The sequence below is a fragment of the Poromitra crassiceps genome (assembly GCF_964638095.1).
Source record: "Poromitra crassiceps genome assembly, chromosome: 25".
NCBI lineage: Eukaryota > Metazoa > Chordata > Actinopteri > Beryciformes > Melamphaidae > Poromitra > Poromitra crassiceps.
Window position 1 is genome coordinate 11,871,467 of NC_139649.1, and position 57,500 is coordinate 11,928,966.

The 57,500-nt window shown below is 43.7% G+C and overlaps 2 protein-coding genes across 2 annotated transcripts in view; one reads left to right on the forward strand and one right to left on the reverse strand.

Moving 5' to 3' along the window:
- Window positions 1–16,414: 16,414 nt before the first annotated feature.
- On the forward strand, window positions 16,415–43,392 carry LOC310798185 (suppressor of tumorigenicity 7 protein-like; the record flags this gene model as incomplete). Its single annotated transcript, XM_083660662.1, has 15 exons — window positions 16,415–16,583; window positions 17,208–17,290; window positions 17,709–17,868; window positions 18,084–18,138; window positions 18,383–18,498; window positions 18,766–18,844; window positions 19,960–20,048; window positions 20,242–20,342; window positions 21,278–21,392; window positions 22,490–22,562; window positions 22,670–22,772; window positions 33,783–33,933; window positions 35,202–35,294; window positions 36,533–36,672; window positions 42,350–43,392. The coding sequence occupies 15 exons, from the start codon at window positions 16,415–16,417 to the stop codon at window positions 42,443–42,445; spliced, it is 1,623 nt and encodes a 540-aa protein (XP_083516788.1). The 3' UTR covers window positions 42,446–43,392.
- Window positions 43,393–51,741: 8,349 nt separating this feature from the next.
- Window positions 51,742–57,500, reverse strand: part of LOC310798588 (protein Wnt-2b-like) — a gene marked incomplete at its 3' end in the record, with an annotated part of 9,931 nt that continues 4,172 nt past the window's right edge. Inside the window, exons 3-5 of the mRNA XM_083661128.1 lie at window positions 56,198–56,475; window positions 54,653–54,917; window positions 51,742–51,971 (exon numbers count right to left, since the gene is read on the reverse strand). Of these exons, the coding sequence (XP_083517254.1) occupies window positions 51,742–51,971; window positions 54,653–54,917; window positions 56,198–56,475 (773 nt within the window). The remainder of the gene's footprint in view (window positions 51,972–54,652; window positions 54,918–56,197; window positions 56,476–57,500) is intronic.

A 57,500-nucleotide genomic window follows, 5' to 3' on the forward strand; every position in this document is an offset into this window, starting at 1 on the left:
CTGGGATATGAAACATAACCTCCATCCCCCCTGCTGTCAGTTTGAGTCTGCTTGTTCTTGACATCTGACTCAGTATCCAACCACAAACACCAGTGGCCAGGTAACGTTTATTCGTGGTGAAGTCAGGGACAGTCGGGGGCGTAGCTGTGTTCATCGCCAGTGTTTTCTCCAACTGACACCAACACGTCTCGTTCCGGTGTGAAAGGTCAAGCACAAAGCAGAGGAAGTAGCTGGGTTTCAATTGTGTTTGTGTTCCCACCAGCCATCAGTATCTAGAGATGAAATGGTGTGAAAATTTCATATCACCATTATAGTGACCAAAATGATCATGGTTATTTGTATTACCGCGGTATTGTTCAAATGCTCACTACTAAAGGCTTGCAGCCAATTAAATTAGGCATAGTTTGGTTGCTAAGAAATTTACATATGTCCGTTTGCAAGATGTGCGTCTATATTTCTCATTCTCTCCCCACCTCCTCCCTCCCCCTGCTCTCTTCTCCCCCACACCCCCCCCCCCTTCCCTCTCCTGCTCTCTCCTCTTGCTCCTTCCCCACCTCCTATACCCTCCAACATCTCCCATTCCCTCCCCACCCCATCACTCTCTCACATTCCCCCTGCTCTTCCCCCTTCTCCTGCTCTCTCCTCTGCTCTATCTTCATTTCTATATTTTCTGTATTATCAATTGTTCAAATGTTATCTTTATTCTGTATATTCTTGTTACTGTTGTGTCAGCTAGAATCAGCTAGACATACTTTCTGTGAAGCCCTCTGAGACATGCTTGTGAATTAGGGCTATATAAATAAACTTGACTTGACTTGACTTGAAATGTGCTGATTGCTGAAAATGTTCACCGAGTTTTATATTGAAAACTCAGAAGCCAAAAAGTACTGATACCCTCACTGAAATCATTTCACCAAGTTTCATATTGAAAACCAAGGCTATACGCCTGCGTTGTGAAACTAATGTCTCCTACTTTTTGAGGCTTATGATTAGTCACAATAGACCCTAAATGACATAGTTGGAAGGTTTTGTTGCATTTTGCTTGCCGCAGCCAGGGTCTTTAAGTCTTTCAGTTATTCATTTAACTGTACACACATTATGTATCTTCATACACATGCTCTCCTCAACATTCACACCTATAGTCTCACAGAAATCCGAATCTATCCTGTTCTCTCCTCATCAGCAATACCACTGTGTCTCCACACTATCTCGGACATTTTCATCACATAATGTAATTTCTGTGCTGTAACTGTACTGTACTGTACTGTACTGTACTGTACTGTGCTGTGCTGTGCTGTGCTGTGCTGTGCTGTGCTGTACTATGCATCTGTATCAACTTATCTATTATGATGTCAGCTCTCCATATACGTCATTCATTGCACCTTATAAAACACTGTAACCATCTCTTTCCCTTCAAAGAAATGCATCCCTGTCCATTGTGGCATGCTCTTCCTCTCACGAGATCTTAAAATCATATTAAATATATTCAAGTAAGCCGGATCTCTGAGAACTCTTACTTCAATTTATTCCACAACACCTATTAGTGTCCACTCTGTGCTGAGAATAGAGCAGGGAGGGGTTGTGTTTTAGTGTACATGATGTAACTACAATGATTGACTAACTTCAGCTGATAGGAAAATGTGGATACAGTTTGCACAGATATTCATACGCGTGTGTTCACATATTCAATCATATTATCCCATTACAGTTTATTTAAATATTCCAAACTAAACTCCACAATTCAATTTTCTCCAGCTTTTATTTATTTACATTATTGCTAGGAAACATGAAACCATCAGTGTGTGTGTGGAGCAGCTGGGTGTGCGTGCATGTCTCCTTCCTGTTCCATATCACTTTGTTGCATCTTATTTTAATTGTATACTTCGAGGCCAATCTAAAGCAGAAAGTCTAAAATTAGCCTGACGGTGAGTCATCTCCGTAACCATCCCATAAAGGTTACATGATTCTCAACAGCGTAACTGCAATCAAGCTCTGTTCTGAATCTGTGATGGGCGACTTCAACCACAGAGACCAAAGTGATGTCAGGTTCTTTCACATGCGTTTGGAACAAGTGTGGAGCCAAAACCTCATCTGGTTCTGTGAATGGAATCAGATGTGTCTCAGGTACTTTCAATGAAGTGTTGTTTATAATGAATGTCTTTGTCAGTGAATTTCTGTATTCTTCCACACTGCTGGCATTATTATTAATAGCACTTACAAGGTCACAGACTAATGGTTATTCTGTAACAATGGCTGTTTGTTACAGGATGCTTTTGCATTTTAATTGTTTATCTGAGGCTCTTATTCAGAGCAACTTGACTACCCGACATTACTACTGTATAGCAGCCATGAATAAGAAATGCAAGGATCAGACTCTGAAGTCAGAATCAGAATCAGGAAATACGTTATTGATCACCGGGTGGGATTGGGTACTGCTGCAAAAAGAATTAAAAAAATAATCAGAGAAATTCTAAGAAGAATAGAAATAAGACAATAAAATAACAATCGAGTATATAAAATAAAGTGTGGCTCACCTGGCAGCACGCATATACCACGGAGGCTCGGTCTTTCCTGTGGCCGACGCGGGTTCGAATCCGACCCGAAGTCGTTTGCCGCAAGCCATCCGCTCTCTCTCCCCACCTTTCCTGTCTGCCTACTGTCCTATCTAAATAAAGGCAAAAATGCCTTTATGCCCCCCCCCCCCCCCCCCCCCCCCCAAAAAAAATCTATCTTCTATCTATATATAAGTTTGGCAATGTGGACTCTGTTTCTCTGCTTCAGTGTTCTTAGCCCAGTCCAGTTTATTGTCAATGTACACTCCCAGGTACTCCTCCACAATGTCCACACGTTCACAACCAGCTCCGTGGTCTTTGTCATGTTGAGCTGCAGATGGTTCTGCTCACACCATGTGACAAAGTTTCCCACCACAGCCCTGTACTGGACCTCATCACCACAGCCCTGTACTGGACCTCATCACCACAGCCCTGTACTGGACCTCATCACCGTTGCTGATACGTACATCCGACTATAGCAGAGTCATCAGAGAACTTCTGAAGATGGCAGGACTCTGTCTGATAGTTGAAGTATGTAGACGGTGAAGAAGAAGGGAGAGAGTTCTGTCCCCTGCGGGGCCCCAGTGTTGCTGAGCACTCTGACACACAGTTTTACAAGTGCACATACTGTGGTCTGCTACTCCGGTAGTCAACAATGCAGGACACGAGGGGCACTGCACAACCCCCTGCATCGCTGTCATCTTCATCTCACCCAGTCAAACCGGCCTGATGATTGTATCAAGAGCTCAATCAATTAAAGGATAAGGTTGGTGGACAGAGATCATGCACTTACTCTAGACTGAGTCAGCTGTCGACTGAAACAGCACACTCTATAGGAGTGTTATAGGACTCTTGCTGCTACAGTATGAGTCCAAACGGGGTTTGTCAAAATACTCCAAAAACAGGATTGTATGAAGATGATATGGTGATATAAGTAATTTGGATCCAATATTGTGTTGCGGTCCAAGTACTACTACAGGTATATCATATCCACCTTATTTCAAGATGCCATGATGCCTCATGGGTGCTTCTTCCGGTGTAATCCTCCCCATCCAACCCCCACACCCACCCCCACGACTAGCAGGGCCAGCTAATGGGGAATGTCTGTGACTGAGTGAGTGAGTGAGTGAGTGAGTGAGTGATGAAGTTCCACCAATGGTCAGCTGGACCACATGGTTGGGCTAAGAGAGAGAGAGAAAGAGAGAGATAGAGAGAGCTGTGGCTGAGCAAGCCTGTGCTAGCACTAAAAATAGCCTGCAGCTGCTCCACAGGCGCGCGCGTGCACACACACGCATGCACGTGCACACACACGCATGCACGTGCACACACACGCATGCACGTGCACACACACGCATCCACGTGCACACACACACACACACACACACACACACACACACACACACACACACACACACACACACACACAGAAGGCTGTGCAAGAGAGAGGGTCCAACCAAGTGCGAGAGAGATGCAGCTCTGCTGTATAGGTTACTGTAAAAAGCTACCTCTGTAAAGAATCGTTTTGTTGTAATTGTAAAGCAAATAGCTCTATTGGGTTCCTAGGTTTACTACTATAGGTTAGGTTTTGACTTTCATTATTATTGTGTTGTTTAACACAACACTTTAAAAAAAGAAAAGAAACGGACATCTTTCAAGCTACAAATATATGTACACCACGCACTGGTGCAAGCTCACAACATCTGTGTTTTCATCAGTGTTCCTTGCCTTGAATTTTATTGTCACTAAAAATGATATTCTTGCAGCACGGCACAGGGAGGCCCTGCATGAAGGCAATTCATTTGTACTTGTATTATTTATATCTATTCCATTTACTGTATGCCTACAGTTGGCTGGAGTTAATGAAAAAGCCACTGTACACGTCCTAAAGGGGATTGAGAGGATGTTGCTTACTGCACCTTTATTCCATGTTGCATGTTTGGGGGTTTTGTGGTGATGATGATGATGCTGATGCTGATGCTGTGTCTTAGATATTGTGCTGGAGGTTTCATCCTTTTGACATTCAAAGGGATTAGTTAAACTTCCTGATGCAGATTGCATTACGTTAAATTCCATTCTCTTATTAAAATTAGGACTCTGCAGGGGTCACAATGTAGGGATGAATAAAAAGGTAAGATGATATATTCTGCTGAAACCAGGAAAACACATTCATCAACAGGGGAACGTAAAGTGTTTTATGTAAAGTATTGCCATTATCATCTCGGCTGTCATTTGAAAGGCGGGTATCCTCTAGGCTGGAACATGACATGATGTGAATGGCATTAGTCACTATTAGAGTTTTTGGAAAGGAAACGCAGCACAACACGTCCACTCTTCTTTGTGGATTTCTAGAGAAAGAGGTTGAATGCGGTGTTGCTCCGTGACCTCTAAGCCTGTCGTTGGGGGTAGTCATTTTTCTATGGCACCGCTGCCTTCAGATGTGGTCAAACGGCATGGTCTCCTTGATGCAAAGAAAAGAACATAGATTTTCTGAAAATGAAGTGTTTTGAGAGAAATGAGTTGCGGAGGGAGAGTCCCTTCTTGGAGACAAGTAATATAAACTCGCAGAGAGAGAGCAGTGTGGGAGACAAGAACCAGTTTCATAAAGTTTGAAGTTTCCATCAGCAAAGACCACCAAATGCAGAGCTGGCCAACTGCCAGGCAGATAGTATGTGCAGATATACAGTACACTATAGTATACAAAGCAAATGTTATTTTTAAAACAGAGTGGACACAGCAGCACTGGCGCACTGTATCCAAATCTCTAATCTGATCAGATTGGAATGGTTCACATTTGATGAAATAATAGAAATCTGGATCAGACCGGATGTGAAGTAATGCAATACGACATTTAAATTGCTCTGAGGTGTTACAATGCCTTAAAAATGCCATGCTTTTTGATAAATGTTTTTGTGTATATCATCGATCACATGAGCCCCTATTCTTCCTAAAACAGTGTTCACTTTGAGAACAATGTGATGAACAGCATGGTGGGCATATTCTAGCCTTAAAGAGCACCCTCTTAAGTAATAATGAGAGTGATAAATGCAGCGCATTTAAGTGAAACACTGATTAATTATGTATGATTGGAAGGCTCTTAAAAGCTTTTGAGGAGAGAATTAGAAAATACTACAAAAACAGAACATGAAGTGCAGAATGGCTGAATAGATAGATACTAGTCATGAAATTGTAAATGAACCTTAAGCACACAGGTGACTGCAGAACGATGAGAGCTAATTTGTCCGGCATGGCTGGATGCTGCTGGCTGACATGATGTGTGCACAGGTCATGTCACACTTTGTGCTAAGGCAAGGTACGCTGTTTCCAGAGCCCTATATGCCTCGGAAATCTTTAATCAACATTCATACAAATGAATCAACATTTTGTCCACCATACAAACTGTAACTGCCATTTTAATTCAGATCTTAGCGATGACGAGATTGTGATGCATATCACAGATTCTGCAAAGGTACCTATTGTTGGCAAAGCTGAACTTTGGATGAACTTTTGCTCCACCACCAGCGAGGGGGCAAAGCCGACTGGAGGAGAGGAGACTCCTATTTAATCAAAATGCTATTCACCAAAGTTTTTCTATATATCCTGTGTGCACTGAAGTCACAATGTTATAACCATATGTCACGTGAAACATGGATTGTATTATATCGTTGAAATGCATTGTGTTGACTGAGGGATGTGAACACGCGTCTATGGACTTCCAAGTGGAAAATGTAATCTCAATATGAATGGATTTTAATTGTATGCTGAAATAGTCTGTGTTACATGCACAAAGTTTGAAATGACAATTGTATTAATGCATTGTTGTGTGCAGAAGTAAGCCTGTTACATAACATGTTTTCAGATGAGAGTGGGAAGAGAGTGTCATTGAGTTCAAGACCATAGGAGGTGTCCCAGTTGATGGATGTTTTTAGATAAGGATGGTTTAGAGTATCAGTGAGTTCAAGACACCTAAGGGAGGTGGCAGAGTTGATGGGCAGGGCCACCATTAGGAGAGGGATCATGTAGCATCCAATCAGAATTGAAGTCATTGAGTCAGCAAAAACATAGACACACCTTCGATGACAATGACAGATAAAAGGAACGGAACTCAGAGCCTTTTTGCTCTCCTGCATAGGCAGGGAGTCAGACGGGAGACCGTCACTTAGATGCTCTCGAATCCACCAGGGATAGAGCATAGATGCTGTAGGCAGGTCTCATTAGATTAAGAGAAGTTCTGGAATTAGGGTAAAAGAAGCACTGTCCGAGTGCCTGTGCAGGAAAATCCCCCGTTAATACACGGTTGGAGCACAAAGACCAGATATAGACTCCACAAGGGAGAGAGAGGAGTAAGGAAGGCCATTAGATTAATAAGTTCGGAATTAGGGTAAAAGAAGCACTGTCCGAGTGCCTGTGCAGGAAAATCCCCCGTTAATACACGGTTGGAGCACAAAGACCAGATATAGACTCCACAAGGGAGAGAGAGGAGTTAGGCAGGCCATTAGATTAATAAGTTCGGAATTAGGGTAAAAGAAGCACTGTCCGAGTGCCTGTGCAGGAAAATCCCCCGTTAATACACGGTTGGAGCACAAAGACCAGATATAGACTCCACAAGGGAGAGAGAGGTGTTAGGCAGGCCATTAGATTAAGAAATAAGTTCGGAATTAGGGTAAAAGAAGCACTGTCCGAGTGCCTGTGCAGGAAAATCCCCCGTTAATACACGGTTGGAGCACAAAGACCAGATATAGACTCCACAAGGGAGAGAGAGGTGTTAAGCAGGCCATTAGATTAAGAAATAAGTTCGGAATTAGGGTAAAAGAAGCACTGTCCGAGTGCCTGTGCAGGAAAATCCCCCGTTAATACACGGTTGGAGCACAAAGACCAGATATAGACTCCACAAGGGAGAGAGAGGAGACCACCAGAGCCACATTAGATGGGAACAAGATACATATCAGAGATACACAAGGTTCCATTTAGACAGGTTGGCTATCCAGATAATAAATCTTTAAAAGCCAAGAGTGATACTTAAATAGGGAGAGTATAATGAACTCCATGTTGAAAATTAAGGTAACGTACATTGGATAATGATGTCATGTATATTGGACTGAATGTAATGGACAATGATAGTAAGCTTTGTAAGGAGAAGTGTTAACTTATATAAAACCTATAAAAACCAAGGATTTTTATTTATTTATTTTTCTTCTTCAAAACATCATTGAGAAGGGTCCACACATCCAATAAGGTAAGAGGCATGATTTTGGGTTCAGATAATTAGCCTCCTCCATGCATGTAGAAATGACAGAATGATATCGGGCTTCTGCCCGTTTCTCACCAGAGAAAATATGTACTGGGTGATTCTACTATATAGGTTAGTAAAATTCTTTCACCCTGGAGGGAAAAAGTGCCGTCAGGCCACCTGTATCGGTAGACTGCCCACCCGATGTTCGGGGAGGAGGGGGTAGAGGTCCTAGATTAAGACCCGGAGGTGGACAAAGGATTAACGTGTTGTTACTCATCGGGGAACTTACGTGTCTGCCTTTTTACTCTGGGTATTTATAGTCGTATGGGATAGCCTCTATTAGGAAGAGATCCGCTGGTTATCACGGTCTCTCGCCTCCGTGATTTGGGAGTGCTCCGATGACGCTATTCTAACTCTCAGGGGAGGGGTCATAGGTCAGAGGTCGCTCGCAAATCATTTCATGGCGCCCAGAACGCGGGGCACGGGGAAGGCAAGAAGCCTTTCCGTGTTAAAATTCAAGAACCCATATATTTATATTGTTGTGCTTTCATGCCGCGTCAGACTAAAACTTGACCTTGGGTGGGGGTAAACCGGCTAAACTCATCTAAATAGTGCAAGTCTATCTGATAAACTCAGAAAGAAGCCGCAAATGTCGCACCGAGAACTCTCGCGGGGGAGACGGTGGATAATTTGTGGGCTTCTGCCTCAAACCTGAGGAGGATGGAAGTGCAGCAAATCACACGGTATATAGGTAGGAATCCGTACCTAATACAGGGGAAAAGTCCAGGCCAATAGAACGGCCGACTTCGCACTTAGAGTACTCTCGTATTGTATCCGGTAAGAGTAGCTTCGAGATGTACTGTATTTTATTCACAGGGGCTATATAGCTAATAGCATTCAAACCCGCTGATTTAATACAGGTGTGATAAAATTCTCACTAAATCCTACTGAAATCCTCTCAAGTCACCACCACCACGAGTCAAAAGGTCAGAAGCCTAACGGCTGGTCGTAAAGACGAGGGGCGGACGACAGAGACTTGGGGATCGGGGATCCCCCGCCGTATGCGTTAGACACAGTACCCCTCTTAGCATCAGTGAGGAGGGGGGAGATGAAATGGCAGAGCCAGAACTTAGCTCAAGAAAGGACGATGTTGAGCGATGCAGAAAGAGAGCTGCAAAAATATTTGTGAATGTGAAATATGGACATTTATTATCAGCCAGCGCTACCGTTGATACAAGCGCTGTGCTGTAAATTAACCCTATTAGAGAGGGAAATGCAGCCCTTCAAAGGCACTTAGATGTGATAATGAATGGGGACGGAGCTGCACTAAAACCTTGAAAGAGGAATGAGAGATAAGGGGGCGAGTGGGAGTAACATTCCAGTAAGAGAGAGGAGCAAAGATGCCTGGCAAGGCGCCAGCTCAAAAAAGATGAATATGCCTTTGCACCAGATAGCAACGTGACAAACTACAAATTGAGTATAGAGAAACTTATTGACACAACAGTTCCTCCACTAAGTTAAGGGAAGAGCTGTGAGCCACAGCAGTGGTCAATAGCAGAAAGCTAAAAAAAAAAACCAAGAAGGTAAAACTAAAAAAAAATAATAATAATAATAATAATAATAATAATAATAATAATAAAAGGAAAATTAGTAAAATAAGATAAGAGTGGTGAGCCACACCGACACACCGACTACGTGGCACGAGGATAATCGTGGAGTCGAAGCGTCAGCATAAAGAGACGCGGCAGGTATGGTGGTGCGAGACTGAGGGGTATCACGCTACGTGTCCAAAGAGTTGGACTAGCGTGGATGGTGTGACACGCGTACCGGGGAACAGAGGTAGCCCAGGTCGCGACGAACATTCATCATGCTTTAGGCCACGCGGGGGGAGCTCGAGTGAAACAGTTGTGTGAATCGAGTATAGGTCCCTCAGGTCTAGTAAAAGGCTGCACAAAGGAGTGCAAAATGTACAAATACAGGGAGGCTGACTGTCAGAAGCATGACAGCTAGTTTTTATGTGTGTGACATGATTCATTCTTACTTTCTACCGAAAGCTGGAGGAGGCAACCCAAATTACCTCTATTGTATATAGATAAGAGCAACAGGCGTACTAGACAATGCGAAAAAGAAGTAGCCAGTTTGCAAATAAATTCGTTGGGAAAAGACAAGGTGGTGTAGTAGACCACAATAGGGGCCCGTGAGACTGCTGCTACTTTTTCTGTCCTGCTGCTAAACACTCTGCTATGTGTGGATGGACAGAAAGGGCTAAGAGACTTGGGGCTTATAGCCGGCAGGGCTATGGGTTATGTACTATAAATGTAGACTGCACTGAAGTGCCTGGCTCAAAGGGAAGAGTCAGTAAAAAAGGGAGGGCTATTGATGCCTTGCTCATCCTGTAGGGAAGACATTTTATATAATGAGATGGTTTATTGCTGGTAGCATAAGAGGGAGATTATAATTTATGGGCCACCTGGGCAGCAGGTCAGAGACTCTGGCAGAACGCCCAGGAGATCTTATCAGAGGAATGATTGATAGAGAAGAGGTCTGCAGCAGAAAGAGATCTACTGTAAAAGACAGATCAAAAAATGCCAAGTGCAAGCCAATCTATATAATATAGTGATCATCTCATTAGTCTATTGATCATCTGCACATAGTATATATAGTATATGAATAAGAAGGAATAAATAGGAATTTACCGTTAAAGCGGTGCACAATGTAATGAGCAAAATAATAGAGTAAAAGTTTACAGTAGTTGGAACGGCTGTGACCCCTTCAAGAAGAGGAGGGGCAGGGGTGAAAGAGATAAGGGGAGCTTCATGAGCAGGACGGTGTGGGAAAGCCATTTGTTCTGAACTAAAGAGCTTGCAGACAGTCACTGACTGTTATTCTGATTTATCGGGCAGTGTTAGGATAATCAACACTTACCCTACCAATCCTGAAATGTCTAATAGACCTATTGAACCCTTAGAGGGGGAGGGAGAGGGAAACACAGGCTCACCCATAGAGGTAAGATACTTCTTACCAAGTAATCCAAATTAATTTGAATTTATACACAACAGTAAATAAGTAAGTAAAGCAACACGCCTTCCATAAGAAATAGATGGGAGGGAAAACAAGCTAATAGAGAATACTGTGAAGTCTGTTATGAAATCCCCATGTGGCAACAGGGGAATATAGGGCTTTAGTTATCAGGAGGCGTTAGGCCCCCTGCTCACATCTCTACCTCGGTTGCTCCCCACAGAAGCCAAAGCAGACAGGAGGGAAGCGAAAGTGGAGGACAGCATTCCAAATGGAAGGCGGGAAGTATACAGAGGAATACCCCCTGTCCGAATCCCTACCCAACAGCACCGAGACGGTCAGTGAGACTGGACAGCCAGATGGGGGACCTGTTGGGGAACCACTTTCCCAGAAAATGGAAGCTGTCCTAGCTGAGTTAGAGGGGGTGGATTTGTCAGCTACTCAAGATGGTGATGTGTTAGAGGTAACGAGTGCTGACTATGATCTTGATTTTGGGTTAAAAGGGGTAGATTTGGGCCAGGATAATTCAAGCAAAATAAATGAACAAGGTGGAAAAATGGAGGGAATGCACTATGGAGGAGAAGAAGATATGAGAAATAATGAGAGAAATAAGGAGCACAGAATAGAGCCTAGCTCTACTACACACCATGGAGCGATTATACGAGTTGAGGTAAAAGGTAAAATGAAAACCCCTGTAAGGATGATCAAGGGGGAACCAATAGCTGTACAGAAGAGGGGAAGTGGGGGGCCAGATGATAGGTCCATCGTTCTGGAGCAAAGTGGAAATATGAGAGTGGTTATAAAGCAGGGGAAAAGGGAAATAATCGAACAGGAGAAAAAAATGGAGCTTTACGACTATAGGGGAAGAAGGTTTACAGACTACCAATTGGAAAATCCATTTAATTGGCTGAAAATAGTGTCAGGCCGGTGGGGAAGAATACCTAAGGAACCCCCTTATTGGGAAGTGGGAGAAGAGCTTCTAGCCAAATGGTGGAATGAATCAAAACTGGGGTGGGGGCCGGTAGGGAAATGGAAATGTGGTCCTATTGGCCTATTCCCCAATGTCCAGATGCCAGGCAGAATGCCGTATCCCACTGCGGTTCCTCTGAGAGTCACCCTGCTGGAAAGCCCCTTTGGGCCATGGTGTGAAATCCGAGAGCTGGGAGGAGCAGTGATGGGTCACCTGGTCCCATGGATGCACAACACAGCGAGGGCTCGCACCATGCCGCTGGAGCCACGTTACCGGGTTCCGGATCGCCAGTTCCCCTTAAGCGGTGGGGGAAAGGGGGGAGGAACTCCGGGAGCTCCTCGACCCACAACATCTCGAGGCCACGCCCCATGCCACGCCCCTGGCCACGCCCCCTGGCAAAAGTCCAAGAGGGGGTGTTGGCAAAGCTGAACTTTGGATGAACTTTTGCTCCACCACCAGCGAGGGGGCAAAGCCGACTGGAGGAGAGGAGACTCCTATTTAATCAAAATGCTATTCACCAAAGTTTTTCTATATATCCTGTGTGCACTGAAGTCACAATGTTATAACCATATGTCACGTGAAACATGGATTGTATTATATCGTTGAAATGCATTGTGTTGACTGAGGGATGTGAACACGCGTCTATGGACTTCCAAGTGGAAAATGTAATCTCAATATGAATGGATTTTAATTGTATGCTGAAATAGTCTGTGTTACATGCACAAAGTTTGAAATGACAATTGTATTAATGCATTGTTGTGTGCAGAAGTAAGCCTGTTACATAACATGTTTTCAGATGAGAGTGGGAAGAGAGTGTCATTGAGTTCAAGACCATAGGAGGTGTCCCAGTTGATGGATGTTTTTAGATAAGGATGGTTTAGAGTATCAGTGAGTTCAAGACACCTAAGGGAGGTGGCAGAGTTGATGGGCAGGGCCACCATTAGGAGAGGGATCATGTAGCATCCAATCAGAATTGAAGTCATTGAGTCAGCAAAAACATAGACACACCTTCGATGACAATGACAGATAAAAGGAACGGAACTCAGAGCCTTTTTGCTCTCCTGCATAGGCAGGGAGTCAGACGGGAGACCGTCACTTAGATGCTCTCGAATCCACCAGGGATAGAGCATAGATGCTGTAGGCAGGTCTCATTAGATTAAGAGAAGTTCTGGAATTAGGGTAAAAGAAGCACTGTCCGAGTGCCTGTGCAGGAAAATCCCCCGTTAATACACGGTTGGAGCACAAAGACCAGATATAGACTCCACAAGGGAGAGAGAGGAGTAAGGAAGGCCATTAGATTAATAAGTTCGGAATTAGGGTAAAAGAAGCACTGTCCGAGTGCCTGTGCAGGAAAATCCCCCGTTAATACACGGTTGGAGCACAAAGACCAGATATAGACTCCACAAGGGAGAGAGAGGAGTTAGGCAGGCCATTAGATTAATAAGTTCGGAATTAGGGTAAAAGAAGCACTGTCCGAGTGCCTGTGCAGGAAAATCCCCCGTTAATACACGGTTGGAGCACAAAGACCAGATATAGACTCCACAAGGGAGAGAGAGGTGTTAGGCAGGCCATTAGATTAAGAAATAAGTTCGGAATTAGGGTAAAAGAAGCACTGTCCGAGTGCCTGTGCAGGAAAATCCCCCGTTAATACACGGTTGGAGCACAAAGACCAGATATAGACTCCACAAGGGAGAGAGAGGTGTTAAGCAGGCCATTAGATTAAGAAATAAGTTCGGAATTAGGGTAAAAGAAGCACTGTCCGAGTGCCTGTGCAGGAAAATCCCCCGTTAATACACGGTTGGAGCACAAAGACCAGATATAGACTCCACAAGGGAGAGAGAGGAGACCACCAGAGCCACATTAGATGGGAACAAGATACATATCAGAGATACACAAGGTTCCATTTAGACAGGTTGGCTATCCAGATAATAAATCTTTAAAAGCCAAGAGTGATACTTAAATAGGGAGAGTATAATGAACTCCATGTTGAAAATTAAGGTAACGTACATTGGATAATGATGTCATGTATATTGGACTGAATGTAATGGACAATGATAGTAAGCTTTGTAAGGAGAAGTGTTAACTTATATAAAACCTATAAAAACCAAGGATTTTTATTTATTTATTTTTCTTCTTCAAAACATCATTGAGAAGGGTCCACACATCCAATAAGGTAAGAGGCATGATTTTGGGTTCAGATAATTAGCCTCCTCCATGCATGTAGAAATGACAGAATGATATCGGGCTTCTGCCCGTTTCTCACCAGAGAAAATATGTACTGGGTGATTCTACTATATAGGTTAGTAAAATTCTTTCACCCTGGAGGGAAAAAGTGCCGTCAGGCCACCTGTATCGGTAGACTGCCCACCCGATGTTCGGGGAGGAGGGGGTAGAGGTCCTAGATTAAGACCCGGAGGTGGACAAAGGATTAACGTGTTGTTACTCATCGGGGAACTTACGTGTCTGCCTTTTTACTCTGGGTATTTATAGTCGTATGGGATAGCCTCTATTAGGAAGAGATCCGCTGGTTATCACGGTCTCTCGCCTCCGTGATTTGGGAGTGCTCCGATGACGCTATTCTAACTCTCAGGGGAGGGGTCATAGGTCAGAGGTCGCTCGCAAATCATTTCACTATCTACCATATTTAAACCATCATCTTAACATCTACCATGTTTGACTTTTTCTTTTTCTTTTGTTGACATTAAACTACGTGTGTGGTACAGTATAAAGACAACAGATGATAACATTGTTTACCTAACAGTAACAGATTTCTGAAAGATATATGCATGTTTTACAGGAGAACGGGTAGGGGTCATTTGGTGATATCGTTTGAACTGGAAATACATTCCGACATGAAGGCGAAGAAGCCATGATAACCTCTACTGCTCTATGTGGCTCTCCTTCCCGTCTTCCCTCCTCCCCTGCCCCTTCTCTCACTCTCCCTTCTCTTCCCTCTCTTCCTGCCTGTCACTGGCATCATGCATGTTTTCACCTCTGAAGTGATTGTACCTGATTTATATGACAGGCCTTTAACCCCGCGTGTGCTTGTCCATCAGCATCAGGCAGAAAACACCCCAAGGGCATGTGTGAGCAGGACCAAATCTGGCTCTCTGTCATTCCGTGGCTGTAACCTCCAACTACAATTGCGCTCTAACAAATCACATTTATTCCTGCTCTGTTTGGAGCTGTGAGTCTGTCACACAAGGGGAAAAGTACTGTGTGGATTGTAAGAACCAAGATGTGGGGGTGCCAAACTGGGGTACGCGTACCCCTATGGGTATGTGGAGGTACTACAGGGGGTACTTGAGAGAAAGGGGAAAATGTAAGAATAAATCATGAAAATAAATGAAACATTTAAATAATAATAATCTGATCAAGGGGCAACTCTTGCACTCCAATTCTTATTTTGTAATGTTATTCTTCAAAGGGCGGGATATCATTCACTCATTGCATCATATGCTATAGTTTTCTCTTGCCGTTTTCAAAGCAAAATGTTGCAGTCAGGTAAGGGGGGTTACTTGGATTCATAAATCAGGGAAAGGGGGTACTGAAGCAAAAAAAAAAACGCTTGAGAACCACTGCAATATAGTATAGTATACTTATACTTTATCTTGCCGCAAACATGTCAAATTGTTTGCTTTCTTACAAGATAAAACAAATCTATCTATACATCTATCACCAAAATCAGACTGCATGGATACAAGTCTCAACATTTGTAAATGTCTAGAAAAACAGTTCTGCTATTTATTTACACAGAGTGAGCTAATGAAATAGAGTGCACTTACATGCCAAAACACATTTCTAAAATATTGCAACAAAAACAGACTAGGAGGAGACAAAAATAGGCCTACTAAACCTTGACTCCACCCGCAGTCAGTACAAGACTACAGCACTTAATAGATGTATGTGGATGTGGCCCCACCTACTGGCAATAAATATTAGTACAGGATAGAATGGGTGAAGAAGGTGCACACAGAGAGGCATGGACATGGTAGAACGAAACGAGAGGCAGGCAAACAATGTTACATCGTTTAACTAGCCTGTTTTGAAAATGTAAGGAGTAGAAAGTACAGAAGGTTTGTCGAAAAAATAAATAAATATGGCCTACTCCTAAGAAGATCCTAAGTACATAATGAAGTATTTGTAGGCTACTTGTTACTCCCCATCTCTGCCCATGTCCCATGCCTATATACTGAGAACCACAAGTATAATATTTAAATTCGATTTAGTGTTATTCCCTTCCCTTGTAAATTAATACTTGCAATTCCGTTTCACTCAGTCAGTAGTAGACACAGTACATCTTTCTAATCACACACACACACACACACACACACACAGCGCACACACACACACACACACACACACACACACACACACACACACACGCACACGCACACGTCACACACGCACACAAACACACAAACACACGCACACACACACACACACACACACACACACACACACACACACACACACACACGTTTCTTTCCAAGTCGGTCTCTACAGATTAATACAGAGCGCTAAATACACACATTTCTTTCCAAGTCGGTCTCTACAGAATACAGAGACGCTAAAAATAAAAAATAAAAGTACGTTTTACTGCGTGATCACGTGGCTCTTCTGTTTACAGACATCCGGAAAAACATGGAGGACACCACTGGCAGTAATCCTCAATCTCTTGGATTCACAGAGAAATTAAAATCGTGGCTCTCTTGGTCATGGACTTACATCTGCTTCATTTGGTTCGGCATGGTGCTGATCATGATATACGTCCTGTGGAGCCCGTTGAAACTGCAAGAAACGCTTACCTCAGGTGAAGAAATGCCATGACTAGCTAGCTATTGTTAGCCCGGATATCTAGCGTTAGCCCCGGTAGCTAACGGTAGCTAACGTTTTAGTTTGACAGTTCCCCGCTTGAGTGATGCGATCGTGCGACTTTCTGGTTTGGTTCTTCACACCAATCTGGGTTGAGACCTAAACAATGCAAAAATCTGTAACGTTAGCCAACTAGGTAGCAAGGTCGCTAACTGCTAAAACTGTTTGAGTTTGAACGTTAGTTGCTAGCATTACCGTTTAGAAGAGGAAGAGGAAGGCATTTATCACAGCCTTAACCACAAGCTTGCTAACTTTAGCAATTGGGCTAAAGTTAAGGACATATAATGGCTGATAATTAAGGACAACGGGTGCACCTCTACATAGTGTCATAGTACCCAGTACAACACCCAATAATAAAGGCATTATTCTCTATTCTCTATTGACATGACAGCCATTATTTAACCAATCTTGATTATTACATGATCACTATTACATTATTACACTGCAGGACACATGTTACAGGTATTGAGATACACTGGTCACATGTAATGCATTAACGTTCTGGTGGTCAGGTTGCAGTGAAGGTGTTAAACTGGCTATCTTCTCTTGTTTGTTCTTTCAGCATCCGTGTTCTTGAATACACTGACTCCTAAATTCTACGTGGCACTCACTGGAACCTCCTCTCTCATCTCTGGACTCATACTTGTGAGTTGTCATCTCCGCTCGTTGTAGAATCGCTGATCACTTTATGGGTTTATGTTTTCTTTGCGAAATATGTCCTATATTGGTGAAAGTAGTATTCATCACTTGAGGGCCGGTTGATTGATACAACCATTTTATAAACACAATTTGCAATAGCATCCTCCTAAATTGGAAATAAGGGACCAAATTCAGATATGTGTATTAGTTTATATGATCTCCACAAAAAATAATTTAGTGGAGGAACAGTCCATGTGCAAGTCCACTGTTTCATGTGTGTTAAAACCAGTGAGCTCATTGTGTAGTTAAGTGATATTAATTACGATAGGAATGTGGTGTATATACGCACACTGTTATGACTCAAGTCATTAAGTTATAACATTTTGTCCTTTGCCTAATTCTGAGAATCCTCTCTTTGGTACAGATATTTGAATGGTGGTATTTTCGTAAGTATGGGACCTCGTTCATTGAGCAAGTGTCAGTGAGCCACCTGCGTCCCCTCCTGGGTGGCGTGGAGAGCAGCTCGACCACCGGTTTGTTCTCATCAGTTAATGGAGAGGCAGAGCCTAGACCCAGTGTTTCAGGTACATATACATATCTGTCATTTGCTCGTGCCAGACTCATGTTGATGCGTGCAGTAGTCCTGTGTATTTCAGAAATAAAGTCAAATTGTTTTTCCAGTCACCATTGAAGTGTGGGGAAATGCAGTCAAACTAGTGACTCAGTTAATATAGTTGGTTTAATTTTGTGTTGGCATAGCTGTCTGAACTAATGCCAATGATGTCACTCCTTTTTGTAGAGTGTAAGGTCTGGAGGAACCCCTTGAATCTGTTCAGAGGAGCAGAATACAGCAGGTCAGTGGAGTTATGAATCAGATGTTCAGCCAATCAAAATACCCATCGTATACAGTAACTGCAGGGCAGATGCTTATAATGTGATAGAGGTTTTGCTGCAAGTTTCTTGGCTACTTTATACAGAGTTGTAAAGTACTGTATGATGCATCATACCTATGCATACTGAACATTGTAAACGTGCAACATTGAACTCATTTGATTCATTGCTCAGTAGCATGATATGCTTTCCCTCTGTGCACCACAGGTACACCTGGGTGACGGGAAAGGAGCCGTTAACATACTACGATATGAACTTGTCTGCTCAAGACCACCAGACCTTCTTCACAGGAGACACTCAGCAGCTAAGGCCAGAGGATGCTGGTGAGTTTGAATAAAATACAGACCAAATCCCCAGTTTAGCAAAAAGTGGTGAAAGTCATATATTGTTCTTTTAAGAAACAATGCATATTCTTCATATTGTTTTGTTTTTTTAACAAAACCCTGACTGCATTTCCTTGTGAGAGATCCCCCCCCCCCCCCCCCCCCCCCGTTCCTTGTGGAATCGTCACATGGAGTTGTATCGTAGGGGATTAAATATGTCATTGCTGAAAAGTTACATTTATAATGTTGTTCATTGTCTTATTGCAGTGATGCAGAAGGCCTGGAGAGAGAGAAATCCCCAAGCCAGGATCAGAGCCGCTTACCAGGCCATCGAAATGAATCAAGAGTGAGTTCTGTGTCAATAGCTTTACGCTTACATAACAATTATATTATAATTATGTGTATCTCCAAATGTACTGCAACTCACGTGCAGTTATGCAAAGGGGACAACAGTTGCTATCTTTACATGCCCACAATAATGTGACTTGTGCCAATACTTGCGATTAAGACAATAGTCTAATTAAGCTATACATTATTGTATGAACAGATAACTCCATACAATACTCATGTTTACATGACGGAATAATACATTTGGATTATCTAGAGAGAATTGTGGAAATCAGTGGCCCTTTTTTTTTTTGCTAAAGAATTTGTCTTTCCTGTCCCACCATCGTCAGATTTTCCCAAAACAATACGGCCATGATTGTGCAGTACCACATCATGTCGTTTGTCGCAGCCATAAGACTATCTCTGCTGCAACAACGTCAAAATGCCATGCTCAGGTGCTCCTTTTTGAAGATGTGCTGACGACTAACCAACCAGTTTGTTGTGCAGAAAAGCACCTTAAAGATCATAATGTATGTATTGTGTCATGCTGGCCACATGCACAACTTGGTCACTAACTGGTCTAAGAATTAGTCCCAACTGGTCTCTATTAATGTGATAAAAATCGGACTACTCCCGTACACGTTACTGTTAATTGTGCTTACTTTGATTAAGAGCATAGAGGCCTTAGAATCAGAGTAGTGCAGTGTAGCCTACATGGGCTCTGCCTTATTCATATTATTGCCTTAATAATGGCGTTCTAATCACATTTTTACATGCACAGGCCTTAAAAACTATTTTTGATGAGAAAAAGAAAACATTCCACGTGGGGTTTTGTTTTTGATGCATTTTATCCAATTATATTCAGCGAAGCAAAGCGATATTTTAACATTGTATATTAATATTGATAACGTCAAACAGGGACACCACAGCGGCACACGCATGCAATTTAATTACCATGCTTTTTGTCCGAGTATGATTTATACGGAGTAAATGGGTTTCATATGGTCACCAAAACACACATCATTATACTTTCCCTTTGAAAGCAAGGATCGGTGGTTGAAAACCTGCGTACGTGTGTGCGTGTGTGTGTGGGTGTGTGTGCATGCGTGTGTGTGTGTGCGTGTGCGTGTACAGATGTGCTGCAGCTTATGTGCTTCTAGCAGAAGAGGAAGCCACAACTATCACAGAGGCTGAGCGCCTTTTCAAACAAGCGTTGAGGATTGGTAAGAATGACATTTAAAGCACTGACCCATGGCAAACCTTGAGGCGAAGTATTGGGGGGAAAAGCAGAAAACTAGAATATTGTAAGCTATAATTGAGGCCTATTTTATAATATTTGAAGTCGGATGTTTCTCTCGTCTTAAAAAGTCTTTGTTTAGTAAATGTCTCATATTTATTTCTGTTTGCCATCCGTAGCTGGAAAAGATATCAACCTACTGGTGTACATTAAACGCCGACTGGCTATGTGCGCTCGCAAGCTGGGACGGATTAAAGAAGCAGTGAAAATGATGCGAGATGTGAGTGTCTTGGTATCCAAAACTCAAGCCAAATACCATATAACTGCTTACAGTGCCTGCTGATACAATGTGCTGTCTAAAATCTTTCTGATTTGTCAACTTACTCAGCCCGCACAAGCCAAGCGGGTGTATAGTTTTTCTGTCTTTTTGAAAAGTATAGTGCTACACATGCAGAATTGAAAACTACATACATATAACAACTGTATGGATTACAGGGTTCCCACACCTTCTTCAACATCACATTTAAGGTACTTTTCCCAAAATTCAAGGACCCAACATGGCATAGTTTGAGACATGGATCAAGGTTAATTACTGTTACAGCAATAATAATTTACTAGCAGAAGCTCACTCACAGACGAGTTCAAAAGAGAGAGGCTTGAATGTGTGAACACTTCTCAACTGTGCTGTTAGTGATTGCAGACTATGTGGTCTGTGTGGTTGCCTTCTCTAAGAGCACAGCAAAAAAGCAAAACGTATTGTGTAAGTTGAGCATTAGAGACAGACTAAGAGCTAAGTAACGTCAAGTCGTTTATTTCATCAGCACAGACGGTGGGAGACATACTGTATGCAGAGAGCAGAACATAGCTACCCTAAATTCAACCACTTTTAAGGACCCATGTCTATTTTCACAAACTTTTAAGGCCTTGATTTTTTTTTCAAATTCACAAACTCTTTCAGAACAAGCTTCATGCAATGAAAACAGTTTTGGAAACAGTAAATTCTGTGCTTTAATTTATGTGGTTAGCAGAATAGCCTCGATGGGCTGCCAGAAGCTTAACAGGCTGGAAAACCCACAGTGTAATTTGAGGAAATAACTCTTACTGTATTCAAAACATTGCCAATACAATGAGCGCACTAACAAACACATGATGCTGGATACTTTATGATAGCTGTGAATTATATCTGTTGGTGATTTTTGTTTTCTCTCTTTACAGTTAATGAAGGAGTTCCCATTGTTGGGAATGTTAAATATACACGAAAACCTCTTAGAGGCCCTTCTAGAGCTTCAGGCATATGCTGATGTCCAAGCCGTCCTCGCCAAATATGATGGTAAGACCGCATTGACAAAAACAACTTTCCAAAGTCGTCATCCTATGTTCACACAGGAACTAACTCAGTGCTATTGAATGAACCTTCAACCAGCTTTGTATCATTAGAACATCAGTAGTATATCAGAAAACTGTAAACTGTTTTGAAGTCTGTCATTTAATTTGACAGTTATTGAGTGTGGACCAGTGACATCACTGGTCCACACTAACTCAAATTAATAACTCATTAACTCAAATCAACTCTCAATAACTGTCAAACTATTCATCATTCATCTAGTTTGACAATTATTGAGAGTTGATTTGAGTTAATGAGTTATTCATTTGAGTTGGTGTGGACCAGTGATGTCACTGGTCCACACTTTAACACTCAATAACTGTCAAATTAAATGACAGACTTCAAAACAGTTTACAGTTTTCTGATATACTACTGATGTTCTAATGATACAAAGCTGGTTGAAAATGGGCAGAGTGTTCCTTTAAAGATTTTGAAATGCAGGGACAGTGGGCTGAAATTGAGCATGGAGGTCAAGTGTGTGTTTGTGTCCATGCTAATTGGCTAAAAGGGGGCGGGGGACATTTTTTTGAAATGCAGAGTGGCCCTTACTGTCCTGCATTTTTCTGTTGCTTTTCTTTTCCTTATTTCTTGTTTTCTTGTTTCCTTTCTCTTGTTCCCGTTATATTGTTTGCTTTGTACAGATTATTATTAATAATGATTTTCTGAGGTAGAGACCATGTGTATACGCCCATCTAGGGTTTCCTGTCTCTACCCGCACATTATTTTGTTTTTTTCATTTTTGTCTTTCTGTTTTTAGAAATGTGCGCGCACACACACACACACACACACACACACACACACACACACACACACACACACACACACACACACACACACACACACACACACACACAGAGACACACACACACACACACACACACACACACACACACACACACACACACACACACACACACACACACACAGACACACACACACACAGAGACACACACACACACACACACACACACACACAAAACCGCATATGTGGTTGCAGCTATTGCGAATTCACACTTGTACCCCAATTTCCGCTGTCTTTGCAGACATCAGCTTGCCAAAATCAGCCACGATATGCTACACATCTGCACTTCTGAAAGCACGGGCTGTATCAGATAAGTAAGGTTTCCTGGTTGTTGATATTGTTGAAAGCATTTGTGCACATTGAAACCTCGTGTACCACATTCATTATCTATTGGGAAATTAAAACGTGTGCATTGTGGCAGGTTCTCTCCAGAGGCAGCGTCCAGACGGGGGCTGAGTACAGCAGAGATGAACGCTGTGGAGGCCATACACAGAGCTGTGGAGTTCAACCCGCACGTGCCAAAGGTAGCTCCATTCACTTCATCAGCCAGCCGCCCAGGGCCGCTTCACACTCTGTTATCTGGATTTGATCCAGACGTAATGTAGGTGAATTACCTTTACACCTGAGATTAGTGTGTCCCCGCCAGGCTGCATATTGACATTGCATTTCTCTCTCCCTTGCCAAAACTCAGACTGCCCAGCAACATACGTCATCTCAAATTGATAGCAAACACCTCATCTCACTTGTAGACTTGTACACTTGAGTATCTTGACAATTCATTCTGTGCACTTCTGTGTATCTGAGCTGCCTGCCACCTGTTTGATTTGCACTGATCCATGGCAGCGCTTCACAACCTTTTCCAACTCAGGACCCACTTGAAAATCTCCAAACTTTCCGCGGCCCACCTGAGCCACCTCTGACCCCGTCAACAATACGGAGGCCAAATATTGTGTTCTCAGAGCGCTTTTTATTTCCCACAGTCACTAACACTGAAACATGTTACATGTTCAGTGTTTGAACCCTTTTCAATGAGCTGTCCATCAGCAAGGGTTTTTTAAAATTGTTTAATGTAAAAAAAAATTGGCGGCCCACTTGCAATACCTCTGCGGACCACCAGAGGGGAAATGCCACAGGTTGGGAAATGCTGATCCATGGAATGCATCAAAGTCTACTTCCATTTCTGTAGTTGCTACATGTGGATTGGAGACACATTGCATTTACACTTTGGTGTTAATATGGTCAGGTGAGTCTCCGTGGTTTGCTGATCAGATCATCAGTGCATCTTTGGTGCATTTACACCTGAGTTTTTACACGTTTGCTTTATCCAGTTACAATCCGATCACCCAGGAGGCATGTTAATGCCCTGTGTAAAGGGGGTCACAGACAGACAGTCAGTCAGATGGGCAAGCAACCAGACAAACAATCAGACATTAACTGATGAGCAATTAAACTACAACTGATGGGGCAACTTTCAGATAGACGGCCCCCACACATGACATATTGTAGCTTACCAGCAGGTGTCAGTGTAGGTCTTCATAGATCATGACCTGGTTCATCATACCTACTGTCCCAGCTTAGTTGTTGAGTTGAAAGTATACTCGCACTCTACATCCTAGTTTTTATATAGTACATTTATTTAGCCATTCATTCTGTATATCAGTGTGTTTTGGAATTCGGGATCCCCCAAATCCCGAATTAAACTCAGAATTCTAACGTTATTCTCAGATTGTTATTTTTTTCAGGCGACCCCATTTGGGGTGGGGTCGCGACCCCAAGGTCGGGCACCACTGATCTATATAGCGGTGACATCACAGGAGTCAAAACAGTATTTCTTAGTATGTAGGCCCTATGTGGTTTTGGAATCAAAATGAATCATGTGCCTTTCTCTGTACTAGTGTGTTGTAATAAGCCTGTGTACCAAGATGGGAGAGAATTTTTCATTTGGGTAAAAAAAAAAAAAGTCTCAACATACTACAGAATTGTCACAATATTACATAGAGCACAGATTTAGATATGGATTACTAAACTCCAACCTGGATTTTTCTCTCAGGCCCTGCACATCAGTTCCCACAGGGATTAGGCTTAGATCACACACACACACACACACGCACACACACACCTAGTTGCAGTTTTGTCTCCATTTAGCCTTTGTAGTGGGGTGGCGTTTCATCTCTTACACTCCTTTCGGGAGAGGGAGAGGGAATCGGTGTACGTGTGTATGTGCGTGCGTGCAGGTGCATGTGTGTGTGTGTGTGTGTGTGTGTGTGTGTGCGTGCGTGCATGTGCAGGTGCATGTTTGTGTGTGTGTGTGTGTGTGTGTGTGTGTGTGCGCGTGCGTGTGTGTGTGTGTGTGTGCGTGTGCGTGTGTGTGTGTGTGTGTGTGTGGAAGTCTCAGGCAGTGAGTGGGGGGAGTCAGCCAGTCCTTTGATCCAGCCTTTGATTTGGAAGTGAGGGCCCTCATCTTCAATGTCTCTCCAGCTAGCCCATCTCCCCTTCCCCACCCCGCCCCGCCCCGCCCAGGGGCACCTCTCCCCTCTCATCACGCACACCCCCATCCTCTCTCATACCCTCTCATCTTTCTTCATCCCCTCTCTTACCTCTTCTCTTTACTTTTGTTTTGGTTCAACCTCTGAGCCAAGCAGTAACTCTGAAGAAGACCCACAACTGCCAACTTTGTCAAAATGACTACTGGGAGAGCATACGTAGGTAGTGCTGAGCTAAATGATGATAGATCATTTGTAACAGCCCCCCACCCCCTTCCAAGACCTTTCACACAGGATTATTCTCTCTGGCATCTGCTACTTTACCTTACTCAGGCCTCATAGCAGAGTTATGTTAAGTTTTTGACTCACTGGATATGACCGCTCCTTCTTTAACACTGGAGGAGGGGGTGCCTTGTATTGTCAGGTGTGTCTGAATGACGAGGGCACCGGTGTTGTTCTGTACATATGGGGTTGCTCGTTGTCTACAAAAGTACGTTCTACGCAGTGCTTGTGTACAATTACCCTAGAGGCGGGTCTATATATATATATATAAATTTGTATATATATTATATATACTGTATATATAAATTTGTATATATATATATGTGTGTGTGTGTGTGTGTGTGTGTGTGTGTACTGATCTGAAAAGTTTGGCATTGGAGATCAGATGGAATTGTTCACTTACTCTAGTTTAGCTTTAGCTTTTGTGGCACAGTGAGGCAGTGGTGGCGCTGTCGCCTCACAGCAAGAAGGTCCTGGGTTCGATTCCCACCTGGGTGAGGTCGCTGTTGGCACTGTGGGAGTATGTTCTCCCCATACCTTCAGTGGCGAGTGCCCAGTTGGGTCATCTGGTTAAAAGGGGCCTGTCTGTGGAGTTTGCATGCTACATGCTCACTTGGGGCTTCCTCCATACAACACCGGTAGGACCCCCACTTAAAACATTGAAGACCAGCGACGATGACTGAAGTTAAATTTGACCAACCACCGTTAACAGCGTATGTGCCTGTGTGCGTGCGTGCCTGCGTGTGTGTGTGTGTGTGTGTGTGTGCGGTCACTGCATGCAAGTGTTGTGGTGTATTCTGTGACTAATAAAGACAAGCTTGGGGGGGTACGGTGGTGCAGTGGTAAGCGCTGTCGCCTCACAGCTCGAAGGTCCTGGGTTCGATTTAGGGATGTCAACGGTTAACCGTTAATCGATTAACCGTCGCTAACGTCGTTGTTCGGTTATTGCTGTCGGTCTATCAGTTAATATAAAAAAAAAAAAAAAAAAAAAAAAAAAATTTTTTTTTTTTTTTTTTTTTTTTTTGGTCTATTTACTCAATGAGCTCATGCCCAAACAAGGCGTGTCTATTTAGATGCTGAAATGTTAATGCTTTTTGTGTTAAAAATTCTAACACAAAAAGAATTTGTGTTGAAATGTTGATGCTTTTTGTTAATGCTTGTTAATGCTTTTTGTGTTAGAAATTCTAACACAAAAAGCATTAACATTTCAGCATCTAAATAGACACGCCTTGTTTGGGCATGAGTTCATTGAGTAAATAGACACACAAAAAAAAAAAAAAAAAAAAAACATTTTTTTTTTTTTTTTTTTTTTTTAATATTAAAAAATTATGAATTAACCGATAGGTTAATCGATTATTAGCGTCGGTTAATCGAAAGTGAAATTAACCGAAAATTGACATCCCTAGTTCGATTCCCACCTGGGACGCTGTGAACGCTGAAGGAATGCGTGCCCGTCCACTTGCATGTTCTCCCCGTGCCTCCCGGGGGTTTCCTTCAGATAGGAACTCCTTCACAAAAACATGCAATATCCTGGTTGCTAATGTGGTTCCTCCTCTGGTCGTTAGAGGGCGCCTGTTCGGAGGGAGGGGAACCGGTTGGAATAGCGTGATCCTCCCACGTGCTATGTCCTACCAGTGAAGCTTCCCCTGTCAGGTGAAAAGAAGCGGCTGGCTACTGCCCATGTCTCGGAGGAAGCATGGAGCCAGCTTCGGCTTTCCCCAGATCGACAGAGGGTGGAGCAGCAACCAGGATAAATACATTAAATTCGCACTAATGGGGGATAAAAAATCGGGGGGGGGGGGATATATAGAAAAAAAGACAAGCTTGCTTGTCCTGGTTCCTTTTAGGTTCACTCTTAAAACAGAAGATTACGGTAGTTAATTTCACCACATTAATGACACCTGTAGAACTCTGTGTCAAATGTGACTTAACATAACAGATAGCAGTGATTTACTGAAGTAAAGCAAGCAGATGAGAGTAGCCTTGGCTACTGTCTGATTTTTCTATATACTATGTGTGTGTGTGTGTGTGTGTGTGTGTGTGTGTGTGTGTGTGTGTGGCCCCTCTTGGCCCCTCCTCCCCTGTCTGTCCATTCCAGTCGTATCCTTCTAACAGCCAGTGGTTAAGAAACTGACAGTCTGCCGGGCGGATGCTTGCATGGCTGATCAAGTGCTCTGGCCCACCTGAATCTGCTTTACATTTACATGTAGCACTACTCTGGTCCAGAGTGTCCCACACTCATTCATTTTAAGGCACTCGGGGGGGCGAACCGATCTCATCTAGCTCGCTGGTTTATTCCATTTTGGTGGGCGGTTTCTCATCTCACTCCATTCTGGTTGACGTTCTCTCATCTAGATGAAGGCCCAGAAACTAGGACCTTTGTTTGGTTTAGGTCTTGAAATTGGTTTTGGTTTGTAAATTGAGACAAAGTAGCAGCCTTGGGTTGGTTTGTTGTGAATTGAGATGGATTAGGTTGGACTCAGACAAGGCTAAAGGGGGTAGTTACAGGAATGGCATCTTAGTTTTGAATTTGCCTCATCCCCAGCCTGCTTTGGAACAAATGCCGTTAGTTTTCTGCGCACTTTCAAGTCCCTTGAAACCGCGTGGCGTTTCTATTATACTATCAATGTGTTTAGCGACTGATGTGCAGGGCATAGTTCATCTTCATTTGCGTTCCTGTCCCAACACCTGCACATCTGTATATTCTTCAACTACAACTGTCTGTATTAGTGTGCTTTGTCAGACCCATATAGAAGCACTACAAGGCTAATGTCATTGTTGCCTGCGTGTCCCATTGTGTGTCAGGCTAAATGCCACAGATTAGAAGCAGAAGGCATCTTATGAGTTATGCTCTGGGCTTATGACTGCCTGCCCGGGGATAAAAGAGGAACACATGAAACTCAATCCCTTCATCAAAGAGGCGACAGGGAGCGGAGAGGGGAGAGCAGGGAGGAGAGAGGAGGGGACAGCAGGGAGGAGAGAGGGGAGGAGGAGAGCAGGGAGGAGAGAGCAGGGAGGAGAGAGGGGAGGAGAGAGGAGGGAGGAGGAGAGAGCAGGGAGGAGAGAGGAGGGGCAGCAGGGAGGAGAGAGGGGAGGAGAGAGGAGGGAGGAGAGAGCAGGGAGGAGAGAGGAGGGAGGAGAGAGGGGAGGAGAGAGGAGAGAGCAGGGAGGAGAGAGGAGGGGCAGCAGGGAGGAGAGAGCAGGGAGGAGAGAGGAGGGAGGAGAGAGCAGGGAGGAGAGAGGGGAGGAGAGAGGAGGGAGGAGGAGAGAGCAGGGAGGAGAGAGGAGGGGCAGCAGGGAGGAGAGAGCAGGGAGGAGAGAGGAGGGAGGAGGAGAGAGCAGGGAGGAGAGAGGGGAGGAGAGAGGAGGGAGGAGGAGAGAGCAGGGAGGAGAGAGGAGGGAGGAGGAGAGCAGGGAGGAGAGAGGGGAGGAGGAGAGCAGGGAGGAGAGAGGGGAGGAGGAGAGCAGGGAGGAGAGAGGGGAGGAGGACAGCAGGGAGGAGAGGGGGGGGGGTAGGAAGGAGAGAGCAGGGAGGAGAGAGGAGGGGCAGCAGCGAGGAGAGAGGGGAGGAGGAGAGCAGGGAGCGGAAAGGGGAGAGCAGGTTGGTGAGAGGGGGGACAGCAGGGAGGAGAGGGAGGAGAGAGCAGGGAGGAGAGGGGGGGACAGCAGGGAGGAGAGAGTGGGACAGCAGGGAGGAGAGGGAGGAGAGAGGGGGAGAGCAGGGAGGAGAGGGAGGAGAGCAGGGGGAGAGCAGGGAGGAGAGAGGGGGAGAGCAGGGAGGAGAGCAGGGAGGAGAGGGAGGAGAGCAGGGAGGAGAGCAGGGAGGAGAGAGGGGGAGAGCAGGGAGGAGAGCAGGGAGGAGAGGGAGGAGAGCAGGGGGAGAGCAGGGAGGAGAGAGGGGGAGAGCAGGGAGGAGAGCAGGGAGGAGAGCAGGGAGGAGTGGGACAGCAGGGAGGAGGAGAGCAGGGAGGAGAGAGGGGAGGAGAGAGCAGGTTGGCGAGAGGAGGGGCAGCAGGGAGGAGAGAGGGGAGGAGAGAGTGGGACAGGAGGGAGGAGAGAGCAGGGGGAGAGTAGGGAGGAGAGAGGGGAGGAGGAGAGCAGGGAGGAGAGAGGGGAGGAGAGGGAGGAGAGAGGGGGAGAGCAGGGAGGAGAGGGAGGAGAGAGGGGGAGAGCAGCACAGAGGACCGAGGTGTCAGCAGGGCTAATGCCATGGCATGCCAGGAAGGACAGCTGAGCGTCCAACCACTCTAAATGGTTAATGTTAAAAACACAGTGGACCTGGTCCAGCCACTCTAAATTGTTAATTGAGATATACAGATCCTTTCCAAAAAATTTGAATATCATGGAAAGTTAGTTTTTTTTCGATAATTCCTTTCAAAAAGTGAAACTTTCATAGATTATAGATTCATTACACACAAAGTGAAATATTTCTAGCCTTTATTTGCTTCATTTTTCATAATTTTGGCCTACAGCTCCAGAAAACCCCCAATACAGTATTTCAAGAAATTATTATAGTGTGAAGAAAATCAGCAGTTACTTCTCAGTTATGACTGACTCCAGCCTCAGTCCACTCCCTCTGAATCTCTGCCAAATCTTTGAATCGTCTTTGCTTGACAATCCGCTGAAGTCTGTGAAGTCCACGGTTATCCATGTTATTTCCATGATATTCAAATTTTTTGGAAAGGATCTGTATATTGAGATATATATTATCTCGATGATATTATTTATGTCGATGGTCCAGCCACTCTAAATGGTTCATCTTAAAAACACAGTGGACCCAGACCTACATTGGTGCGACATACGGGTTACCGCTGATCAGCGATGCACTGAAACTCTGGAATGGAGGTTGACTTGAAATAATATATGTAACGAGAAAATGTGTTAAAAGACCAGGTACAATTGATCCAAAAGACGAAATAGGCTTGGTCAGGAATTTGAAAAATGTCCCATATCATCAAATTCAAAGTTTAAAGGGATACACCACTTTTTCGGAAGTTTAGCTCATTTGCCACATCCCCCCCACATAACCAAGATACACCATGCCTTACCGGCACTGTCCGCTCAGTTTACAGTGAGCTACAGTCGTGAAATTAGTAATTATCGCCATAGAATGGAGGCTAATGGTACAGCTGTTAAGAATCTGCCAAAACACACATCTCACTGCGCCAAAATACATGTTGTGCTTCGGGTACTCACCACACGATGAAATATTAATCCAAAATGCACATAATTGGTCTTTTTGGAAGGAAAAGAGGTAGCCAGCACTACTTTCCAAACATGGCCGCCGACCTCTTTTCCTTCCAAAAAGACAGATTATGTGCATTTTGGATTAATATTTCATCGTGTGGTGAGTACCCGAAGCACAACATGTATTTTGGTGCCGTGAGATGTGTGTTTTGGCAGATTTTTAACAGCTGTACCATTAGCCTCCATTCTATGGCGATAATTACTAACTTCACGACTGTAGCTCACTGTAAACTGAGCGGACAGTGCCGGTAAGACATGGTGCTTCTTGGTTATGTGGGGGGGGGTGTGGCAAATGAGCTAAACTTCCAAAAAAGTGGTGTATCCCTTTAAATACCTGTTGCATGTGTGATGTGTCACAAAGGGAGTTCAAACATTTCAAAAAATCAACTGCATATATAAACTTCACTGCATTTTCTGCTCAATGTCTGTGTTGATGTTGGTTAGGCCTGTACTTTAAGGTTCAAGCACACAAAACCCCCTACCTGGCATGCCAGGTCTTTGTGCAGTTCTGAAGTGTTATATACATGACTGTGTTTTATTGTTATTATTTTTGCGTTGGGCTTTAATGGTCGGCGGCCACAAAGGTACAACTGCTTTTACAGCAGAAGGTGGTGAGCAGTTTGGGCTGAGAAGAAAGGAGACATATGTAGGTGAGGATGAAGGATGAACGGGCAAGTGTCTTAACTGCAGCAGAGAGGTGTGGGTAAGTCAGACAGGACCTTAAGTGAGAAGAGTAAACACTGTCACTGTAGCCGTCTGAAGCCTGTGATGATTAGAGAGGATATTGGGAGAGGAGGCAGGACAAGAGAAGGTGAGGAGGTATGAGGAGGATGCCTGCAGTGCAATAGAGAGCCGCAGAAATCATCGATGCTAACAGTCCTGGTTCTTCACTGTTTTCGCCTATGGGAGTTTTGAATTGGTTTTTGGCGCGATGCTTCTAATAATCTCTCTGGGCAACGCTGGCTTAATCAAACGCGAACCAGTGTTTAGTAATATCATCTTCACACACGAGGACCACTTTTACAAGTTTTGAAGCTTTTACATGCCGTTAAAAGGGCGGCTAGCTAGCAAACGGCTAAATGAGACTACACTGTTGAGTCGATGGAGATATATACGTCAATAACGTCACCACTTCAAAGGACGAACACGGAAATTCTCTTTCCCTCACCTGGTTCAGCCCCGTTCAGCCCGGGGTAATCAGTGCACACATCAACAAAAGTCCAGGTTGAGTGCTGACGTGACGTGGAAGCCTATGCGACAGTGTGTAGTTCTGGATTAGCTTAGCTCGAGCTTTTTACTTCTAGGGCTCGCATTTACGCTTCAAAACTCATGAAAGTGGTCCTCATGTGTGAAGATTATCCGACGGAACTCTGGTTCGCGTTTGATTAAGCCAGCGTTGCCCAGACACCGTATTTGAAGCATCGCGGCAAAAACCCATTCAAAAATCCCATAGACGGAAACAGTGAAGAACCAGGAAGTCCGGGACTTCCGCGTTCTGACTACAAAAATACGTCATCCCCGCGGCTCTCTATGGCCACACTGCTTGGCTGGGTGCCTCCTTGGTTGAGCCTAATGAGGGTGAGGAAGTGGTGAGTGAGGCGGCTGGGGTCGGCCTGGCTTGGGCTGAGTCTATAATAATAGAAGACACATCTGAGGTACGGGGCTCTGGCACATTGGCACTGCAATGAGGTAGAGCTGTAGTGTGATGGTGAAGAAGTTCTAGGAGGTGAACAGGGATCGCTTGCCTGTCCGAGCTTATGATTATGGATGAGACGAGAGAAAAGGAATGCTGAGGACAGACTGGCTTCATTGGTCTGACTGGGCTAGTGGAGCATGGTTGCTGATCATCAGGGAGGAGAAGGCCAGGCTGGTTGTCTAGCAAAGCTGAGAGAGCATGGAGGAGAGATGGGGGGTAAGCATGGGAGAGAGACAGGGCAGAGTGAGAGAGTGGAATGGCCCGGGCGGCGGGCAGGCTGCTTGGCTGGCTGGCTGTGATGATCATGGGGGGCGAGAGTGGAGACAGAGGGTAAGGTAGGGGGGAGATGGTTGAAGCAGCGTGGTCGCGCAGGCTGGCTGGCTGACTGAGCCTGTGACCATGGAAGGGATTAGACAGGATTAGCGGTGGGGTAACCTTCCCAAAGTGTCAGTCTGAGATCCAGAGCGCTGTGAAGCTGGCCGCCTGGGAATCCAGCCCAGGGGGGCCCCCAGCCCCGCACACACTGGATTAGTTGAACACAGACCCCTGCCTGCCACACTGGGCATCGCAGACACACGTGACATAGATTGGGGCATGTTTGGGCAGCAGACATTCTGCACTCATCACTAGTTTACCCATGGGAAGAGCTGGCTGTAATTTAGCATATCAATAATGCAGAAAAGTGGTAACACAATATGCTTGTTCCAAATCTTTTTATTTCCTACATGGATCCCACTTATTTCAGAAGGCATACCCAATACCCAGTCTATAGATAGGAACTCTGTGATGTGGTGGGCCCATGTCAGCACTGTGTGTGTGTGTGTGTGTGTGTGTGTGTGTGTGTGTGTGTGTGTGTGTGTGTGTGTGTGTGTGTGTGTGTGTGTGTGTGTGTGTGTGTGTGTGTGTGTGTGTGTGTGTGTGTGTGTGTGTGTGTGTGTGTGTGTGCGTGCGTGCGTGTCTGTGCGTGCGTGTGTGTGGAATGAATGTACTGTACCGTAACAATAACACAGAGAGAGCTTTGGAAAGCTTCTCCCTCCCACCTTGAACAATATTGCAAAACAAGGCTCTCAACAAATACCTCACATGATGAGGAAAATATGTTTTCAGTCTGCTGGGAGTTTCACAAGTGGGAATTGCACAAGAGGTTATATAGTAGACCAAGTACTAACTTAGAAACGGAAAGAAAAAGTGAATGAAACCGTTAAATAATGTGATACTTGAATCGACACTTGCCCCCTTCAGGGGAGGTCAGTGCACAACAGCGAGAGCAGTGCCCCTGAAGCTGGTAGGGACTCAGTCGGGCGGATACTTGCAGAGAAGAACCTGGGTCCAAGAGGTGATGCTGGGCCTTCCTGTGGAGTTTGCATGTTCTCCCCATGTTTGTGGGAGTTTTCCTCCAGGACGATTTGGTTTCCTCCCACATTCCAAAGACATGTAACTATACTGGAGGTGAATCGGAGACTTTACAGGGTCCTAGTGGCACCGCTGGTTGGAGACTGGACCTGGCTTACTGCAGGTGAAGGGAGGGTCCCCCTACTCATTATGCCAACCTGCTGCTCCAATATTCTATTCTAGAACCTCCCACTCCACTTTCAGCGACAGTTTTACCTGCTCAAAATAGTCTGACTCACCTGGTCAAACCTAGTTTGACTCACATAGGAGTCAGACTAGGTTTATGAGTCACAAGAAGTGTAAACGTAATCAGATCTTCCCGATTGTGTTTACACTTCCTGTTAGTCTCTCAAGCCAGACTGTCTCTTCAGGTGAATATTGACCAGTGTTCTTTCTTCCTCTTCCTCTTCCTCTTCCTGTATGTATGTATGTAGTACTTATTAGAGATGAAGAGCCTGATCCTGCCTCCGGAGCACATCCTCAAGAGGGGTGACAGCGAGGCGGTGGCGTACGCCTTCTTCCACCTGCAGCACTGGAAGCGGGCAGAGGGAGCCTTAAACCTACTACACTGCACCTGGGAGGGCAGTATGTATCTTAAACCTACTACACTGCACCTGGGAGGGCAGTATGTAACTTAAACCTACTACACTGCACCTGGGAGGGCAGTATGTATCTTAAACCTACTACACTGCACCTGGGAGGGCAGTATGTAACTTAAACCTACTACACTGCACCTGGGAGGGCAGTGTGTATCTTAAACCTACTACACTGCACCTGGGAGGGCAGTATGTATCTTAAACCTACTACACTGCACCTGGGAGGGCAGTATGTATCTTAAACCTACTACACTGCACCTGGGAGGGCAGTATGTAACTTAAACCTACTACACTGCACCTGGGAGGGCAGTGTGTATCTTAAACCTACTACACTGCACCTGGGAGGGCAGTATGTAACTTAAACCTACTACACTGCACCTGGGAGGGCAGTATGTATCTTAAACCTACTACACTGCACCTGGGAGGGCAGTATGTAACTTAAACCTACTACACTGCACCTGGGAGGGCAGTATGTATCTTAAACCTACTACACTGCACCTGGGAGGGCAGTATGTATCTTAAACCTACTACACTGCACCTGGCCTGACCTGGGAGGGCAGTATGTATCTTAAACCTACTACACTGCACCTGGGAGGGCAGTATGTATCTTAAACCTACTACACTGCACCTGGGAGGGCAGTATGTATCTTAAACCTACTACACTGCACCTGGGAGGGTCTGGTCTGTTTAAAGTGACTTGGCTTCATGACTGCAGTCATACTGATTTTGCAAATTCGAGCGGCGAGATTACATACAAGGTCAATGCAAACACACGAGCAGACGCCATTTCGCGCCATGTGGCGCAAGTGACGTGGCATTCGTGTGATTCGCTAAAACAACACATAAACTGTTAAGCAAACCTGGAAAGAGGAGTGATACCTATACTAAAACATCCCAGTGCTGTTATACTGTATATCAACGCTCACAGAATGCCTCCTGTCCCCAAAATGACTTGAGTGGAACTAACCGATTTGGAATAGAATCGTTTCAGTTCATACTGGTATCACATCAATGCTCCGTTTCTTAACATGCTAATGTTTCATTATAATCTTAATATTATTTCAGTGTAGTCTAACATTTTGCTACTCAGTTACGTGATGGAAATTGTGATCTGCTGCTGAAACAACGTAATCTGGTCTTGAAAAGTGAAATATTACTTTTTATGGTTGAAAATACTTTGCTTACTGTATAGTAATGCCGACTGTGTTACTCATCTGATCTTAGGTTTGATTTGCTCCTTTGCTCTCCTCTCTCCAGCCTTCCGGATCATTCCCTACCCTCTGGAGAAGGGCCACCTGTTTTATCCCTACCCAGGATGCACAGAGACAGCAGATAGGGAACTACTGCCCTGTGAGTAGGAGAAGCAGCCCAAACTGACTTGCTGTCTATGAGTATCTAACATGATTTAAACATGTTCTGATTAGTAATCTTTTTTTTTTTTTTTTTATAAAAAAAAAAGCCCTATCACTAATCAGGCTTTCCAACGATATAAAATACAATGCCAATTGGTATTATTAAAGGGGAGAAATAATCGACCTAAAATAACGTTTCCAAACTTTCTTTGAGGAGTTTATATATCGGTGATCGGTAATCGGTGATCGGTCGATGATCGGGTGGGCAGATATTTCCCATAGGCGATCGGCAATCGGTGATCGGTGGCAAAAAACGTGATCGGTGCACCCCTACTGATTACTGTATCTTAACCCCAATAAGGTCATAGTCGGAGGAAGCAATAGAAATATGTTTACCTCGACTGCAATAAACCGACTATTGACCTTAATCTAAATAAGACAATATTTTGATGAAGGTGTTGACATGAGCTGCTTTAGAATATGTCATTCATATTCCCGTTTACACGCTACAGAGCTTAGTCTGATTAATGACTGAAGACACGCCCACATGACATCCCTACTGAAATGAACCTGAAACCCTTTCTGTCATGTTTCTACTGGTTTCTGCAGTGTTAAGGACAAAGTGTTGGGTTTTAAACGTCACGCGTCTAATAATCACCAGCAAAGATTGTAAATACGTCCCATCCTCCGCAACAAATAGGCTGGCTGGTGGAGAGTAGCTGCATGCATCGATGGTCTCAACAACTTCCATCCACCGGTAAAAAGAAGTCCTAACATTTTGTCCTTAACACGATAAAAAAACCAGTAGAAACATGGCAGAAAGGGTTTCAGGTTCAATTCAGTAGGGGAAGTCCGACTTAGGATGTCATGGGGTGTGCGTCTTCAGTCGTTAATCGGACTATGCTCTATAATAGCATTGTCAACGGGAATACGAATGGAATCTTCTAAGAAACTCATGTAAACACCTTAATCAAAAGTCTTATTTAGATTCAGGTCAACAGTCGGATTATTGCCGTCGATGTGAACATGGTCAGTCTATGAATGTGTGTAGTTGTGATCAATGAAACCCTTCTCTCTCCCTCTGCAACATTGTATCTCCTACTCATTCTTTATCTCTCTCTCTCTCTCTCTCTCTCTCTCTCTCTTTCTCTCTCTCTCTCTCTCTCTTCTCTCTCTCTCTCTTTCTCTCTCTCTCTCTCTCTCTCTCTCCCTCTCTCCCCCTCTGCTTTCCTGCAGCGTTTCACGAGGTGTCTGTGTACCCAAAGAAAGAGCTTCCCTTCTTCATCCTCTTCACAGCCGGCCTTTGCTCCTTCACTGCCATGCTGGCCATGCTCACACATCAGTTTCCTGAGCTCATGGCTGTCTTTGCCAAAGCAGTAAGTACCGTCACTTAAGCCACTTCTTAACATGCAGTGGAATCCGTATTATAACCTGCACCTAGCCGGTTGGCCTGCATGTTAAACAACAATTAGCCGGCCTATGCGCACTCCCGCGACTCCGTATCTTATCTACCTCGACCACCGGTATAAGATCCGCTTCCACGCAATCGTGGCTCATGTTTAACAGTGGCAGGTCATTATCCGCATATCCGTAGTGGGCAGGTGTGGCTCTTCGTGACTCACTTCACGTTCACTAGTTTATTAATTAATTAATCGTTCGGGCAATCACTTATATCAACGAGCAAACTCACGGTTTCCTCAAGTGCTGCTGATAAAAATCGCAAGTTTGCTTTGCACATGCGGAGCGCTGATCATGAAGAAACTGCCGCAAGCGTATTGCGAGAATTCTCGCAGCGACAGAGAAGTCCTCTGCAGGTTGTAAAGCTTATTATTATGTCTGTTAATTTAGCCACTAATATCAACATCATTTCAGCATAAATAACCTACTAGAACCTCAATTGATTTGCCATGGAGTATTTAATGGGCAGCTTTCATTTATTTGTCTGAACACTTTATGGAGCGCATCGTCTCAAAGCTCACAACACGCAACAAGGGATTTCGTTCTCAGATGTAGGCTACAGGTAACACAATATTCTTACCTTTTGCCCTTCAGTTGAAAGTAAAGCAAATATTCTCATGTTGTGAAGTAGGCTATAAGTCCGTTCTGAAAGCGAGTTGGATGCCCGCGTGTCAACCAGCTGCAGTCCCTCATCATCGTGTCAATATAGACCGCTTCAGAAAATATATAGGTTATAAAGTTTGACTGACTGCACGTCTCATCTCTGGCTTGTTGCAGGTAGGCAACTTCTTAATTTAGATTTTATTTAATTTCATGTTCTTCGATGCAAAGAGACATTTAATGTAGGCCCGCCAGTGTTCTTTAGGCTTAATTAAACGGGAATATATGACAAACTCAGTTCACAAAGTGTGTGACGAGTTCATTCACTATAATAAAATACATTTGTTGGATAATAGCTTTTGTTTTTTGTGTTTTATTGTTTAATCTTAATGGGTCTGCAAACCCGAACCGAATTAATTAATTAAATAAGGAGCGGTGTGCGTGCAGCTCCTCCCTTTGCGCAGACCGCACCGCAGTGAATAGTTAGAAAATTATTTGGAAATCAAAAAATGATTTAAAATTTAGATTTCGTTTGCTAAGAATTATACAATAATGTGTTATGTATTTATGAAATGATCAGGCTACATCTATCTTTTTTCAATAGGCTACATTTTGACTGGGCCGGTAATTATTCTATAAGGCCGGAATTCTGGAATGTTGCGGCTCAATTGGCCGGCCAGAAAAAATGCTAGTGGAATCCCTGGTTTGGTTACAAATTCGCTAAAGCTGTTTCCTATCACATTTCTTTTTTTCGATAGGCCTACATGCTACCGCGCCCCCGCGCCCCCGCCCACTGGCAGAAAAAACGGCTCATATCCAGTTGTTTCTTAACAAAGACCCCTCATGTTTAGAAAGGCAAAACCTGAAAATATCCTGCTCTGTCTAGCCTGACATGATCCAGATAACATGTTTAAAAGGCACTTTAGGGATGAAACCATAACCGGTTTTTAATGATACCTGTGATGTAGTTCCAATATGATAACCGCGATCAAATTCCTTATGATAACCGTACGCTTTGAGAAACATGGTATATAAATACTGTCCATCGTCAACCAAAGTTGGCAACCGTCTCCCAGATGCAGACGCGCAGCCTTGGGGAAATGATTTCTGTGAGTGTATTAGTACTTTTTGAACATTTTCAGCACATTTTCAGCACATTTTAACAATACCGTGATAATACTGATAACCGTGATAATTTTAATCACTATAACTGTGATATGAAATTTTCATATCGTTTCGTCACTACACACATCTCTAGTTTCTGATCATTGAAAGTCGCTGTTCTGTATTGTGTGATGATGTATTCAATTGAGAAAGTCCACCTTTTTCTCCATGGCAACAAATTAGCTGAGCACTGAGTTTAGGTTGGCTGAGAGCTTAGCTCTGCTATGAATCTCATCTTGGCTCTGTTGTGTAAAAAGGGCTATCTTTGTTTTAAATGCATGTTGTTACTGTAACCGGAACCTTTTAACCCTGGTGGTTAATTGTTGCCTTCCATCACTGTCAGCAACACTGGAGGCTCATGGGAGTCGTAGGCCTGCAAAGCTGCTATTTTCCTCTAAAACAAGCTGTAGTCCAACCGCAGCTATCAGCAATCACACAGGGTATCCGCGGGGTCTTGAAAAGTATTAAAAGTTGATCAATCAATTTGGGGGAAATTAAGGCCCTTAAAAAGTATCAAAAAGGCTTAATTGCCATTTGAGAGGTATTAAATTTTGTAGCTATTGTGCTGATTGTGTTAATTGAGCATAATTATGATATCATCCCATATTGATCGCAGACCCCTGAATTGAATCGATATGGTATCGTGGCAGACTTTGTGATATCAGCAAATATCGTACCGTTGTCCAAAGAATCCTTATAATAGCGTATCGTGATGAAAGTTGTGATTTTTTTACACCCCTATCGCTGATGTGGCATTGAGGTCTTAAAATATATTGAAATGGTCTTAAAAAAGGTCTTAAAGGAACACTCTGCCCATTTTCAACCAGCTTTGTATCATTAGAACATCAGTAGTATATCAGAAAACTGTCAACTGTTTTGAAGTCTGTCATTTAATTTGACAGTTATTGAGTGTTAAAGTGTGGACCAGTGACATCACTGGTCCACACTAACTCAAATGAATAACTCATTAACTCAAATCAACTCTCAATAACTGTCAAACTAGATGAATGATGAATAGTTTGACAGTTATTGAGAGTTGATTTGAGTTAATGAGTTATTAATTTGAGTTAGTGTGGACCAGTGATGTCACTGGTCCACACTTTAACACTCAATAACTGTCAAATTAAATGACAGACTTCAAAACCGTTTACAGTTTTCTGATATACTACTGATGTTCTAATGATACAAAGCTGGTTGAAAATGGGCAGAGTGTTCCTTTAAAATAGGTCTTAAAAGCGATTGCATTTAACTTCATCATTCCTGCATAATAACCCTGTCACCATTGAACAATACACGTGAATTGCCATAGCTGAGTGGCATACACAGCTTTCAAGAGTTTTAAGTCACGAACGTGTGCATGACTTCCTTTGACTGTTTATTTATACAAGCGGCGTTGTGTGCCGTCTGTTTTTAGCCTGTTTGGCTGCTAGCTCCTTTCTTTCTTTGGCTAATCTTGTGTTTATGGTCCCCCTGTTTATTAGGGTCTGTCTTTACACATACTTGTGTAGCCTTGTAGCAAAAACAAGGCCACACGAGAACATTTCGTGCTCATCCTTTTGTTATGGGAAAGCTTGTGTGCAGATAGGATTTGTACAGCAGGCCAGGCGAGCCTGCTTTGTGTTATGCTCAGATAGAGTGCATGAAGAGCATTGAGGCAGCAACACAGAGTCTTCTGAGGAAAGACAGAGATCTACTAAGAGAAGATCCAAGCAAGGCCAGACAGGCCAGTGGTGGTGATGGTCCTGGCAGGAGTCTTCTTCCCATGTTTTATTTACTGCTACAGACATGGATCATATAGTGGCTGAATATGTTTCATGAACTGAATGGGGTAAGAGGAGCGCTTGATTTGCACATGTCTGGCCAGGCTAATGATATTTCCACTCATGAGACTATTAAAATGTCAAGTTTATCAAGCACACCTCGAGTAGTAAAGAGAAACCATCGTGTTCTTGCCCGTGACTGCAACTGTTAGATAAGCTAAACAGCCAGGGCTAAGTCTCACGTAGACACATACAGTATCAGCCAATGTTACATGAAAGGCGAAATCGATTTTTTTGTATATAATTAATTCAACTTCCACTGACACATGTATCAAACTCCCAATTAGATTTTCAGTTGACTGTGTAGCTTTATACAGTGATTCTCAACCTTTTTCATATCAAGGCCCCTAATTTTGTCCACATTAGAGCTACGGAGTAATTTGATGAGATTTTGTCTCGGATCCAAATCTGAGATTTTTTTTATTTTTATAGTTGGATATGATTTTGTACAGAATTCCATGACTATCTGACGGTAGAGAGATAACAGTAAATCTATGATCAAAATAGTCAATGTAAATGAAATAGTGGTGAAATTTAACAATCCATACATTTTCTGAGAACCACTGGCTAATATGTCAATTTTTTTTATCATATAACTGATTCAAAAGAAACATGATGCTGTGTATTAACTTTAAAGGTATGTGCTGAAAATGTTCAAAAAGTACTGATACACTCACTGAAATCATAACCGAACGAATGTGAGTCCTGGTGAGTCCCGAGTGGTAGCGAGTAGGTTGGTTAAACTCACTCCCCCCAGTATAAAAAGGCACGTTAATCAGCTCCGCCAAGGGAGGTAGCTCTCTTGGTGCAGTGGTTAGCGTGTCCGTCCCACAAGTCGAAGGTCGGCAGTTCGAATCCACCCCTAGGCAAGCCCCTTAAAATGGTTTCGCTGCAATTACCACGAACACAACACCGTTGTTACACATTTTTAAAATTTGGTTCTCCTCCAAAAACAACACATGGTTGAGCTGAGCTTCTTTAGCCTCACCTCTTGGTGTGTCTCTATGATCTGAATGGGAAAACTTTGTATCAGTGCTATTAATATATATATATTAATATATGACACGTAGCCTCGTCTGCAGCCAGGACAACAGGCCTCAGGCCTCTGAGGCATTTATTGTGCTGTGTATGTAAGGGATAATGTATTGTGAGCCGGTGATTACTTGCGAAATAATGACCGACAGGTGAATGATTGAGCCCGACGCGCAGCGGAGGGCTTAATCATTCACCTGAAGGTCATTATTTCCAGTAATCACCGGCTCACTATACATTATCCCGCTTAGAACACGGCCTACAACTAAATTATTTCAGTTATCTGACAAAAATAATTATTCAAATAGATTTTTTAATAGCGTTTTCAACGACAAAGCGGTTTCATTCGTAATTGGCACACAAGACACCACAGCTGCAACTGGTTGGCCTAATTAGTAGCGTCTGCAGACAAAATGCTCTTACCAACTGATTAATCCAGGTGTGGCAGAGCAGCGGTCGGTTGTCGAGAAATAATGACCGGTGAATCTTGTTGATTGACAAATCAGAATCGAGTATTCAAGAGAGCCGTGTTCTAATGCCTGATAAACACTAAAGTGTTGTTTATGGTGGATTGAAGGGTTCATAGGGTTACTAGGGGTCAAAGTTTTTTGGGGGGGTTTTGAGCTGGAGGGAGAGCTAAGGCCTCACTCAGTACAGGGTGATGGTAACTGCCTGCATCTTCTGTATTTACCCTATTCAGTATAAAAGAACTATGAAAGAGGGGATTTTGTTGTGTTGGACTGAGCTCAATGAAATGAGTGCTAGTCATTTTGAATAATCGTTTTTGAGAAGGAAGAAATGTTTTACCTCGAGCTTAGAGCCAGCGGTTGTAAGTTCCACGCCACCGTTTGAGTGAGATAGCCCAATGGGTATTAGTAAGTAGGGCTTATTTGAATGTTTTGCTTAAGGATTATCTCCGAGTGGGAAGAGATTTGATGACATTTAACGGAAGACTCATTCTGCTTTTCCTCCTTTGCAGTTCTTCAGCACACTCTTTGCACCCCTGGGTTTCTTCGCAGACAAGATGGAAAGCTTCATGCCGTCCAGTTTTTGGCATCAGCTAACTCGAATCTGACCCCATCTCTCTCACACGCACACACACATGCAGACACAGACACACACACACACACACACACACACACACACACACACACACACACACACACACACACACACGCACACACACGCCAATACCACTCCAAACCCACAGACAAAAAGTGTTTGCTCTCCTGTCTTCAGCATTACTGTCCACTTGCCGCATTGTTACTGATGATGTTGGCTGAGGTTGTATCAACACAGCGATAGCACTCTTAAGATGCTCTCTCCCACACTGTTCCAACAGCCACTTTCTTTTCCAAGAACACATTTAGCAAAAGAGCATTTGCGAGGATTTCACAGGGTCATTCATTCGCCATTATGTTAACACCGTGTAGTGGGAAATCTGACCTGTTGCAGTGTTCCACCAAGTCTGGCTCTGCCATTTTGGCAAAAATCACCACAATGAATTTGAAAGAGAGCCCCTCCTGTATTCTTGACTTTGCTCTTCAAAATGAACTCACAAATTATAAAAGCTATAATTGTTTTCCCTGCCCTACTGTACTGATATACTGTATCTAGTCAGATGAGTTGTCCCTCAGTAGTGTGTTACTAGGGGTGCTCCGATCCGGCTAAGCCACGATCCGATCCGATTCCGATTCCTGGGGTCACGATCCGATTCCAGAATCGATTCTCGATTCCAACGATTCTCGATTCCAACGATTCTCTTATGTAGTTTTATATTGCAATAACACACAAAGGTAAATATAAGACAAACAATGACAAATGTATTAATGCTGAACTTCAAATTCAACTTCTGAAGTATTACAGTCGGGGCCTAAATTCATTTTGCAAACTAGGGGGGAATTCCCCCCTTATGTTCTTCAGATAAGATGGATTTATAGGCTGGGGGGGATCTGTAGACTTTTGGGGGGAATACATTAACCAGAGTTCTTAAGTGCAAGAGGTGGTGGCACCGTGGCAGTACAGTACACAAATGACATGAACATTTGGACACTTATTCAGCCGGTATCTTGCATGTTCCGTTCAGGTGCACTGTAAAAAAAAAATTTTTTTTTTTTTTTTTTTTTTTTTTTTTTTTTTTTTACAATACAAAGAAGAATCGATTCTTGGGAGTTTGGAATCGATCCAGGAATCGTGGCATTAAGAATCGCGATCCTTTCAGAATCGATTTTTTGGAGCACCCTTATGTGTTACTCACAAAGAGGAATAGACATGTACATCAGGGAATCCTGAATATGTTGTATGTGAATCTGAAAGATCCCATATAGGGTTCATATGGGATGAAAAGCTAGGTGTCCGGTATGAACCCTCTGTGGCCCGTAGCCATCCCAGCGGGGCCGATGTAAAAGTTTGCGAGAGCTCCTAAAAACAGACGTGTGATTTACGGCCCTGGAGTGCCTGCAGTGTATACAACGCCTCCAAGCTTCAACAGTTGTTGCCACGGCACGACACCTCGGCACTACATCACCGGGGGGCAACCGCCCCACTTCTGCCACCTCCAAATGCAAACGGGATCATCACTGGTCACAGTATGGCCTCTTGTGGCATCGCTCGTTTATAGGGGTGCTCCGATCCGGCTAAGCCACGATCCGATTCCGATTCCGATTCCTGGGGTCACGATCCGATTCCAGAATCGATTCTCGATTCCGGCGATTCTCGATTCCAGAATCTAGAATCGATTCTCAATTATGTAGTTTTATATTGCAATAACACACAAAGGTAAATATAAGACAAAAAATGACAAATGTATTAATGCTGAACTTCAAATTCAACTTCTGTATTACAGTCAGGGCCTAAATTCATTTTGCAAACTAGGGGGGAATTCCCCCCTTATGTTCTTCAGATAAGATGGATTTATAGGCTGGGGGGGGGGATCTGTAGACTTTGAGAAGGATTTATAGATTTTGGGGGGAATACATTAACCAGAGTTCTTAAGTGCAAGAGGTGGTGGCACCGTGGCAGTACAGTACACAAATGACATGAACATTTGGACACTTATTCAGCCGGTATCTTGCATGTTGCGTTCAGGTGCACTGTAAAAAAAACATTTTTTTTTTATTTTTTTTTACGATTTTAAGAATCGATTCTTGGGAGTTTGGAATCGATCCAGGAATCGTGGCATTAAGAATCGCGATCCTTTCAGAATCGATTTTTTGGAGCACCCCTACTCGTTTATACCGTTTACAACTCCATGCGCTAGTCACCTTCATTAGATAGCAGATTGCAGATGGGGAGCAAAATGAACAAACCTATACAGGAACAGTATGTACTGTACATAGTAAGAGACATATTTTACACGGCTCGCCCTGCCACTCCACGAGTCACGCCGAAGACTTGGTGGATGCTGAATGAGTGGCCGCTCGCCATTTATAGTGCGAGGTCCCATAGAGGGTGTAGGTATAGGCTCGTCCTGATTGGCTGAGCACGTGCATGCCAATGTTTGGCAGTGCGCTGAGGCGACTAGCATGTATAAAATGTCTTTCACTCGGTACTGTACATCTGTCGATGTCTGTTCATTTTGCCACATTGATGTTAGGTACAGCAACTCACCGAGGCAAATTCAAAGTATACAGTATGTACATACATAAATGTGCCTGTCGATGAAATATTCTTCGGATTCTGTTGTAATTGGCTGGATTCAGACCATTGTGACCCTTTGTGAGAGATTTGCTCTTCTCTGTTGTATGAAACTGAATGTGGAGATCATGTACTGTAACAGCAGGACCTAGTAGCAACTGACCGATAACTTGCCAGTATGTAATAAAATGTAATATCACATTAATCTGCCATTAAAGGGTGTATGTATGCGTAACTACTGATTCAATAATACTGGCTAATAATGTGATAATAAACATGATGAATGTAATACCTCAGGTTATTACATTATTGACAAATATGACGGTTAAAACTCTTACACCTCTTTAATGCCGGTTAATTAATGTGATGTTATTAACATTGTCCCAGCAATTTATTACGTCATCAGGTTTTATTACATTTTTGACCAACCTCGACATTTTGGCAAGTTGTTAGATTAGTTGTCACTTATGACATTGTCAGTGGCTACAGCCCCTAGCAGCAGAGTTCATGCCTCGGGGGTGACCTGGTGATAGTGTGCGGACAGCTCTCCACTCCATATGTGATGCTATTGTAGTTAATGAAGTGCCTTTTATGTCACACTAGCTCAACCCACCCATTTGGCATTATACTGTACCTTTTGATGATGTCAACTTTAGTGGCAATATTGTTCAACTTTGATGTTTTAGACTTGATCATTAATAGATTGTTTAAAAAAAACTGTAATTTCCTATTGAATTATACATTGTCCAATGATTGTCCAGTGGTGGTTAGCATTACTATATATACCAGCCAAGAAAAGACTCATGTTGATGTATTAGTATTCAGTCAACAGTGGAACAATTAGAGAGAAGGGCCGACTGGTTATGTTGTAATGGCACATACAGTGTGTGTTATTGTGCAAATTTGGATTGTCCTACTAACAACGATTCTGACTTGCAATATTTGAAACTAAACCACAAAGACTCTTGAAGGCTTGTTTATCATTTTCACTCCATCCTCTGACCTGTGATATTTGATGGTTTAAATTCTCGACACCTGAAATGTCTCATTCATAGTGTTTTTGCGCAAGTATGACTGCATGCTGAAGACAGGAGAACATTTGACCTACTGTATTGAGTTTTGTTGAAAACTCACAATAAATTGTTCTTTCAGTGTAAACATCTGTTTCTGTTTGACTTTTATGTTCTGTGATTCTCTGCGTTTTAGAGATTCTGGACTGGTATTTTCAAAATACATTTTTCTATATTTAGTTGAGTAATATCGGAGTAGTGGGGTGGCATAGCGCAACATATAACAATTAGAAGAATTAGAAGATAAAATATGTTTTCCATTGGAGTGCCTGGATTGTCCTGCTTTCATATCGTAAACAATTGTTCATTTTATGATAAAAGCACAAAATTTGGAAGATGTGTTGATAGATATATTAGTTTACTTACCTTGGAAGTACTCGTCTGTGCACATGCATGATGAGGTTAAAGGAACACTCTGCCCATTTTCAACCAGCTTTGTATCATTAGAACATCAGTAGTATATCAGAAAACTGTAAACTGTTTTGAAGTCTGTCATTTAATTTGACAGTTATTGAGTGTTAAAGTGTGGACCAGTGACATCACTGGTCCACACTAACTCAAATTAATAACTCATTAACTCAAATCAACTCTCAATAACTGTCAAACGAGTTAATGAGTTATTAATTTGAGTTAGTGTGGACCAGTGATGTCACTGGTCCACACTTTAACACTCAATAACTGTCAAATTAAATGACAGACTTCAAAACCGTTTACAGTTTTCTGATATACTACTGATGTTCTAATGATACAAAGCTGGTTGAAAAGGGGCGGAGTGTTCCTTTAACACCAGGATTGTCAAGGCTAGTGCAGCCTTTGGATGTCTATGTGACTTGTATGGAAAAGGAATGGCATTAAGCAGGAGACAAAACTGAAGGTCTGCCAGGCTGTCATATTACCAGCTCTCCTGTATGCGTGTGAAGCCTACACTGTCCACCAGCGCTATGCCAGAGGCCAGGCAATTGAACCATGAATCAGCATGGGAGATGTAGGGATGATAAGGAATTCAGTGTGTTGCTCAAAGGCACCCAGGGTGGATTCTTGCCGACATGGAGGCTTAAACCCGGGTCCTCCAGCAGAAGGATGGTCTCCCTCCTCCTCACTATGCCACTATGCTGCCCATGGACTACTGTTAGGATTACACCACTCTGCCACCATCAGCACTTTGACATGGAATGTTCCCAGTGAACCAGTGGTGCAATAATTGTACTTAATACACTTGAAGTTTAAGTGGCGAGCAGCAGTAATGAAAATCACTTGGTGAGGACTGCTGTATGATAGGTGCTCAAGTGTTTGCTGTCAGTGGAAAATGTAATCGCTGACTGACTAATGTCTTTAGAGTGCCTGAAAGTAAGGCTAATATAACATAGAAGATAGAATAGAAAGAAAGAAATATATAGACAACACAACAATAAATATGTGAAAATGGGTAGACCTGGGAGCCCCACCATCAGGCATGTCCCTGAAGGTCACATATAAGTTACACTATAAACCTGCCTCAGGGACCCAAAGAACACCTGCACTTACTGCTCATTCAGTGCCTGCTTTCTAAGAGGTCAACAGGTATGTCTGTGTGTGTTGTGTACAAGTGCCACTTGTGTGGTGCAAATAACAGAAGATACAGGTGAAACTTATTTTCTTTTACTGCAGCTGATTGGGGGGCTAATATGCAGCTATTGGGGGGCTGAATATTCTGAGAAAAATCTCAAAATTTAAGTCCGAAATTTGTAAGAGAAAAACGCAGAAATTTGCAAGGAAAAAACTGAGAAACAAACCTTTTTTAAATCTAAATATCTAAATTTCTAACAAATTTCCTTCAATGGCACTAATACTCAAAACATGAACCTGGCAGGCCTACATCAGTGCCAATCCATTTGATTGATTGATTGATTGACTTTATTTGGTGAATGTCAACAGACAATCACCGAGGATAAAAACACAATAAAGCCATAGGCTTATTTCCATTGCGGTCCTCATCACTTGTAAGAATGAGCTGTGTGAACTATGTGGTAGATTGGTGTGAAGTACGAGGGGATTATGAAAAATATAGAATATTTAACTCGTTAATTTATTGAATCCACATAATTATGTTTGATGATGACACAGTGAGCTAATTATCAGCTGACGTGACGGCTTGGACTACAGTAACTGGGTCATTCCTGTTACGTGCATAAAGTATGTGAGTGTGTGTGTGTGTGTGTGTGTGTGTGTGTGTGTCTGTGTGTGTGTGTGTGTGTGTGTGTGTGTGCCCCCCCCCTATGACATCACTTATCGAGGGGTCTTTGTTACTATGCATCTTTGTAACAGCCAAATTAATTGATTAATGTTAGAATTTGTTTTTTCATGTTGATTTGTGAGACTGTACCACAAGCAAAGCGCGCGATGGGTTTGATCTCCACAACAACCAAGTCATGTGTCCCGTCGAGTGTCCTCGAGCAAGACACCCGACCCCAATTTGCTCAATTAAATGCCTAAAATGTCAAATATAATAATGATTCTGGCCTTAGAAATACAGAAGATAATTTATTTTCAGACAACAGTATTAAAGACGGAGACCCACACGAACCACATGTAAAGCTTATAACCTTCAGTTTTGCGGGATTTCTTTTCCTTTGTCCATGCTTATAATAGAAATGTATGTGAGATAACCTCTGTTTTACTCTTTCTCCCAGCAACAACTGGGTATAATGTCACTTGGCAGGGACAATACACACGCTAACGCAGCTACAGTCAAGCCCAATTTCATGTCCACATAAAGCGCTTAATTACTGCTGATAGGGGCCAAAAAGGTCCTTGTTCTAAGCCAAGAAAAGCACTGAAACTACCAGGGTCATTTTGCCAAAGATTTTCAACACGTTTGCCTAAATAGTCCAGAGAGTAACAATTTCTCAAAGTAGCCTACACATATCAACATAGTTCCCATATTACAGTGCATAGTAGATATTAATCTTATGAGTTGGACAATGTTTCAGACCAGTTGGAGGAGGAGAGAGGAACGTTTTGCACGAAACACACAGGACCAACTGAACTGTTTTTGAACCACTACAATTCATCATGACTGACTATTCTATTCCTCTCTCCTGTGTGTCCCTGAATGTGAAACATCCCTCTGGGCCTTACGGATGGTCTCTCCCCTCTGAATGTGAAACATCCCTCTGGGCCTTACGGATGGTCTCTCCCCCTTGGGCCAATTTTAGCTCAGAAATGTTGTTACATTGAGATGCGCATTTGATATCACTATGATGTCACAGAATGCCAGCGATGCTGTCCCTGTTCTTTTTACAGACTTACATCAAACGTTTGTGGGGGGGACAAAGCCACTCAGGCCCTACAAGCCGATTTAGAGATCAGCAAAGCATTATCAATCAACTCCACACATACAGTTGAACTTCTATACCAAAAAAACGTACCGTGTAAAGATAAGTCCCTATGCTGTAACCGCCATGATTAAAACACATCCGTCAAAAATACCGCAGCAATTCACCTGTATTTCGTGATGTATTTGCCGTTACTGTCCACAAATCCAACATCTGTCAGTCCAGTTGAGTTAGAGGAAACAGATAGTCTGACATGACCTGACATTGAACTGACTGAACTTATAACATCAATATGGGGGGGGGGGGGGGGTCGTTATCTTTATCCTCTGAATCAGGGCTGACGTACAGGAGATACTGTACATACACTGAAAGAGGGTGAGGGTGAATCAACGAGGTTTAATATAGAAGCACTGAGGTATTTTGGGCCATTTCCAAGGTGACAACACTTCCATACCTATTAATACACACCCTATGGTCATGTTCACACTGCTGTACCAAACCTGAACACACTAATTCAAAGCTTGACTTTGAACGAAAAATTGGACCCCACTCTTACCTGAATCCCAAAAGGTGGCCAGGATGTATATATATTGTCCGATTAAATGTATATCCAGAAATCCAGAGCTATTTTTCAACAATTTGTTTTTTTGCCCTAACTAGACTCAGTGAGAATGTCACCCTGAACCCAAAGCACACCCAGTGTCCAGGTCCATGCCATCCCATTCGGCTCCTTTTTTGAATTCAATAAAATGTTCAATTCTAGAACAGACTTGAGTTGAACTGTTTCGCTGGCCGACTTCATGCATTACACTTTACTGGAACTGTTTTCTAGGCCCAGAGCAGGGCAGGTCCAGGTCAACCCCTGCAGTGTGTGAATAGCTGTCACCTCACCTTTCTAATCTTTGAGGAAAAACACAATCTCCCTCCTCATAATTTACAATGAAAACAGTGTTTTTTTTTGGGTTTGCAATTAACTTTTGACTTGTGAACGTTTGACACCGATGTGTCATTCGGCCTTGTTTAAAGCACTTTACATTACTGTGTCATTCGGCCTTGTTTAAAGCACTTTACTTTGGCTCTCCTCCTCATTACGTGGCCGCGAAGACATTTGTTGACTCTGAGCATCCCCAGCTTGTTGTCAGATTCATTTTAGATCTTTCAACTCCTCAGAGGTTTGCGTCTCCAATGGCCTTAACATGATGTCTGGCTGCGTTACCAGATGTTGACAAGTCAAATTCAGAGTTCTTAGCTACTCTATTGTTCTTTTTGCAATGTCTTGGCCTGGTTTCATGGAAGTACTTGACTTCTCACAGAGCGGTCAGAGCCAGGGACTGTGTGCGCACACTGGACTGAAAGCACAGTTGCATAAGTTTACATCGTATGCCACGATAAGATGACAGAGGAAATACGCCATGGTGTTCTTTTGTGCTGAAGAACGATGAGAAGAAGATCTCTGCTCACAACAGGCAGATGCAGCCCATCACTGAGCAGCATACATGTGGGACTATAATAATGGCAGGTGTGAAAATTAGAATCGCCAAAAGCCATCGTCTCAGTATGTTTTGCCGATAGAATAGAACTTTCAGCTATAGTATGTCCATAGTCCAAACAGGAGCGCTGGCATGAAGATATGTGGCACTAGACCACCATCCTCTAATGGCTCCACCCCCAACCCCACCCCCACCCCAAACCCCACCCTAAACATTTGCCTGCTCTATCTGTGGTGGCCCTGGTTTCACATTCAGGTTTTCTGCCCTTGTTTAAGTGATTTTTCCCCTATACAGTTGCTTTGACTTTGTGTTAGTTCGTGTTAGAGTTGCACTCATTGGGAGCAACTGTCCATTGTATGCTAAATGTTGTGTAGCAATACTGTACAGTGATTTGATGTCCTTTTACACTGAGTACAGTGTCAGTGTCTCTATTCCAAGATTCTCTCTCTCTCTCTCTCTCTCTCTTTATTTCTCTCTATCTCTCTCTCCCTCTCTCCAACACTTTAAGATAAGTCATATGCTCACATAACAAAGACATCATTACCTCAAGTCCCTAAGGGTGCATTACAACAGAATCAATATTCAGCAACCTTATATTGTAAAAAAAAAAAAAAAAAGTTCTTCGAAATGCTTGATAAAGCAGCACAGCGTCAGTAACTGGGCCTATTCTCCAGTTTGGCATCATCCAATCAAGGTCTGTGAAGTCTCAGCTTCAGGAAGTGTTAGTTGGAGGAGTCAAATCAAAGCCAGAGGTATTAAAGTTAAGAGATCTCCATTACGCATCCGAAAAATACAGTGCAGTCAGCCACCCGCAGGTTCCACAAGTCAACGAAGAGGGTGCGATTGGTCAGGTTCTCCTCGTCAGGTTAGATCCAACCAATCAGGTCGCTTGTGGGGCTTGCAGGTGTGAACGTCCACCATGGCCTGGCAGTCCTTGCACTCGACGGCGCAGCACCACTTGAACTTGCACTCGCACTTGGTGACACGTTGGACACGCGTGGTGTCGTAGCCCCGGCCGCAGCACATCACCTCACAGCCGTCTGTGCCTCTGGACGACTTGTTGCACACTCTGCCCGCCGTGCCCAAGGAACCTGTGAGGCGAAGAAGAAAAGGGTGAGATTCTCATCAGTTCATTGGACGATCCCACATTCAAAATGATTATGAAGAAGTCTGACTCAAATGAAAACTGACTTCAAATATGGCCCATGCTACACCTTTCCACAAAGTTTCATGAAAATCGGCCCAGCAGTTTTTTTCCGTAATCCTGCTAACAGACAGACAAACGGCACTGTAAACTAGCCTCCTTGGTGGAGGTAACTAGCACATCAGAATCTATCTTTAGGACTTGCTCTCATTCTTACAGGAATCTTTACTTAGTGTTTCAAAGGAAAACGAATGAGTTACTTCTTGCACATTAGTTTAATCACATTTGGGTCAGAGAGGATTCTCAATTAGACAGTGTATCTCTTGCCCTACTGATCATAATACCCAGGCAACATTTTAGAGATGTGTCCTTGTTTTCAATAGCATTTCGTATGTACCGGGTGACCCTTACTGATATTATCTACGACATACAGATTTACCTAGCCAGGCAGTTGGCAATTGTTAATGTCAGACTCTGCTTTTAGCCAAAAGTCCTATAGATTTTGTCCCATTTCCCGGTCCCATTTACATCATCTCAAACTGTTGCCCAGCATGTCCGTAAAGTAATAAGTAACTTTTGAAGTGAGTAGCACATTAACTTTAGAAGTGCTTGAATGGTTGATCACCTATTGGTTGCTCTGGGCACCTATACTCATCACAGCTTTTTAAATTACATTTTGGGAAAGCCTCCAGTGAGGACATGGATGCCCAGGGTTGCTAATGTTGGCAATGATTATGTATTTCTGAACATCAATGGAGGTATAGATGCTGAAAACTGAAAATCACTTTTGCCCACCCTCTTGTAGCAGCGTATAGGCTTACAGCAGAACAGAATAGTCTCAGACCAAAACACAGAGGTGTGCATGCTAACACTCAGGTGTGAGATCTAAGCCTAAGATCACATGCCAGGTCTAATAACAGAGCATCCCTGACAAGAAGAGAAGCGCATGGGGAGATATTCCCCTCGGGGCTTCAGGGAGCGGAGCTTATTAGTGACCAAAGGAGGGATTTGAAAAATAAACCTTCATGTATCCTTAGGGGATGAATTCCTATACAATGGAGATTAGTGGTGAGCAGGGCCGTAAGCTCCTTTTAAGATCACCTTTGCACCTTTAAACGAGGAGAGGACCGCATTTCCTTCAAGTGAACACAACTTCATTACCCTTCAATTGTCAGCCTGCAACCAACCTAATAGAGCAGTGGTCCTCAAACCTTTCACATCAACGACCCCTAAACTGACAACAAATGTGACCAGGGACCCCCATATTTTGTCCCCATCTGATAAGATTGTAGCTTTTAGATGTTTTTTTTTGTTACCTTTATTTATACAGGGGGAGTCTCACTGAGAGCAATGCTCTCTTTTTCAGGAGTGCCCTGTTCACATTCACACACACATTCATACCTGGAAGCTGACCAGTACAACCACAGTCTGATCTGCTGGCCACTGAGCAGCTCCACTGGAGCGGTTGGGGATAAGGGCCTTGCTCAAGGGCACCTCAGTGGTGGTAAATGAGGGAGGGGCGAGCGCTGCCTTTTCACTTTCCCCAACCAGATTTATCCTGCCGGTCCCGGGGATTGAACCGACAACCTTCCAGTCACAAGCTCGCTTCTCTAACCATTGGGCCACCACTGCCCATTATAACAGAATGAAACCTATTACCAAAATAGTCATACAGTACATTCTGTATATGTAACACATGCTGCTGCTTTCTGCACACATAGCCTATAGGCTATCATACCTAGCCCAGTAATAGTGAGTTATTGAGCTCCTTCCTGCTCTATTGGAGGGATTGGATAGGAGGAGAGAGACAGAGCTTAACGAGGCAAAGAAAACACTGGGAATTAAGGGAGATGTTAAAGGTCAAATAATTGAACTTTAAGCTGTGAAGGAATGCGAGCTTTCAGTGGACGAGTCTGATCCCTCACCGATTTTGTGAAACTGACACAGAGGCCATGGCGATGTCTGTCTTGTCTGCTAATAGCCCCTTCATACTTGTCATTTTCCCTCTCATGAAAATGGGAAATATGGCAAAACCCTATTCTCCAGTCAAATCAGTAAATTATCCGATAAACTCAATATAGCTTTCATTACAGTCCCACACAGTAGATTGCTGGTGTTTTCTTAATATAAATCCTGCATAAAATAATATGGGCACATGAGTGCAGACAGTCAAGCAGAATATTTCAATATGCGTAGGCCTCATAAAGCTGTCACCTTCCAAGCTGAGGCAGGAGACATTGTCCCAGGAGACACCATCTTGGTACTACATTTAACGTAATCGTGGTTGCCATTGCATCTATATTGCATCAGGTGCTGCAAGGATATGGTAAATGGTAAATGGCCTGCATTTATATAGCGCTTTACAATCAGTAGATAGTCTACATTCACCCATTCATACACCGATGGCGACACACCATCGGGAGCAAGGAGGGTTAAGTGTCTTGCCCAAGGACACAGCGACAGCAGCTGGGAGGGAGCGGGGATCGAACCGCCAACCCTTGCGTCATTGGCCGACCCGCTCTACCTCCTGAGCTAAAGCCGCCCCAGAGGATTCCAACTGTCCAACAGCAAAGGTTCAGCAAACAGTCATGCTTCCAAACGGCTAAAGCTGCAATATTGTGAACCCACCTGCTGTGCGGTCAGTGAGGCAGTAGTCTGGCGAGTTCTCGACGTATACCAACTCATTCTTGGTGCTTCCCTTGAAGTCCTTGTCGGCCACCGTGAAGCCTGTGCCGTCCTGGTTCATGGTCACCTCGACGGCCGTGTTGTACTTCTTGCGCAGGTAGTCTCCGGTCCGCCTGAAGTCGGACATAGCCAGCCAACAGGTTCTCACAGCACAGGAGCCGCTCACCCCGTGACACTTGCACTCCAGCTTCATAAAGCGCTTCACTGCCTAGAGCAGAGGTCAAAGGTGATGGGGGTGTTAGGTCTGTGATGTTCGCCCATGGCATGATGTAGATGTGATCAGTCTTGCTAGCACAGTCGTCAGCCAAATATCCTTCACGGTGAGTAGATGTTATGTAAAGGGCCACTTTGCCGATTTTCAACCAGCTTCATTACAAAATCAGTAGCGTATGAACAATCAAATGAACAATCTTTAACTTCCCTGCATCTTGCCTGGACCGAGAGCTCCCTGTTCATTCGGATAACTTCCTGGTCCAAATGAGGTCATAATGATGTCATTTGGTCCAGGAAGTTGTGTGAATGAAGGTAGAGAGAGCAATAATGATAGTGTGATAGTGATAGTGATAGTGACCGTAATGACAACATGGCAAAACTGCTCCAAGCGCTAAGTTCCTTAGATACTTTTTAATATACCCCCCGACTTGTCGGTGTACAAAAACCAAACTCTAAATAGTAGGGGTGTCACGATACACTCAGTTCACGATACGATACGATACACGATATTGGGTTCACGATAACGATACGATACAATATTTTAACAATATTTTTTTGCGATCGATTTGTAAGTTGAGTGGGCATCCTCCACGCTAATTTGAGTAATTTCATCATTTTCATCCTCCGTGTCTGTAACGTCCCTCGTCTGTTGAAACAAAGCAATGAAAAGGAGAGCGAGCATGCAATCAGATGCAGATCAGTGCCACCATGTTCAGCTTCTTTTTCTCACGATATGAGATTTAATCTCAACGATACATATTGTCACGTTTTGATATTGTGGGACGATATATTGTGACATCCCTACTAAATAGTATAGAAACGAAAACGACACCCACTTCACAGATAACATCTCAAGTGATTTATGTCTGATGAAATTCAACCTAAAATCGGCGATAAACAAGAGAATGAATTCAAATAAATCTTGTATAATTGTCTAGTAGTGTATCGAGACCGGCCTAGGAGAATATTTTACCCTTCAGAAGGTACATTCAGGTCAGTCACTTACATAGAACAGGACTTGAGAAAATAATTTTCAACAAATTATGTCAAGTACCGTCTGTACTGTCTTTATTGTCCAGTATGTATTTTTTTTAAGCATGTAGATTTTAATTATTTCACATTTTTTTATTTAATCAATTATGAAAGTGGGACTGTACAGACTTATCACACTCAGGTTTACAGGAGTGTAGAGAATGGTCTCAGACACAACACAGATGCATGCATGTTAAAAGTCAGTGCAGCGTCATAGCCTTTAACTCCCTTCGAGTCTCTCACCATTCGTCCGCAGCGGTTGTTGTGCAGGTTCATCAGCGCCCGGGCGTCCTTCACCATCCTCTCTCTGGCATCGACGAAGGCCTTGGCGAACTTGATGCCGTAGTTGATGTTGTCGCTGCAGCCGCCCCAGTCAAAGTTGCCCCTGTCGTCGCTCGCTCGCCCGCGCTTGTGGCCGTCGCAGCTGCAGATCTTCAGCTCCCCCTGGCTGCAGGCCCTGGTAATGGCGTAGACCACTCCTGCCGAAGAGATGGCGTACACGAACGCCGCCTCTCGGCTGCCTGGGTGACCGTGAAAGAGACATTTTGCAGTTATTAGTGAGAATTAGCTTGTAACATTGTTATTACACAGCGGCTACTTTAGTACCACCCTGAAGTGTTATGACAATGGTATTACACATTGGTAAAAGTCTACTGTCACGCAGTAGCACAATGTCACACAACAATACACCGCTGGTTTTGTTGCAACATGTGACATTGCTTTGGTCTCATTCTCATCCAAACTGCTCCTCTGAGCTGAGTTACTGTTGGGTAAAGCAGCCTTTTGCCTGTATTGTCCCCGGGGGAGAAGGAGCACAGAAACCAGTCCATTTATGGTGGATGGTCCGACAGAAGTAGCATGTCAGCTAATAGCATCACAGTCCGACCGACTCTCCTTTCACCCTTTAATTTGCACAGATGGCAGCTTTCTCAGTCACCGGCCTGTGTTTTCATTTCAGAGGAGAGTGGATTTTGGGGGTTATTTGGTCTGGCTTTTCCCACCCCACCTCCCGTCCTCATTCCTGCTCACGCAACCAAGCAGAACACAGGCGATATGTCAGGCAAGGCTTTGTCTGGCTGCCAGAAACATCCACCCAAATATTTACATCTCCTATTACTGTTTATACATCACCCGTGCCGATCTCTCGATCTGCTACTTGTTTTCAGAGAACATCCACTTTCCCAATCTTCCCTCATTCCCGAGAATACTCTCTCTCTGCTCTACACTCTGCCTGTCTGTAGGCCTGTCTGTAGGCCTACACTCTACACTCTGCCTGTCTGTCTGTGTCTGTAGGCCTACACTCTACACTCTGCCCGTCTGTAGGCCTGTCTGTAGGCCTACACTCTGCCCATCTGTAGGTCTACACTCTACACTCTGCCTGTCTGTAGGCCTACACTCTGCCTGTCTGTAGGCCTACACTCTGCCTGTCTGTAGGCCTACACTCTGCCCGTCTGTAGGCCTGTCTGTAGGCCTGTCTGTAGGTCTACACTCTACACTCTGCCTGTCTGTAGGCCTACACTCTACACTCTGCCTGTCTGTAGGCCTA